General features: G+C 44.3%; 1 protein-coding gene and 1 long non-coding RNA gene across 2 annotated transcripts; one reads left to right on the top strand and one right to left on the bottom strand.

Annotated features, from left to right (window-relative positions):
* Positions 1-5,876: 5,876 nt before the first annotated feature.
* On the top strand, positions 5,877-18,702 carry LOC118218014. Its single transcript, XR_004763351.1, has 3 exons — positions 5,877-5,954; positions 18,483-18,528; positions 18,620-18,702. It is a non-coding gene; the product is annotated as an uncharacterized LOC118218014 (long non-coding RNA).
* On the bottom strand, positions 18,203-40,042 carry bcl2l11 (BCL2 like 11). Its single transcript, XM_035400324.1, has 4 exons — positions 39,664-40,042; positions 37,229-37,578; positions 33,177-33,310; positions 18,203-18,841 (listed from the first exon to the last, which is right to left on the bottom strand). The coding sequence occupies exons 1-4, from the start codon at positions 39,678-39,680 to the stop codon at positions 18,713-18,715; spliced, it is 630 nt and encodes a 209-aa protein (XP_035256215.1). The 5' UTR covers positions 39,681-40,042; the 3' UTR covers positions 18,203-18,712.
* Positions 40,043-65,687: the final 25,645 nt, after the last annotated feature.

Raw genomic sequence — 65,687 nt, 5'->3', positions numbered from 1 at the left:
TTGAGAAAGTTGTGTGCTTTTTCTTTTAAATAGCGTGACTGTATTGCTGTTCCCCACTGTCTTTATTATGTATTATTTTACCTATAATTCCTTTGTATAAAATGAATGTTTTCTTATTTGCCACGTAAGAAGTGTGCTACAAGTTTATTATTATTATTATTATTAATAATAATAATAATAATAATAATAATAATAATAATAATAATAATAATAATAATAATAATAATGACAGTGCTAGTAGTAACTTAGGTCAAACGTTATCATCTGCCACTAGCCAGCTAGAATAGGCCTACGTACTGTATTAGCTCTGTTAACGGAATGAGTCAGCAGTCACAAGTTACTAATGTGGAATTTAAAAACATTGGTTCACCTTGCTTTGTTCAGTTTAGTGTCATGTTCAAAAGTGCTGTAAAGACAATTTAAAAATTGCGGGCGCCATTGTAGTCTGAACTGTGTACGTCATTATGTTGGGGAAGCTGTAGTTTCATAGTATGTAGAATTATTACTAATTCTCTGCAGAGCCGGTAAACTACTGTGTAAACAAGCACGGCTAGTATGTCCAGTTAGCTAGCGAGGTTATTCTAGTTAATCGTTTCAGAATACCTTTTACACAGACCGTCTTGTGTATTCCAATTTCCAAATGAGAGGAAAAGCGGCGATACAGGCGGGGGCAAATCGTAAACATGTAATCGTGAGCTTGTTGAAGATCCTCTCTGAGCGTTCGTCCGCCAAAGTCCCACAGCGGTGCCTGAAGGGTTAAGCATCTGCACAGGTTAAAAGGAGAAGAGAAATGTGTCTGATGTCAGAGGCTGTGAAATCAACGCAGTGAGAGAGAGAAGTGCAGCAGCCATGTGGGTTTGCCTGGAAACAGATTCTGATGAGTCATTATGGAGCGTGCTCACTTTCCTGCTCCGACAGACGGGCAGCTGGAGACAGAGCTCTTTTTGTTCACTCAAGAGTTTTTACTGTCCCGGCTTAGATATGGTCATAATCAGACATATACGCCCAACAGAGCTTCTTATACAAAACAAACTGTCTTAATATATCATGAAAAGGCTTTCTTAACGTCTTAATATATCAAGAATTAGGGCACTTCACTCGAGAATAGGAAAGCATTGTCCAAATTACATGATGTAAGACCTATATCTTGCATAAAAACAGCAGTTTATGTTTCAAAATCACCACAACCATTGAACCTGTTCATTAAGTCTATTTACCAATTATGTTGAATTGATTGATGAAAGTTCATTCGATTACACATAAATCAGTTCACCAGAAGTGCACAACAGTATTTTTTTCAAAAGGTCGTGTGATGTATTGTATAACTGAATACTAATTTGCAACAATCACTAGCCTTTTTATGTAACAGTCACATTATTATTAGAAATCCACAGTCTTTGAAAATAATGCAAACACAATTACGTGTGCAGTCTTAAATCAACATTTGATATCTCTTGGACTCATAAGCGTTCACTGAGTAAATAATTACAAGCTTAATAAGAGCTAAATTATACTGTCCGAGTTAATATTGAACATGTTACTCAACAGTGCTGAAATGTGACAGATTTTCCTGGTAGTATGTAAGTGCACATACATGGACCTTTCATATTGACACTTGCTATTGGAATATCGGGATGACTGAGATGGAAACATATGTTTGTTATTTGAAATTTGGAGGGAAAATACTGTAATTTATTTGCGTTTGAACTGGATGGTACTATTACATGCCCACTAAGTCTCTCCACTTACATCGTGAAACTTTATGTAAAATGGAGACCCGGACAATGTAAGTCCTTCTCTCTTTGTGCTATCGATACCATTTTGCTCTTAAACAACTTTGGGCCTCCACCTCTGTTGCTATGTGCAAGCCCATAGGGTTCCATGTATTTGAAACTAAGCTTCCATTGCATTTGTGCCTCTAGTTAACTGAATTTTGCGGGATAACCGAGTAGGAGGGCATTCCGGAGGCTCAGGGGATCTCCTCATTCTTTCTCTTTCAGTGAAACAAACCTCTTTCAGGACTGGGTCCCATAAGAGCTCCCTCCAGTTTACAGGAAATCACTTTCAGCTGCTGTACAGAAATACAGACCAAAGAAAAGTGTAACATCTTTCAATTATCTTTTGTGCAGTAGCCTGCATTTTAAGAGATTTATTTCCCACAGTCAAATGCTTTTTATGAATGGCTATAAACAGTTCTTGCTGCAAATTTAGGGTATTTTTGTTGCATAATCTTTTGCTGGGAAAGGAATGCCGGGTGTATGTGTGTTGCAGGTTCAAACCCAGTGTTTCCGGGATACAGCTGCTTTTCTCCTGTCCAGAGGAATGCATGCCACTAAACGCTTGAAAAATAGGAATGAATTGGGGGCCACATAAAGTTTATGTGAGCCTTATAAATCTGCAGGTGTGGTCAGCCGCGTGGAGAAGGAACGTAAACCAACGTAATGAAAGACTGATGAAATATTTCATCAGCATCTGATGCAATGTTACAAATGACGTTACAGGACACGTGCGCCCCTTGACTTTTGCGTGCATTTTGAGTTGTCTCAAGCCTTTAATCTGGGTTAATAAAACATATTTACATTCAAAATAAATAATAAATAAATAAATTAACCGACGGAAAGCTCCGGAAGAGCAAGCTCTTTCCCCCCCCCGAGGGCAGCTCCTTCCACGCGGAGGAGGCCCCCGCTGTGCCAGAGTTCCGCAGAGACAGACTGCGGCCTGTTTTTATACCGTCCTAAAAAAAGCCCAGCCCCGTCACCTGCAACAGGACTGACGAGCAGCGAGCAGCGAGCAGCGAGCGGCGTGAGTCACGCGCAGGGCGCAGTCGGCTCAGACGCGCCGGTGCTAACAGGAAGGAATGCGCCGCAGTTGCGAAGGGGAAGGGAGGTGGGGGTGGGGGGTGTTGTGGGGGGGGGGGGGGGGATGGGGCGCGTAAGTCAGCGGCTTGGTACAGTACGTAGCGCTCGCACGCTTCGTATCAGATGGACGGAATGATAGCAATTAAAATGCTGTCATTTGTTTAATCGTGTGTGTGCTGAATCACTGAATACAAGCTATGTGATAAATCACTGATAACGGTTGTTTTGTGTTATTTTAGCATCCGATTCTTACCCAAATGAAAATTTCAATTTTGGAATAAGTTTGACTGAGTCCCTTTCCTGAAAGTTTCTCCCCTACAATGAATTACACTTGGTGGGATACATGTGAAATGACATTAATGTGAGATTTTAGAAATGAGTGCTGCAACCAGAATACATCCTGGACTACCCAGAGGAAATAATTCACAGCATAAAATAGTAGAATGATTTAAGGTATCTCTTCTCATTACCTCTGTCCACTGTACCCTCATTTTCTTAATCATCTGACGATGAGCAATAAGTAATCATTTATAAGAAATAATCCAAATGACCAGAACTACCCAAGCAGCAAAACAAGCAAACAGAAAGTGACCATATCTCATAGAGGAAGTGGTGTCTGAAAACTCCCCACTGCTAAATTTCAGTCAGGCACAGGTTCACATTTAGGCCAGCCAGTTCTGTCCTGGGGGAGGAAGGGCGGGGCCGGGGGGGGGGGGGGGGCGGGGTCTGACATTGTTCTGTCCTCTGGTGATGGGCTTTCAGAGGGCACAGAGGCGGGCAGAGGGCTGGATTGGCAGCTCACTCACGCAGCAGGAGAGAACTGGGGTGCTGCTGATTGGTTGCTTCAGGTCTGGAGTTCCAGTGAGGAGTCGGCTGACGCAGACGTAAAAACACAGTGACTCCACCCTGTGCCATCATGCCATCAACCTGCCCCCCCCCCCCCCACCCCCCGCCTTGCTAGCCAGGCTCAACCCTTCATACATTCGCTGTCAACAGCGTATTCTAAATAGTGTCTCTGAAGGAGACTTTCAGATCAACTTTTCAGCTATTTTCAGATTGCACTTGTAACTGTCTTCTTGCACCCATGACTATGTAACTTTCAACTGCAAGGCTTAAAAAGTCTTGCTGGCTGACAATTGAATAATTCTTTGTAATGGAATTCAGTAGTCTGCACGTGGGGTCCATTGTTTATTCACATTGCCCAGTTGTTCATCCACTGATCGTGAATCGAATTGGACGGGAGAAGAACCCAGAGGACCGGCCTTCTCGTACGGTAACGGCTGAAGAAAGGCTGGTCCACGTCTGTCTGCTTATGAAAAGCAGAAGGTGGTGGGGTCTGGAGGACAGTTGCCTGGTTCCTGTGCAGCAACCCTGGTGTGCAGCGTTTTGTTTTTCATCTGAAAGACCATGACACACATTTTCCATTGCCCTTGAAGAAAAAAAGAAAAAGAGAGGCAGCGTGCGAATTGATGTGGTTATTGTCATTGGGCTGTTTTCTACAACAGCTCAAAACTAGAGTTGCACCCCCCAGCCTCCAGCGCCCCCCCCCCCCCTCTCTTGAAAACAGCTGATTTATGTAGAATGCTCATAAAAAGGGAAGGCCTTGAAGCCTGTCACAGGGATTAGTTGTTTGTGTTGGGTTTAGATTACCGGCACAGGGTTTCTCTTCCTTGTCCTCGGCAACCAACACATTCCTGTCATTGTTGACTCATGCATATTACTGGTGAAATGATTTTGTTGATTTTTTTTTTTGAAATTTATTTCTAAGTTTAACTTCTTGCTCTGTTACCCCTTTGCAGTGTGCCCTGTGGCATTCCCAATCGTGAAAAGGCATTATGCAAATAAAATGTAAAAATATGCCCCGGTTGGTTGATTGATTGATGATTTCAAAAATATTGCACCATGGAAAAGTGGTAAGTCACGTAGTAGTCAGTAGCATTGGGGGAATAGTGGAACTGACTCCCCACAGGCCCAAGTGGGGCTGGTGTGGGGTTTGTGCGGGGGTGGGGGGGTTGGGGGGGCGGTTGGGGGTTGGATTGGGTGCACAAATGACCTGAAATAAAAAAGTTTGCTTTAGGAAGGGGGCCCACAGCCCCCAGAACTTTGTGCTACATCCCTACCTTGGGTGAATACCTGGCCTGGAGCAGTATTTTGATTGGTGGCAAGTTTCACTGCCTGATCAGTGATGTAGTTATGATAATAACACTGCATTAAACACTTAGGAACCAGCTGGCACAGAGCCTCCTGTGGATGATGGTCTTGGTAAAGAGAAGATTACACTCAAGAATTTGAAAACCATAAAAGACAAGCTTTTACCCACCTTTAAAAACATATATTATTCCCTGTAAACTATATTATTGCACCAGCAGGTACAAATGTATATTTAAAGTTGTCAGAACTGTATTTTGTTGTTCAGGGAGAAATGGGTGAACAAATTCCTAATTTTGGGACTCCCCAGTTTCAAGTTACAAGCATATCAATAGTCAGTCTTAACAAATAAGATAATTATGTGTGGCCTGTATTCAACAATCAATCAACATCTGTCTTAACTTCCAACTCACAAAGGGCCCTTTTCTTCACAGACTCCAGTTTGACAAGGTTTAGTGATCAGAGAATTCCCCCCAAAAACCCAGCTTAATAGTCATCCAGAGTTAGAGCCAACATGCTGATTGGACACCAGCCTTAGTATGGGCGTGGGTACCAGAAACAGTGATTGCCAAACGAGTTCCACCTGAGGTAATTTGTGCTGAATCGCAGGTGTGTGGCTACTGAACCCGGGCTATCGAGTAGAACAGCCTTGGATGACGTACAGATCATGTGCTTACTAGTTCAGGACGGTTTCGCTTTTATTTTTTGTATTATTATAAGTGGCTCCCTTCTCCAAAATTGGCCTGCATCATTGTAATAACACTGGGGGAAAAAAAATGTTTGCATGTGGAAGGATATAAGAACATCTGATCTGCAGAGGATTATGTTGGGGGGTTTTTGTTTTTTTTTTTGCTTCAAAAATTCATCGGACAGAACCACAGATGTCAAAGGGGGACTGCCCCAGGAGAAGTCCCCAGGAAAAGATTCACTCCCTGCCTGCAGTTCCAGGTTGGTCAGCCTCCAGTACCCTGCTTCTATCTCACACGCAGCTAACTGAAGATATCTTGCATGCTTGATGTATTGCCACAATACGGGGATATTGTAGTTTTCTTGTGGAAGTACTGCGGCGCTTTCGGCCTGTGGGACAGAGGAAGGGCCGGTAGGGCTGGGGCTTGTAGTCTTTGGGCGCACAGCTCTGCAATCGGCCTCTTTGCAAAATAACTCCAGGGATCTCAAACCGCGGTCAGTTCTGAAGGGGTGCAGTCTACACTGGTTTTCAGTGTGTTTTAGCACTAAGTGTTCAGTTTGTCATTGATTGGATACACTGCGTTGTAGTTTCCTGATGGTTGCTCATCAGGAAACTACAAAAAAAAAAAAAAAAAAAAAAAACACCTGCAGAGTTTGAGATTCCTGCAAGAAGCTGAGTTTGTGATCTCCACCTCAGTGAAGGTGTTGGTACTGGGAAACCCCTGTTACAGCAAGCCATAGGAGCAGGAACGTGATAAGGGGGACATGACCTGACCTGACGTGACGTGAACTGGGGCAAAGTCAAAGTGTTCAGTGCCTTTGTCCTCTTAAACTCCGGAGCTTCACAGGGTTGCAAGGGCGCTTGGGTAATTGTCTGAGCGGGAGCGCAGAAACTCTGGGTACTTTCCTGAAACGCAGGGATGAGTTCTGCCCTGCGTTCAGTGCACACAAGACTTTCCATGTTTTTGTTTTCATGTGCTGATCATCTTTTCTGAGAATAGGGAAGTCATTTTCCAGAACTGATGGTATTTGAACGATGTCGTCACAGCAAAATGCTGGCAGCACCTTTTGTTTTGTGTTGTGTTGTTTTTTTTTTGTGACCTGAGTACGTTGCTAAATGCATAGCATTCCTGCTACTGTCCCCTCCGTGTTACATCATGGGTGTTGACTGACTGAATTGGCCTTTTGTGAGCCTCTGTTGACACCGTGTTCCGTCAGTCTTTATTTGTGTACGGTGCCATGTACAAACAAGGCGTCCCACTTTGCTTCACAATAGACTTTTTTTTTTTTTGTGGTTTAATTTTGGCTCTAATTTTAAAAACACAACTTGGGTTTGGTTTTTTTTATCGATGCAGGTATTAAATAGTAAACGGAGCAATAACAAACCAGGACAAAACGTTTCTATCCCATGGCTGTATAAACTCTGAACTCAAATGAATCCCAACTAATAATTCTTCACCTATGCGCTTACTGGTAACCAAGGGTCAATTGCAGCGTGCTTAGCTCCAGTTTAAACCTCTAGAGCATAGTATTGCATTACAACTGGACCAGCTATCCAAACCTGTGAAATAAGGATTAGCTGTTCCAGTTGTAATGCAGTTCTTTGGCATAGAGGGTTAAACCTGGGGTTTAAACTCCAGTTAAGCACACTGCAGTTGATCAAAATATATCTACTCTTGCTATTTAGATGTGCATCTATAATGTCTGTAAATGATTTGACTTTGCGCTCCCGCGCCACGTTTTGCCACTGCGGCATGAATGAGTAAGCCTATGGGTCGGGTCCGTGAGGGCCGTGCCGGGAGCCATTTTGTCCAGCTGTAGTCGAACGGGGGCCGATTCCTGCAGACCTTGACATGCTGAGTCATGTCTGGCATTCTGAGGCTACGGATTCCCACGGTGTCACACGCACAGGAGCTATGGGGGAGGCGAGGGGCGAGGGGCGGCGGTGTTGAGGGGGGTGGGGGGTTGGCGATTAGTTTCCACAACTGCCGCTTGCCTTCACGGAGCGCTCCACTCACCTGCGGCGTCACCTGTCACCTGTCCGTCACCAGGTAGACAAATGCTGTGGTGGGAAATGCCCCCCCATGAACTTTCCCACACAGGCGCCAATAATACCCGCTAATTTCCTGTCCGGTCACACGATTGTTGGCGCTCGGGCGCGTTGTGGGCATGTCAGCAAGCGCCTGACAACGTAGCAGCACGGAATGTAAATCAGCACTGTAGCCTTTGTTCGGGCAATTATGAGTGCCACCGGTGACAGCTCTTTGTAACTGTAAAGGCCAATCGCTTTTTTTTTGTGTGTGTGCTGGAGTCAAAGATACGTGATAACTGAATGACAGTAACGGAATATCACCAATACTATTAGTGTTCATATATCATATTATGTGGTCGGGATTATTTGAAAGGCACAGTATCCACCCTGCAATATCCACCATGTCACCACATCCCTGGTTTTCTGCATATGTCACCTGGGCTAATGCCAAGCATGCTTGGTGCCACAGACTCGGGGGAAGATGGCATTACATCATCCTCACCCAGCTGTAACTGTTACCATAGTAACCATAATCAAACCCGTTACCTAGACCGGACCGTAGGGAACTGGGCCTGTAACTCCGAGGTTGTGGGTTTGACTCCCAGGTGTGGTGCCGCTGCTGTACCCCGTACACAAGGTAAACTAACCTGAATTTGCTGCAATAAATGTCTGGTAGTATGTAAAAAAAATAAAAAAAATTTTTAACTGTGGACATTTATTGCATATATAGACAGTTAAGTCTGTTAAATGTCTAAATCCTTCCTGTTCAGTTTTCCATAGGCACTTTTCGGGCAACCACCAGATGATTAGTCCTGGGAACAGTCTTTGATGCCATAATCACAAATATTGTGATTATGGCATCATGGTCATGGGGACTACTGATCTGATTTTTTTAATTTATTGTAGACTATACGGCAATAACACACAAAAAATAACTTCCCAAATTTAGTAATTCAGAAGAGCTGGAGGGTGTTTACCGGGCTTTTTCCCCCCCACTGGACTGCGGAGCACTGACAGTGACCCTCGGGTATCGCTATGAGATCTGGAATTGTCCTGAAAGGCAGACTTTGATGCACTGAACCTGCGGTGACAGTCGCTGTAATAACACGAGCGGTTATTATCTGAGATTAACTGCGCCGATCCCATGGCAAATCTGATTATTGGCGTGTCCTGCAGCGTGAGTCAGTGCTTCGTGAGCGATTGTGGCTTAAACATCAGAGCCTGCAACCACTCCACACTCATCTCTGACTGAATTGAGTCAGAAGCCGCGTCGTCTGGAAAGCCATTGAACACAATACGATAACATTGCGGAGTAACACGATTACAGATGCACGTCTGCAGTAATAACCCATACGATATTAATGCTCCATGTTTATCATCTGCCCTCAATTGTATTTACAGTTGCAGCCGAATTACATTTTGCTGTCTAGTGCCTGATTTGTAAAGGTCTTGTGTTGCTCATTTACTCTTAATTCCACTATTCAACTCTGGGGGAGGGGGGGGTGGGGGGGGGGGAGGGGGGGGGGGGGGGGGAGGAGAGAGATAGAAAAAACTGAAACAAATCTGTTCTTCAGAAAATGCCAAACTCAGATGAAGTTTCTTGAAGCCAGCCGCATGTCTTTCCGCGGTGCGTCTCCAGCGCTATGCTAACGCCGTCCCTGGCGCTAACCAGCTCTGTAGCGAGCCGCCTGCCCTCGGATGTCTGACATCACAAGACTACTTTTCCTTCAATGAGAATGATGCAAATGTGATGCAATCCGTGCAAGCTACAGCCCATCCCCCCCCCGTCCCTCCCTCCCTCCCTCCCTCCTAACGCCGCCCTTCCACCCCCCATCCCACCCCGCTCCCCCGGGCACCCTCTGAGCGGGACCAGTGGAAGCTCGACCCGGCTGCGCCGCACACGCGGGGGTGCGGCAGGGGGGAGGTCCAACGGCTGTTCCCTTCTAAAAATAATGCAGGCCTATTATCTCCATGCACCCGGTGACCCAGATTGCTCATCAAAGAACAGGGACGACACACGCATTCACACGCGACCGGTGTGCCTCAAACGTGCACTTTTCCTAACTGGTAACCCATTCCCATTAACATTAGTAACTGAGTAACTGTAATGTGAAAAACAAGTGTTCTGTTTAAAACATTTTTTTGCCCATAAATATGCCAAATTCCCTTCACATACTGTAGACAATTCCATTAACTGGAATAAGATCGGGTGAGTGAATTAAATCACTACAAAAAGAATCTTTAACCATGGTAACCTTAAGCTATAGATATCTTTGTTTGTTTTTATTTTTATTATTTTTTGTAACCGCAAGAATATTAATTAAACTGACATGCATTCAAACACTCTGGTCCATATAGATTTTATTAAAGCAGATGAATATGAAAATCTAGAAATAAGGTTATATTTTGCCCGTATTGATGATAACAGGAGCTTGGCTGGCCTCTTGCCTTGTCATTATATTTTTATATCTCAATGGCTCAGTTAACCCAGCAGTCAAAGATTTTCCTTATGCGACTAATTGAGCTGCAGCCTTCTCTTTTATTGCCGAAAGTGAACAAATGGATTATGGGAGCAGCATCTAGAGGGTTCAAATGCGTCAAACTCTCACCTGCCTCGGGTTCTGAAATGACATTGTTCTGTTCAGGAATGATGGGGTGTGTACCTTTCAGATTTCTATACGTGTGGACTTAGATCTAAGTGGCTAGTAGGCTAGTAGGCTTTGCTTCATGCGGGTCATACTGAGCACTATTATTTTTGTTATTTGCAGCTTTCTCCTATATTGCAGAATTCAAACAGAAATGGATTATGGATGGTTTTCATGTTAATTTGGCGATCTGAGTTTTCCTACCATGACTATTTCTACCTTTTGCAGTTACAGCAAATTGTCTCTCTTACAAAGTTCGGCATTCGTGTCCGTAGTACTCCTGCTCTGTCTACAGCACATTTCATTTGTAAAACAAAACACTGCGCACTGGAGGGAACCGCAGCGAGAGGTTCGTTAAGGTTAGAAACTGGGCCCTGATTGGCTCAGTTTTTATTTTAAATGATGTCATTGCCTCAGTCAGCTCCTAGTACAGCATGGGGTGAGTCTAACGATCGACATCGTGCTTTTATACTAAGTGTGTGTTTGTGTGTGTGTGTGCACCTTCCAGCTGCAGTATTACTCTTTCACAATTGCACATTTTAGCAGGGGAAGCTGTATAATGGTGTGCAGGTAGAATGACTCTCAAGGGGCCCATAACTCCTGTAAGAACAGTCAGGGTGTCCAGCTGCCTGAAGTTCTGTGGTTATTTCCAGGGTCATTCTGTGTTACACATAAGAAATGGATCTCCCTCAGCTAAGGCCTAGGGTGCCTCCATGCTGTGTGTGTGCGTGAGTGTATGCACGTTTGTGAGAGACGTGTGTGTGAGTCTACGCATGTCTGAGAGAGGCGTGTGTGTTTTTGTGCGCGTGTCAGAAGGGCACCACGTACGTGTGTGTGCGTGCGCTTGCGTGTACGTGTGCGTGCACATGAGAGAGGGGTACGTGTGTGTGCGCGTGTGTGCGAGAAGGGCACGCGTGAGAAGGGCACGTGCGCGTGTGTGTGTGCGCTTGCGTGTGTGTATGCGTGCACAAGAGAGAGGGGTGTGCGTGTGCGTGAGAAGGGCACGTGCGTGTGTGTGTGTGACATACCTCCAGGTTGCATGCACTTGCAGACTGTCATAAATCCACCCTACAGCGCCAGTCCCGCACATCCTCACACTCCTTATTATGGGATCAAAGATGGCTCCGGATGAAAGGCGGCGTAAATGGCGGCTCTGAGCTTTCTGTGGGGATCGGCCGCCGTGCTCGTTTCTGCAGCCGATGCGACCTGAATCAATGGGACGTGCGGGACCCCAAAACGCTTAGTTTAGGCACCAGTCACCATCCAAAAAGCCGATCGGAAGCAGACGACCCGCGGACAAAAGCTTCATTTTAAAACTCTTTAACCCTTCACACTAGCAAAGAGAAACTTGGCAGCAGTATTCAGACAAAATAATTCTTTTTTGTGATTTTATGTATTGGTTACTTTGTTAATTCCCTGAGGGTCCAAATTTTACTGGCATCTAAAGAGTTAGCGTGTCAAAATCTCATCTGATCCGGGTCCTGAAACAATATTGTTCTGTTCAGGTTTGACGTGGTCTGTACCTCTGGATTTCTATACATGTGGACTTGATCTAAGTGAACAGTGACTCAAGTTCATGCAAGTCAGACTGTCTTTGATAGGAATTGTATTATTATAATTTTTTTTTTTTTTGTTGAAGGAAGTCACCAGAGGAAGAAATTTGTCTGGGGTCTCAGACCACAATATCCTGAACACACTATCCTGCTCTAGGGCAGAGGAGATTGAGATGGATCCTAATTCATCCGTACTGTACTTCATTTGTACATTAGCCCTTCTGCACTGTAATGCTGTTCTAATGTGCATTAGTATTACTGTAAGTACAGCAGCGCTAATGCACATAGGAATGTGTGTATTAGTACTACTGTACTGTAGTGTACATTAGCTTTTCTGTACTTTATTAGCACCTCTGTTGTGTAGTATGAAATAGCCCTACTGTACTGAGAGAATTAGCTTTCCTGTACTTTGTTTGTGTATATTAGTACTACTGAACTGTAATGCGAAATAGCCCTACTCTACTGAGAGCATTAGCTTTACTGTACTTCACAGTTTGTGTAAATTAGTACTACTGTGTACTGTAGTGTATATTAGTACTCTACTGTTTGTGTATATCAGTATTACTGTACTGTAGTGTGCATGAGTCACACTGCATTGTGTGCAATGGCTTTTCTCTATTTTACTGTACGTCTGCATTTTCAAGGTCAGGGAAGAGCAAAGACTGCTCCTCGTGGGGGCCTTGCAGGGATCTGTGACTGTTGAATTTCCTGCATATTAAGCGCTGACCTTCCCCATTACATCTACATTTCAAAGGCGGTGTCGAACACAGGGGAAGTCCTCATAGCTCAGAGAATGCTGTCGTTTCAAAGGCCTTATTCTGAATTTTGCTGACTTTAAAGGGATGGTTTCTGAGTTTTTGGTATTATTTCAGTTTGAGTGTGTGGTTGGTTTTTGAGGCCCACGCAGTCTTTGTTTGCGATGAAGGACATTTTAGGTATTTATAGAAGTTTCTGATGATTTGTTGGCTTTACAATGGCTGTGTGAAGGAGTCTCTGGGGGGGTTTGTGGTCTAAAGCACGAAAATACACTTCAAGTAACTCTGAAGAGGTCTGTACAGTGATGATATGTTTCCAGAGGGTGTACATACAAACACATAAATTTTACACATTTTAATTCACAATTACTATATATAGCAGTGATAAATAGTGTGCCATTACTACTTTCCTTGACTCTTGACTCCAGAGGTTGTACTTTGTGCATTTTACCCCTCTGTCCTTCACAAAATAACCAAGATGAAATGTTGTTTTATTTTTATTATGTTCAGAAAATGTATTTGGTATGTGTTTCTTTTATGTCATCAAATTTTAAAAACAAAAAAATATTGACTTTATAACTTTCTGGCCAATCATAACCTTGCGTAGGTTTAGCCCCATTTGGAGGCAACAAGTCAAACTCCTCAATCCTGTCCACTCCAGTGTGTAAGGATCTTGCCAATTATCTGAGATTGTGATGGTCCTCTGCGTTAGGATGGCAGAATTGACTTGAATAATTAACCACACACGTGACGTGCTTATGCAGCCGAGTTCAGAGTCCGCAAGTTGCCGCGTGACTGTCCGCTGCATGCTGTGACATCACCCCTAGAGAAACAAATAGGTCTATGATTACTTCCCTTAGCTGGAGACCAGTGGCCTTCAGCTCAGCAGGCTAATCGTACGTCTCGTTGTGCAGAGATACGATTAGCGGCTAATCGTATCCCCGCACAGATAGGGACGGCGGCTCAAAACTTGCAGCGAAACTCACCAAATTGCACATAATACATATGGTCTGGGAATGTTGCTCATATAAATCAGCTGAATTCACTTACGTTCTCCGGTTAGCTGCTCCGGGTAAGCGTGTCTGTTAAATTAGCATAATGTAACAGGATGGGATCATGGGAACAGGGTCTACCGAGGTCTGCTGTTTATATAAGGTCGCAGCAACGTGGGAGGAGAATCCTCAGATCATTCATCCATCCGTCCATCTATCCATTGTCTAACTCGCTTATTTCTGGTCAAGGTCACGGGAGGCGCTAGATTAGCTTCTAAGAAAAATAAGCTCTCTGTGCTCCCAGTAATAGTTTTGTTTCAAATGGAACTTTGGTGTTTGGAGTGTGAAAATGAACTTTTCTGATCCAGCACAATTTTGTGAATGGGATTTTTTTTTTCACATGGCACACCTGACCTCGACACAGCCTTACCTTGGCACGGCACAGCAGTTGGGAAACGTCCTATATGCTGCAAGTACACAGGCATTCCTGTACAACAGATCAAGAGGGACAGGGTAGAGAGAGCCTCCTTCCCCCCCGCCTCCCCAACCACCCCCCACTCAGCACGCAACACAAACTCTCTCTCTCTCTTTTTTTTTTTTTCTTTCCTGGGAATCCCCAGCGGTAAGCCTCCAGCCGCTCTCTCTGGTTTTGGATGCGTACTTGGCGGCGTAGATGGCAGGATGTTCATGAAGCTGAGATGGTTTCGACACCCCCACCACCCCCAGGATCTTGTAGCCTTGTCGTGTCTGAGAAGAGAAATGAATGTGAATGCAAGGCAGGTGCCCAACCCTAGGGCCTGGAGAGAGGGGGGGGGGGATTTTTTATTTTATTTTTTTTTGGCTTGGCAAAACAGTATAGTGCAATGCTTGCTGTGGAGAAAATGGTAGGTATTGACAGAAATAGGATTCTGCAAACATTCGCCCTGAATAAAACACATTTAATAATAGATGGCTGTTCTATTTTTGGTGGAGAGCAGGGGTAAAACAAACAGTGTTTGTGGCTAATAGGTGTCGAGTGATTTTTCCACTGTCCAGGCCAACACCGCGTGGGTAGGTCCAGCTGGGGGCGCGTGCCGTCTCGCGCGCGGGTTGGTTTGCTGGCGATTCACCGGCGTGTGATGTTGGCTGGTGACGCAAAGCATGCTGGGTGGGGGGCACTGTGGCAGCACTGTAGCAGCAGCAAAAGAGTTGATGGAAGACCATTTAACATACAGATGCAATTTTCTCAGCTGAGTAGTTTCCAATGACTGCCCATCAAGGTACCCAATGTTGAAAAAGCCAGTGGATGGATGGGAGGTGGGGGTGGGCATTTGGCAGATGGGAGGTGGGGGTGGGTGGGCACTTGGCAGGTTTTTGCTGCCCAAAAGCCTGTGTGTGTTTGAGTGTAGACCACTCCACTCACTGTACCCTTGCAGACACTGGCTGTGTCCTGGGATAGCGTCGCCTCTTCCTCTCTGATTTATGGGGACTCCTAAAAGTATGGTTTACTCATTGAAAAGTGTGCTCCCAAATACGTACATCATCCAGGGATTTTAAGTACACTACACTTAGAGAACACTTTGCCTAATTAACAACTTCCTAGTCAATTCTTGATCTACTCAACTCAGCTTACTTGCCTACTATTCAGTATATGTCTTGGACACAGCCTTCGACACTGTGGCAGCAACTGCAATCCCACTGTGTGCTTTAAGCCCAGGTACAATCAAGAGAGGAGGCACAGGCCCCTGTGGGCCACTGCATGGTGTAGTAAAGGGAACAGGGCTCAGCTCAAAGGTCAAGACACCTTGTACCCCAAATTTCTTCCATATAAATAAATGGATTTTGCATATCTAAAAAAGGAAATGACAACTTGAAATTTATCTTTGGATTTTTTTATTTGATAAGAAAAGACATTTACAAAAAAAAAAAAACAGTTAATAAGATGCATTTATTTACAGCAGTATTGCACAATTCCAATTTTTAAAAGGCAAATTTTCAGTGCAAATTAAGAAATTTAAAAAAAAAAAAAAAAAAACATTTTGCTACAAATGTACTGGGTCTGATAAAGTGGAATAAAACAGTTAAAACATTTTCTGGAGGTGTTCAGTGCAAACAGCAATTGAACAGGTCATGTTGATAATAGCAATTAGTGCATGTGTAGTGCACTCTCTTCCTCATACTTCAAGAGAAGGCAGTCAATCTTCAATCGCACAACTGTTCAAATATTGCATTGTAAAAAGACTGAATTCACTTCTTCTGCAAAAGTTGGTGGTTAATGCAGGCTAATGAATCCCAGACCAAAGTGTCCATATTTCCAGAAGTTTCTATTTAAATTTCAATTTAAGTTGAAATTTAACCAACCGGTCCAAGGCTTATTCGACTGGAAAAATTTCAGCTCAGTATTTCTCTGAGAATAGTACAGTGGAATGAATGAGCATATTCTGAGAAATATTAAAATGTATCGTCTTCATCAACGCACAACCATGCTCCCAATTTTAATCCTTTTCATATGACATTCTGAACAGGAGATTCTACAGACCCTCTTTATCTTCCATCTACAGTCTGAACTGGCACAATTTAATTTCCTTAAATGGCTAAAAGGTCACATGGAGTCATTTTTACAAACATAAAAATAGGTCACTGAAATAATTTCAGATTAGTGTGACAGATAAGCGCTAAAACATCACTACACAGCTAAGGACCTTACTAATCTAATTACCGTTAAAGCATAATTTAACCAGACTGAATCCAACTCATTGTGACCAAGCATCATAACAATATTTAAGCGTTTGCCAGAAAATGATGTACATGGGACAGAACCGAAACTAGGGTCGATGTCTGCAAGAAGCACACAAAATCTATCCCTTGTTTTGACTGAAGGACTTGCGACCAACAAAAGGAATGAATCGGACATGCCGTATGTCTGCGGTACCGTTAACCATGTGACCTCCCCCTAGTGACCATGTAATTGCTCCCCCGTTGGAATGTTCTGTTTAACTCACAAATGTATTCAAAATTTTTGTTTCTGGAAAAAGTCACCTCTTCCACTTTGGCCTCTAAACTAGGAGTGTCAATAACAGTCCTAGGTGTCACCACAGTCTGCAGGTTTTAACTCCAGTCCGGATGAACCAGAGTTACATGCAGGTCTACCTCCATTCGGGGTGAACCAGAGTGTTAAGCAGGTTTTTTGCGATTTCCTTTCAAACTGCAGCCATCGTGGGCCTAGGGAACAAGGTGTGTTGCCAATGAGTGACTTAATTACCTAAATTCAAAAGCACACTCGGAAACCTGGAGGGCAGTTGAGCCCTCCAGGGCTGGAGTCCAATACCCGTGCTTCATAATTACCTTCGGACTCGGGTTCCTACAGAAAGGAGGTGGTAAAGACTCCAACCCCTTCTCTCTGTGTATGACAACTAGAACTAAACCACTACAAAACCTGCGTTCATTTAAATGGCTGATACACTGAGACTTGTGTACGAACATACGCTTTTGATGGTCTGGAATCTAGAAACTGCCTCTACTGGGATTGATAATATTAGACTGGTTAACCAGGCAGAGTCAACTGCCTTTTACAACACAGCATTAACCAATAATGCAGCCCACCGTACAGGGAACAACGGGCAATACAATATCATTCTCACAACAATACAATGACACCGTCGTGCCGGACGGTTATCGCAAAACTTCCAGGAATCACATTTCATTGCTGAACGACTTTGATAACGGAAGTTACCATCATCATCATCATCATCATCATCACGATCTCTTTAACACTGATTTAAAATCCTTCTCTGGACCACACAAAAAAAGGCCTTACAGGTACACTCCATCAAGTTCAGACCATAACACAGTCGCTCTTGAGTACACAAGAAGCCAAGATCAGACTCCAAATGTGATGCATATTGATTTACCCAGATCCTGGATGAGAAACACTCTTACCTCCCCCTATGGCATGTCAACAATGCAAGACTGATGAGGGAATACTTTCAAGAAGTACTTTGAACTAAATGGGAGAACAGAACATCAGAATAATCTAAATATATTCACAGAATTTCAAAAATAGATTTTCATGGTTCATAAACTTGTTGCTTGAAACAGGACACTTGCTTTTGGAAATTCATCTAGCCTGTGATTTTTATTCAGCCAATGAAATGCTTTGATTTCTATCATTTCTGTGCAAATGGTGATCACTGATTGGCCTTGAGTTACTTGCGTCCCGCTGCTGTTCTAAGAGAAGTGCAAAACAACGAATAATGAGGAGCAGAAGATAACAGCATGAGGAAGAGGAGGAGCTGGCAAGCTGTGGGAGTTGTGAACTGATTGACCACTTCAAATGAAACAAATTTTTAAAAAAACACACACACACATTTAGGAGTACACTCATTAAAAAAAAAAAAAAAAAAAAATTAAATACAAAAAGAAATAAATAGTTACAGGAAATGAACATAATGTGGGAAATGTGGGAAAAGGGATAACCTTTGGATGTACATGACATACAGGCAACTTAAAAGCGCTAATGCGTATCCACAGGGCTTTGTCTGGTGCGTAAGCTGGTTTTGATCCCCATCTCTGGACAGTATCTTTGGCGTTGTTTTTTTTTTTTTTTTTTGCATCGGCTCAGCTCTCCAAGTTTAGCAGGAAAACAGTTATGAGGTACGATTCCAACTTTTTATCCAAATCCCACTGGAACAGTTTCATTCTTCTTTTTTCTTTTTTCTCCCCCCCCCACCCCCGTCGCATTCATCCCAAACCGGTCCAAGGGGAGGAACCACTCATGTTCTCAAAGAAGGTACGAGCGTCAATAACCAGGTTTTTTTTTTTTTTTTTTGAAAGGACATGAAGCAGGTATCCAGAGCCAGGCTCACAGACAGAATGAAAGGTAGTAAAAAATACTTCTTTAAAAAAACTAATTTAAAAAAAAAAAAAAAAAAAAAAATGAAAGCCTACAGTACATATTCACATATCTACAGTGTGCACAACAAAAGGCATCCGGACGCTACGGGCTGCTGGGCGTGTGGTGGTGGTGGTGGTGGCGGCGGTAGGAACATCCGTGTGCCCGTCCATCATCTCTGTCTCAGGATGATCTGAAGAAGCCGCCGGACCAGGAGGCTGATCCAGAGCCGGAGGGCCGGTCTGTTCTGGCCCCGCCCCACGTCCAGCCAGTTGGCTCGGCCGTTCCTATCCCGGACTCCCTGCAAAGACAAAAAAACGGAGAAAAGGGGGTGCGGTCAGCGCCAGGCCGAGAACGCCGAGTCACAGCAGAACGACGGGTCCCGGGGGGGGGGAAACGCCCGAAACGTGATGAACGCGAAGACAACCCCCGGGATGCTGCTAGCCTATCGGGCTATCTCAAAATCCAAATCCGGCCCTGGTTTTCTTTTCCTCCCGGGCAATTAACTGCACAATTAGCGCTGCTGATTTGCCAGACTGTCTTCACACCTGACTCCCAGGCAACAGGAAGTGGTGGGAAAGCCCAGCAGATCTCAGCCCTCGAGGACACGGTTTCAGGAACACGGGTCTGCTCCGGTCTATTCTGACCGTCCCAGAACACTCTGTGTCAACACCTTGCTAACGGTGCTAACCGATTTTAATTTTCCTCCCACACCTGTACAGGCCAAAAGGAGGACCAAAAATGGCATGGTCTGTGGCATGACACTGTCTTCTCCTGGGACCCCATAGTCAATCAAACTGTTTTCAGATCTAACCTTGCCATATTGAATAGAATAAAAAAAAGCATCTGCAAAAAATGTTCTCTCTCAAGTGGTTTTTTTTTTTTTTGTTTTGTTTTTTTTTGGGGAGGGGTGAATGGGGGGGGGCAGAACAGATGTAAATTACTGCCTGGTTGACTGCAGCTGCCAGTAAATGACTGCGGTATTGTGGGAAGGGGCAGAGTTAAACCCTCGTCCCCGTCACTGCCTGCACCTCCTGTAAACCTGGAGACTGCAGGGTGGAAACCCTAAAAGCAGAGGAAGGTGTTCATTACTTGCCAGTTCTGGGAAGGGAGAGGGAAGGTAATTGCCATGTTGAAGTGCTACGTTGTTAACACTGTTGATCTCAAGAGGTGTTTGGTGGTGTGGAAAGGGGGCGAGTTTCAACAAGCTTCTAAAAAAAAAAAAAAAAAAAAAAAGGGGAAAAAAATAACAGTGCCCATTTCTCATACTGTAAAACTGTTCAATTGGTAGCACCATTCCAAAGAGTCAGCTAACGAGGAAGACCCGATTTCCAGCTAGGGGGGTTTTTAGTTGGTCAGTGGCTGGGGGGAGGGGAGGGGAGGGGAGTCTACCCTGAAGGCCAGTCTTAGACTTTGTAGACACAAAATCAGGAATACTCAGATTTTGCCCTCAGGGTCAGTCAGTCCTACTTCTGGTCTTCTCTTCTGCCTGATAGTCCTTATTCCAATAACATCACCCGAGATTCCACTCACCAGGGGCGTCAGGTTTAAATCATTCCCTGATTAGAGGGGAGGGATGAAAACCAGCATTACTGCTGTCTGACCTCCAAGGGCCAAACTTCAGCTTTGACCAGCACCTGCCTGTATCCCATCATGCACCTCCCGCTCTGCATTTCGAACCCTCCGGAGTACAGGCGCTCTGTCTAAATACCCAGCCATCTCCACCGAGACTTGGGGAAAACGCTCACTTTGGAATGCTCTAGAAGCCCTTTACATGCCAGTAAAGTTTGCCAGCTGCTCCAACATTCAGAACAAAATCCCTCTTTCTCATGGTTGCACGCTTTGGTCAGTTACGTTCTGTTAAAAATTCAGCGGGAGCGTTTTCAAATTGTACCAGCGTCCAAAGAGTTCGCTGCCATCAACTTAAAATGCAACACTGAGCATGCACAGCCAGCTACTTCCAGTCAACACAACCTATTCGCGTAGAATCTACTTAACCTACGGAAAACGGTATTGAAATCCAAAAGGAGGCCCTTCTGGACTGGTCAATGAAATGCCAAAACAATGGATTAAGCACGTTTCAAATAAGGATAGGAAACACTTTCTCCACATAGATCACTCCAACAGGCTTCTAATGCATCCTGTTGGCAAAGGGGGAGATTTAGTCATAAGTCAAGTACTTAAAAAGCTGCCAAAATAAAATAAAAAAAAGACTATTAAACTACCAGGCCGTATTTTTACAGCTTTCCAGTTCAATGAAAATGAACTTAGTCACACACTCCTCTCTCTACCCCCGTCCTTATCCAGCATGACTCGTAGCCTCTTTGCACAACCTTAAGAAGACACCAGCCTGTTCCATGTAAAGAAATGAGGGGTGGGGGGGGGGGAGGGGGTGTTTTGAGGTGTGGCTGGAAGTTGTCACACAACTGGCTCAGAGCCTACAGCTGTGTAATTTATTGCACCCCCCCCCCTTCTCTGTAGTATACAGGCCCATAGTACAGATCCAGATTTCAAAACAAACACAGGAAGCAGAGAGGATCTGGCCTTCCCTAATCACCTTCTCCCGTTTGTGCTAACACAAGGTGCGTTTTTCTGTTTCTGCAACCCTCCGAAACGCTGACGAATGGGTCATCTGGGCTGGTAGCCCATGTTACAATGACCAATGTTACAATGCTATGGCCCCAGTCCACAAACTGCAGAAACCACAACCACTGCTGCACGTGCACATAAACAAATCAAAGTACACATCTGCCTAATAATAATAATAATAATAATAGTGTGTTTCATTATTGGTACGCTATTATTGGTATTATAAACTACACCAAATGATTGCTTTTGCACATGAGAACTGGATGAGATGAATTGTTATTGAATTGTTATATTAATGTAGTAACGCTAATAACAAAGCCGAGTGCTGGCTAAGGCAGCCTTTCCCCTTTTAGAGCTGCTGGTTGCTACATCACCGGTCTGCCTGTGCACGCTCAGACGTGTGTGAAAGCGGGCGGCTCTCCGCTCTGGTGCCGAGGCGTGGAGATGACGCGTCAGGCCGAACCCACGAACACTATCGCGGGCGAAAACGCACGCAAGCCTTCATAAATTTGAGCGGCTGAACTGTTGGAAACGGTGAAACAATGAGGTCCTGAGAGCTTTGGAGAGGGAGAGGGGGAGCTGAGGAGGAGGAGGAGGTGGGGGGGGGAGGGCGTGAAGGTGGGGGTGTGGGGGGTGAGGGGTTGGGCCGGTCGAGCTGAGCGGAGGAACGAGCAGCTTTCCAATTGCGCAAATCCAGGGATTAGACTCGGCGTTCGCCAGCTATCCATCGGAGCCCGGGCCGCAAGCTTGGCTTTCACTGGGTCACAGGAGGTTAGTGGGGGGGGGGGGGGCAGCCAACTCTCGAAAATTACCTCCACAGACTTGGCAGAAAGGGGAGCAGTGGGGGGGGGGGGGAGGGGGTGAGAGAGAGGCCCAAAACAGGTGCGGACTTTTGGCTCGGAGACTTGGCAGGAGCTCGCTTGTTTGGCACCAGCCGACCGCGATAAGCGGCAGGCATTTTCCTCAGGGGCACTCTGCCTAGACCCCGCCAGGAAGCACACACCATAAACGCGATTCCTGTTTAGAAACAAAAAGAACCCCCCGCACCCCCCCAGCCCCCCCCCCCCACCCAAAACAAAAAAAAAAAAAAAAAAAACCCACAAAACATTTGTCAAATCCTGTGTGCGCGACTTTTCGCCGGCGTCTTTGATGGTTATCTCCCTGGTTTCAGGCCAGGGCTGGCATTGTTGGGACGAGCCGCGGAACAGGACGTGGGTCTGGGAAAAGGCGGATGGCGTCTGAAGGAAACGCTTAAGGTGCTGCGGGCGGGAGAGAGGAGGTCCCGCGTCGGGGAAATGCGGCGCACGAACGCCTGCACCGCCTGCCCGCCAGCCCGCCAGCCCGCCTGCCCGCAGCGCACGCCGTGCGTCGCCGTGGAGGCGACTCCCGCGGCCGCAGATGTGCCAGGAATACCGCCGCTGCGCCCACACCGAGGCCAAAAATCACAAACGGCCCATAAACCCAACTGCCTGCTTAGACTGGGGAAACAGGTGCCGAGGAAATGCATCCAAGCACAAACGCGTTAACCCTTAAGACTGCCCTGCAGTGGCTGACGGCTAACTGAACACATGAAACCTGGTGCATCTGTCACCAAGTTATTCCTGTATAGTGGTGCCACAAATTAGCAAGCTTGCAGATGGTACCATGGGGAAATTCCAGCATAGCTGGTGCCGAAGAATCTGTGACATGCCTGCACGGTGGCAGACTAGCTATGTCTGTATGGTTATAGTCTACCTTATGAGGTTTGTATGGTTATGGTCTACCTTATTAAGTCTGTATGGTTATAGCCTACCTTATGAGGTCTGTATGGTTATGGTCTACCTCATTATGTCTGTATGGTTATAGCCTACCTTAGGAGGTCTGTATGGTTATGGTCTACCTTATTAGGTCTGTATGGTTATAGTCTACCTCATTAGGTCTGTATGGTTATAGTCTACCTTATGAGGTTTGTATGGTTATGGTCTACCTTATTAAGTCTGTATGGTTATAGCCTACTTTATTATGTCTGTATGGTTATAGCCTACCTTAGGAGGTCTGTATGGTTATAGTCTACCTCATTAGGTCTGTATGGTTATAGGCTACCTCATTAGGTCTGTATGGTGGTAGCCCACCTTGCTCTACCTGTCATAACCAGTCATGTTCATGCCACTGCTCCATTAATTCATGAATATTAATGAGCATTCTATATTCTACAGATTGGCTATTTTACCATAATTAGGTCTGAGTAGATTAATCTGATTATCTTTGCCTCTTTTCTGATTTTGGTAACATAGGCGCAAACTCCTGTATGAGGTCAACAGTGGTGTTTGACCTGGGTACAATATGGTTATATACTGTTAGAAGTATTTTGAGTATGTAGATCATCCAGGATATCCTTCATATATGTTCTCAAATGGTGGCCTCCTCAATAGCATTAAGGGGGCACTGGACCCAAGCACCCCATACCCAATATCAAGACGTTCTTTGCCACCCACAGAAAGATAAAATGCTTTGATATAATAACTGCAGGATATAAATTTCCCTTTTTTGTCTAAAATGGCCAAATATTATTTAATAATTATTTTAATATTAATTTTTGACCAACTATTAAGCCAAAAGGTAAAATCCTCCCCCAAAACCCCAATCAGCCAGACAACTGACTTTGCAGACAACCAAGTAAAATCTATTTTGTAGGAAAACAGCTGTAGCTATACCTGCACAGTGGTAGCCTACCAAGCTAGGCCCGTGGGGCAATAGCCTGCCAAGCTAGGCCCGTGGGGCAATAGCCTGCCAAGCTAGGCCCGTGGGGCAATAGCCTGCCAAGCTAGGCCCGTGGGGCAATAGCCTGCCAAGCTAGGCCCGTGGGGCAATAGCCTGCCAAGCTAGGCCCGTGGGGCAATAGCCTGCCAAGCTAGGCCCGTGGGGCAATAGCCTGCCAAGCTAGGCCCGTGGGGCAATAGCCTACCTAGCTAGGCCCGTCAGGCGGTAGCCTACCAAGCTAGGCCTGTGAGGCGGCAGTCTACCTAGCTAGGCCTGTACAGTGGTAGCCTACCTAGCCTAGGCCTGTAAGGCGTTAGCCTACCTAGCTAGGCCTGTACAGTGTTAGCAGCCTACCTAGCTAGGCCTGTACAGTGTTAGCAGCCTACCTAGCTATGCCTGTAAGGGGTTAGCCTACCTAGCAATGCCTGTAAGGCGGTAGCCTACCTAGCTGGGCCTGCACGGCTTTGACCTCCCTTGCTAGGCCGGTGCAACAGTCGCCTGCCGGTTGCTAGGCCTGTGCAGAGGTAGCTGTGCGGAGGTTGTTTTCTCAGCCCCTCCTCTTTCGGAGGAGAGTCAGCGCCGAGTGCAGCCCCGAAGCCCTGAGAGGAGCAGGTGTTCCCCGTTATCTCCGCTGCGATCGCAGACTTGTGCAGCTGTTCAGACGGAACCCGCGGGGGCCCGCAAGGAGCGCCTCGCCGCACAGAGCTCGGGAGGAAACTACGCACACAGGCGATCGGAGCGCAACAAAACCGACAACCCCACACACACACACACACACCCCCACCCTGTACTGGGCCATGTCCACTGCTTCTCTCCTGCTCACGAAATGCGACATTTAGAGACGTTCCCTTAACCGACCCAGGCTCGTCGTCAAGAAGGTTATTTGAAAACTGTGAAAATGATTTGACTTCGCTTGCAGTCAACTACGTGTTAACGTGCTAAAGCCTCCGTAATGCAACTTTCAAGACCAACCAGGGTCAAATTTCTATTCTTTTGGAACACAAAGAAAAATTCCTAGGGCTTCAGGTTTACATACTACATTAAAAAAAAGTAGGTACGAATGCACAAGTCACTATGCTTGGGTTGGAATTGGCTAACAGACGCCATGAAATACGAAATACAGGCATGACTAAGCAGAGGAACCTATCCCTTTAATTAAATACAATCTGTATAACTTGTGTAACATTAACAAAACATCAAAGCCCGCCAGGAGCTAGGCTAGAAGGTTTTGTCGTGTTATGCAAACATATTACAAAAAAACATTGTTTTGTCTACTATCAAGGAAACCTTCTTAAAAACTTTAGATAACACGCAAAACACACTTATTTAGCAGATGTGAAAAGTGATTAACCTCATTCAATGCTTGTTGCACTGTAACCGAGTCTGTGTTTCGTAAAGACATGAGTCAATAGTTAGTCATATCAACCAAAATTTTCAAATAGGTCTGGAACTAGTTAATATTCTGACTCTCTGACAATACATGTTGTATTATTATAAAACAAGAAGTGAAATTTGTAATACCACCACACACAGGAAAAACAAGAAACCACAATTTACAGGACTAGAAATGTAGAAAAACAAATCCAACCAAGAGATCAGGCAGAATGTAGAGATGACTATGTGCAGTTAATGCACTGAAGCTCCCCAATATTCCAACAGATGCCTTAGTACAAATCTTTCTGGGGGGGGGAGGGGGGGTTCATGCTTGCATCTTTGGGATTGTCACTGGAAAGCTGCTAGATACATACATTGCACATACAATTCGAACATGTTTGGGAAAGGCCAAAATTTCCACGCGTGAGGACGCCGACTCCCGATGTAAACTAACCCAGCGGCGCTCTTGACCCAGCCAGTCCCACCTGCTGCTGTGTCCTTTATGCGAGCCAAGGACAACACGGTAGATGTGGGACAGCAGTGTATGAGGAGGGCATGCCGCGATGCCAGCGCGCGCCCACTTTCAGTACTGGCTGCGGGCGCGCAGAAAATCTGCAGCCGTAGACTTCGGACGGCCCCTTTCGGATCGCGCGGGGACAGACGCGCGGTCGTTCGCGCTCCTCGCGAAAACAAATCATTTCAGCGGGCCCCACATCTGCTTTCCATCTGCGGCGCTTGCTCACTCGCTTGCTCGCTCGGTGACGAGGTACCAACGTTTCTCACCCCGCTATCTGCCGTACGCCCCACCCCACCCCACCACCCCCTCGGTTTCTAGGCTAGGCTAGGCTAGGCTAGGCTAGGCCTGGCAGGCCTAAGAGGCTCAGTCAGGCTCGGCTGACAGACGTGCAGACCGGCGGCTCATGACACAACCTCTAATTGGCGGTAATGTGCGCTTTTCTCTGTGGAGGAGGAGGAGGAGGAGGAGGAGGAGGAGGGAGGGTGTTATTACATTCGTCCGTGCGCCCGCTTCGACTCCAATCATAGCACGCTGCTGGCCAGACTGGGGCCAGGAGCCACGGCTCCAAGGCAAAATCAATTGCTGAATGCTCTCTCTCTCTCTCTCTCTCTCCCTCTCTCTCTCTCACTCAAACACACACATGCGGGCACACATGCACTCACACGTAAACATATCTGTCTCCCGCGCATGCACACACACACACATACAAATGCACACACTCGCACATGAACGCAGCAATCGCTCTTTTTCACATACACGGGCAAACACTCATACCACAAACACAGTTCTCTCTCTTTTCTTTCCTCCTCCCTCCCCCCCCCCCCCCTCCACACACGCTTGTTTTTGTCCCCCTCGCCCCTCCCACACTAAGACCGGGGAGGAGGGCGAGGGCGGGGGGGTGGGGGGGGAACGAGGCAGGAAGTCCACGTGTGCGCAATTGTTTACTGCAGGGCGGAGTGACACAGCGCAGCTCCCAAATTCATTAACCCCGGGAACACGACCGAGACAGGCGGTACCATCCCCTCCTCCCTCTCTCCGCCCTCTTCCTCCTTTACTTTTTTTCTCTTTCCCTTTCTTTCTTTCTTTCTTTCTGTGTTATTCTCGCTGGCTCTTCAAATAAAAAAAAGGAAGAAAAAAAGAAAAAGGGAAACTTAAAACACGGCTTTTGAAGCAAACCCCGTCACGCACCGTCTCTTCGCCGTCGGGGGATGGGTTCCAGCCACACAGGCCCACAGCTTCACTCCACTGGCACGTGTCACAGGACCCATACCAGCACTGTCATGTTTGTTTTTGTTGTCAATTTTTTTCTAATGTCAGCCAGCTGGGCAATACTTACAAACCCCACCCCGACCCCCCCCCCCCCCAAACCACCACCACCTCGGCCAGCCACCCATTCTCAAGTGCCTCCTCGCTCGATCTGCGAGTGGCCAGCGACAAAAAAAAAAAAGAACTTCAGTGAATCTGTGAATTATGCACGTACTACTGAGGACAGCCCGTCTCAGAGAATCTGTCTTACAAAGTCTGTCAATGGTAGGATTATGTAGCACCATGTGAATGGTGTTTTATTATGCACAGTGCTATTATGGTGTATTGCTCACACAATGCATTATGGTTCTAGGATGGCATGAATTGGCTGATATTTAGTGTATTTTAACGCTTGCCGGCCCAAGACTACTCTGCACACTGGCGGATGCATGGTGATGTTCTCTTTCATTGCAAGTTCCTGCAGATAAAGTGCTGGGGGAAAATATGATACTGTAACTGCAAATAAGTCTACCTTTTGGCACCATTGGCTGGAAATCAAAAACTTCCAACTTGGAGATACTGTCGTTAACATGAACGATTAAACATATACAACTTCCAGGACAAATACCATCAATTTCCATAGACCATATTCCATATTGATTCTTCAACTTCCGTGTTAGTGGTGAAAAAATCTCACAATGAAATAGAAAAATAATAAATGCCCAAAACTCAGAGAATCACAACTAGCAATGCAGTTTTGTTTTTTTAAAGACGAAGATCTGAAATTACAGCAAAGCGCAGGTAGGAAAAGCAACTAAATCATACTCCGTGGCGCCCCGACTAAAACTGGCGGTAAAAGCGGGCTTGCGTAATTAAAGCCCAGCGAGGAGTCCCCAGGAGATGTAACCACAGGCTAGCTTAATGGCGTTCTACAGTCGCATACCACAGACAGGCAGCGCAAGAGCTGGCCGCCCTCTCGTGTAGGCTATATTGTTTGACCCGAAGCCTCGCTTTTACCCGTGCCTCTGGATCTATAATTATTCCTGCGCTGCGAGGCCATTAGCATGTCTGGAGCAACGGTCATTATCGTAAAAAAAAGGAAAAGAAAAGAAACGAGTTTAAAGGTCTGCCGTTTTCGCAGCACGCCCGTGCTTCTGCTTTTACCGAATTTCGGAAATCGCTTTGTACTTTTTTTTTTTTTTTTTTTTTTTAAATCACGAAATGAAAAGGTGCGCTACAGCCACTTTCCGGAAGAAAATTTCTTCTCGGTGGACATGGATGGCCTGCTAACGGAATCAGTCTTCACGGCTGCCTGTGACACCAATCAGGAAACCACAACCATGTCCAGCAGCAGAGGAGAAAGTATGAAACTATATTTGCAGTTAAATAACTACCTTGACTGAGGGGGTAAAAATAACATGAATGTACCTATATGGTAGATACTATGAGGAAGAAGGCATGAGAGAAGTCGGAACTGCCACGGAAAAGGCTGAAAGGTTACGCAGCCATATCAGAGCGAGTCTTAGCAATACGGCATATTGGGTGAAATGACATGTACCGAGACACCAAATGGAAAAATAGAGAACACACAATAAGTGGCAAATGAGGCACAGACCACCAGGAAGGGAGGATAACATAAATTAATTAGTGAAAGGCACAGAGGTCTCGATTCACTTTTTTTTTCCCCAGAATGAACCAGTGTTCAAACTCAATTTTGAGGCAAAAGCTAAAAACATTGATAGTGTTTATCACTTGAGCAGTATGTTTCAAAGCGGTTTAGACCTACAGCTGCTGTCAAAATGTGAACAAGAATGTTTCACACACCACCTGGTTATCTGTTCTTTTAGGACCACATCTTGCCCACAAACAGTACGTGGTGTGACACACACATGTTCTGAGTGCGGTGACTTCTCGAGAAAGAAAGTCCCCTGTGAGCATTGGACGTTTCTGGTAGAAAGAAAAAAAAAAAAAAAAAAAGCAAGGCAAGGCAGCCACAGTATCATGGCAGTAGAGCACGGGACATCCTGAGAACCAGGAAAGTTCTCCTTTTTTTCATTGTTCTGAAAAGTACAGAGAGTCTGTCAGCCAGGACAGGCGGTGGAGTCTGCTTTCAAACAATGCCACGCTTGCACCTTCACCAAATGGGCTTAAAGTTGTTTTTTTGTTTTTTTTCCCCCCTCTGCTAAAGGGCCAATGCAAAGTTCTGTGTGACGATCACACGATACACATTTACAATAATAATGGTACTCGACCGATGCCTCAATACGAATGTCGAAAATAACAAATTTCAACAATATTCAGTCATCTTACATTATTGCGTGTTATGGTCCATGGTGCCATGATGACACAGCAGTAGTTTTGAAAATATAGTTCAATTAGACAGGGCATTACCTGGAACACTATTGCAGAAATCTACCATTAATCACCCAGCATCTGTCAGAACAAGTATCTGTTTACTCAATACCTGACTCAGAGGGTGCCAAATCCGCAGATAAATCACACTTACATTGGAAAAACACAGACAAGGAAAGTGTCACTGGAAAACAGACAAGCCCGGGAGTTTAACTGAGATTAAAAATATTAATGTCTATCCCTTTTGTATGTAATTCTCTGTTGACTGTGGCACAACTCCACCCACCGAATCGTGCCTGAAAGGAACAACCCCTGATAAACACCTGCTCTGTAAGAGGACTCCAGACTGTAAATGTTTCCTTAAAGTGGCTCTCCTTTCCTCCTGTCCCATCTGTGAATTTCGTCAAAAACGTATTTGATAACTTATGTGTTTAGGCGCCAGTTAAATTTGACAACACCTCTGCAGAAAACCCCCCTATACCCAGATAATTTTCAACAAAGCATGTTACCAACCAAACCATACACTCATAATCAAAGAAGAGTTGATTATGTTCCAGATGTTGGTGAACAGGGACACTTCGTGTTAAACTGTCGGTAATCTGCAATTTTATGGTCATCTAATAATGTCATATTTAAAAATGGAAGTACTTGATCTGGGTTTGTCTGGGGCCTCTGGTATACAGCTGTCTGGTTAACGGAAATGTGAGTATTGGGTCATGTGATCGGTGTGGAAGCAAAGCGATAATGAGCGAGATGTGGCTAAGAAGCGTTTTGTTTTTCTCGGCTACACTCCGAGAGCGAGGCGCAAGGGACATTCGTCGGTCGAACGGCCTTCATGAGGCGGCCTATCCAAAGGGCAGTCTGCACAGTGCTACGCCGGAGCCACCACAGTGGACTTTTTTTTTTCTTTTCTTTTTTTACAGTGAACTTGGGGCTGCTCTGTGCGTTCGTTAATTCGGTTTTTACAGACTTGCTGTGGGATTCTTGGCTCCTACAAGCCTTCCATGCTTCCTCTATGCTTCTAAACTACAGGAAGTCCCGGTTGGCATATTACAGTAAAAAGTTCCACTGCTGCAGTATTGTCCCCCAAAGCTCTTTCTGAATTTCAAAATTGCTTCAGCTTCCTTGCTTAGGGAGAGCTGAGTACCTGGGTGGGTCTGTACATTACATTTATTTGGCAGACGCTTTTATCCAAAGCGACGTACAGTACGGGCATACCAAAGGCTATTGGAACAACCACAAAACACAGGTCCGATAACGTACAATACTCATTTCAGATATGTAACAGTTATCCACAGCCATGAACACATTAAGTCCAGTTCACACAGTAAGCATAGGCTAGGTCAGAAAGTTATAGTAAGTCAAACCAGGAGGCATGTCAACAAACTACAACATAAAGATAATGATACAAGTGCAATATAAGTGCTGGATGGAGATACAAGTGTAACATGAAGTGCTACAGGAAAAAATGAGAAGGATTCAAGTAACAACAGCCATCCTATATTGGGAGTGCCCTGCAGAGTCGTGATAGTTAGTCCAGATACAGTCTGAAGAAATGAGTACTCCGACCACGGCGGAAGATGGGCAATGACCAAGTGGTTTGTAGAGGAACAGGGCATTTGTGGTAGTGCCAAAGCAAAGCACACTTGTGTTCCAAATGCAAGAAGTTAACAGGACAACAATTTGATGCCGCTTTCCCCATTGTGTACCAACACTGAGTTGTAATTAGTTCTGTTGTGGAATCTGATGCTTCCACAGCTGGGATGGTGCAGTGTTCAACATGCTGGCTCTTTCACAGCTTTCAAACACATGCTAATAAATATTTTGTGGTGCTTTTTTTTGTGTATGCCTTAGTTAAATAATCTGAGAGGTCGGAATAGCTCTTCAAAACAAAACAACATGCTGAAAAGAGATCCGTTGACGGGAAAAGCCCATTTGATTGACCATGAAACAAGCGAATGCAATCAAAATAATAACTTGTAAAGCTTGGTGGGGTTGAACGGAAAAACCAACAAAACCTTGCTAAAAGAAGAGATGGATGTGGCAAGGATGTGGTTTTTCAGAGAGAAATTGAGAGCTTGCCAAGTTCAAAAAGATTTGGACACTGAATCAACTTCAGTTGTACCCTGCGCCCCACAAACTCTCGCAGGTTTAAACTGTCAAACGGACTGAGATGGGGGGATCAGAAAATATGGACTTGAAAAATGTTTGAAGTGATGGAATGAGGGGCGAGCGAACTTCCTGTCACTAATGAACCGAGCTGCGGTGAAAACGGTTTTACGCGCTTACGTGTTAGAGAAAAACGGAAACCAGGCACAGCTAGCACGATGGAAATATATCATTGTAGAGCAGGGAGTCAGAGGAAGAAAGGAAACGGGTTCACTCTTTGGTCTTGTTCAGCCTTGAACAAGAATCTGAAAGTAACCTCTCTCTAACACAGGTTTACTTTGAACGTACAGAGACGGCAATGCTGTTGGTCAAAAGATTTTTTTAAAATTCCTCCCAAGTTATTGTGATTATGATTTCTGTGCCAACATTTTGGTACTGATGACTTGCTGACGCTATGAATTATGTAAATTATGTAAAAGATGTGCATTCATGACAGTTTCACATTAACCTTGCATTAACTAACTTCTGGAGGAGACAAATAAATAAAATAATAAAAATGAAGCGCTAAGACTCAACATCTGACACCACTCCTCTTCTGCTGTGATTTGCCCAGTTCCTGACTGTTCTACCTTGTAATGTTTCTTTGATTTTAGTTTTTTTTTTTTCCATAGAAAAGTGATGCAACATTCAGAAACGCAACGTTGAGTAGCAACAGAAAACCTAAATTGTTCAAAGTCACACATTTGCTGATTAGCATAGTCAAAGGTTTGGCAGCACCCCTACTGTAAATCACTAATTTGGGAGTAGGAAAAAAAAATGGTTTCCTTCGTTTCCGTTTCCATGTTTCGCTAATGACGTACTGGCAAGGGGAAAAGAATGGCAACGTTCAGTTTATAAAAATAAAAATGTTGCTTTAGGAAAAAGAAAAAAAAAAACTGGCTGTCTGACTGACAAAACCTGGACAGCTCTATCAAACCCCCGAGAGAGAGACATGGCATTGCTCCAATGCACCGAGAGTTTCATCACCAAAGTCACCAGTCTTTACCTGGATCCGCACCCCCAAACAACCTCCCTCCAGCCTCGCCAACCGTGCCTCCGCCCCAAAATCCCCCAACCCCCCCCCCCCCCCCCCCCCCCCCAGAATCCCCACTGTCAGTTCCCTCCACCCAGACATGGGAACAGCAGGAGTAGTCACAGGGTATCACTCTTATGCTCTGTGTGTGTGTGTGTTGAAAGACACTTTGCTGAAAGTGGCTAGAGCAGCTGAACCCCCAACCACACCCACTTTTACAGCTTGAGGACAGCTGAGATGTATTGCCGCTGAGCAGCAGAACTAATGATACTCTGTTACGCATCCCATGGAGTTACAACTAACATTAGAGTAATGTTACTCCTCACATGGAGTTGCAGCTAACAATACTCTGTTACTCATCACATGGAGTTGCAGCTAATGTCACTCTGTTACTCATCACATTGAGTGAGAACTAACATTACTCAAATGTTACTCATCATACGGAGTTACAGCTAACGTTTCTCTAATATTACTCGTCCCATGGAGTTGCAGCTAACATTACAAACAATGTTATTTATCACATGGGGTTACAGCTAACATTACTCTAATGTTACTTATCACATGGGGTTAAAGGTCTAATGTTACTCATCACATGGAGTCGAAGGTCAAATTACTTAACGTTACTGTAATGTTACTCACCCTGTGGAGGTAAAGGGTGTTCAGCTCGTCGCCGATGCGCCGCAGCTCCTGGGCGACCCAAACTTCTGCCCGCATGTCGGCAGGCATCGATAGCGACCGCGGTCTAAAAGGGCGGTGGGGAGCCTGAGGCATCTCTGCGGGACAGAAGCAACAGGGACTGGTCAACTCAAGGGGGGGACACATGGGGGCTCCACTGCTCTCCATACACTCAAGGGCCCCCCACAGTCTCCAGCCAACTGTCACCTGGATATCACACTCCCAGCAAACTCTCGCCTGGTCTTTACATAGGTCTGCTGGGCACAATAATGACAACTTGGCTATATAGCCACTGCAAAGAAAATGTTAACATTCTTGCACCTAGGCAATTTAAGAGAGGATGTAGTCTAACAAAGCATACACCATGTAAAACACAAAAAAATAATTAGCAGCCTTCCGTTAAAATGCAGTTACAAACACACCACCATGTTGACATGCATAAATAATATTGCGCTTTAAAAGATATTAAGTGGCATTAATGAAATGACGAAGGAAAAGAAATCGCGCAAAAACAAACCCTGGACACCATTGCAATGCAAAGACCGGTTTGAGTCGTGTTACACTCTGCCCTGTCCCCAGACCTTAATTTAGAAGCCAGCATGACAAAGACCGCGAATATGAAGTATCATATGAATAAGCAATATCATACGAAACTCAAACGCACTCATTTACAACCACCGAATTGCAGGAAAGCGTAAGAACAGAATCGCAGTTTACCTGTACGTACAATTCAGAAACGCAGTAAAAAGGAAGACTGAAAATCCCAGCTTGTACGATGGCTCTTCAGCGTGCAGAAACCCTTGAGGTTTAGCAGCTAATGGTAATTCCTCCACCAAGAGTGACTTGTTAGAATATAGGAGTAGTGATCTCTGGGTATGAGTCATGAGAGAGCCAGATTACGGTTTCTCTGTTTCTCTTGCATAGGGTTTTTTTTTTTTTTACATCCGATATTGGCTATCACACACTCTGTTATAATTGCCAAATTTGCCCTCCGAAAGGTTTTTATTGGCCGCCTCTTTGGGTGTCGGCCAATAAAGGAGCAGAGCGACACAATCAGGAAATGAATACTTTGACTAAGTGCCGTGATATTGAACCCGGGCCCAAAATCTCAAGAGACGGCCAGCTGTGACAGTGCCAACCCACTCTTGAGAGGGGGGGGGGGGGATGGGGGATGGGACGGACTATTAAGGAATGTTTCAATTACAAAATCAGCAATGGTGGGGATCCAGCGGTAGTCTGTGCACAATGGGCACAAATTCAACTGTAAGTGCAAATGTCTTAAGCTTTAGCAAGTTACATATTACATATTTATAAAAACTGCAATAACAGTAACAGCCGTGGTGCGTTTCCTGCAACAGGTGCAGTGTTTTATTTGACTGGTCTCAGTGTGTGTCAACTGAAAGTGCATTTTAAAAAGCCTCCCCCCCCCCTCCACCCCACCCCACATACATGTACTTCGCCGTTTGGCCCAAGCCCTCCCACACCCCCCTCCAGCGAGTCTTGACCTGTTGCTTGGGAGCCACTTCTCCAGTGCACAAGTCTAGGCTTAAATACAGAAAAACGCGTTGTCATTTTTTTTTTCCAGAACCGTTGGATCCGGCAGCCCTAATCACCCCCACCCCCCACCGGCACTTCCTGCTCCAGGATTAGAGACGCGTGTCGAGCACTACAGGAGGCGTTTTATCTGCGCCTCCCATCGGGAGGCTCCGTAATGAGGAGGCGGCGCGCAGCCTCCCCGTCTCCCGCGCACAAAGAGGCGCTGGGCGCTATTATGACTGCGGGGACTGGAGCGGGAGCCGCCGTCCCCCCAAAAAAAAAAAAGACGAAACGAAACGGTGAGCGGAAACATGACAAAAGGGAATCAGTCCGCTCCATCTGGCCCATTATGAAATCTCCGTTTCCCCTCCGTGCAGGCCGCCTTCAACCGCACGCGGTCAGGGTCCTCTGTGCGAAGGGAAAACCTTTCCGGCCCTGCCTGTGCTCTGGGCGTGCCCGTCGAGGCGACAGTTCGGATGTTTAGCGGATGAGCGACCAAGGCCCGTTTTGCCATCCGTTGCCTTTTTAAAAAAAAAATTATTTTAACCCTTTAAGGGGGTGCAAGATCACAAAGATGTGATTTAGAATGCTCATGTCACAATCGCTACTGGTAACTGAAAGCAGTGGTAACTGAGTTCTAGAACACCGACTTGAAATTTTGGAGAGAGAACAAACAAACAAAAAAAAAACATTTAAAAAACCCTACTCTTCAAAGGGTTAAACAAGTCCTGGATTACAAAAAGTTCTACAGGTAGTGAAGGAATAGATTTAAACACAAGAGCGTTCCGATAGCTTCCGGTGATTCAGTAATTGTCTGGGGCGCAGTATCCGGACATGCTTTTGTCCGGACATGCTTTATACTGTCAGAAGGCAAGGTCAATGAAAGTTGTTACTCAATGGAGATTATGTTCACCCTATGTGAAAGCATTTCTGCAGGGAGGAGCCTTTGAAAATCACAATACACCCATCAACAGAGCAGATGTAGTGACCCCAGTGGTTTGAAGAGAACGGCACGGGCACTGTCCATATCTAATAGCCTCCAGTCACCAGATTGATGTCCAATTTGGTATTTATGGAATATTCTGGAATGATCCATGACACTGCATTTTCAATTTTTATCAACAACAAAAAAGTGTGCCAATTGACTTCTCTTGTGGAAAAAGGGGTGTTGAATTCCTCCTGCAGAATTAACCACATCAAGGTACATACAGGCCGTACTGGTGTGGTCCAACACCCTCAATTGACTTTATATTTGTTTTTGTTTTTTTTGTTCATTACCAGTACACATACATGCTGTAGGGGTTTATATGCGATGTGTCACTCTTAGAACCCAGGATGTATATTACTAATGTGCATTCATTTGGTAACCATGAAAACAACACACTTTGGTGTGGGACACTCGTAGATGTCAAAGTCTGAGGGTTTTGACGGTGATGTAAATAAGTCCGTTCCTTTGAATGTCAGAACAGTTGAACCACATGATGAAACTGAATGATAATTTCATCATAAAGTTGCTGAACATTCCAGCCATTACCCAGTTACAATGCACTAAGCCCTGAATTTAAAATGTGACTCATTTTCTTTAGGTAAACATGTCAAACCATGATTTTATTCAAGCACTGTAACGCGGACAAAGCATAAATAGTCAGTGTTTTTGGTTACTGATCTGTGGACTCAAACCAACCTAACAAACGGGTATTTGCAATCCTACTCGAAGCAAGAAAACGCAGTTCGCTCGCAGAAGGAACTCGTGTGACTATAAATGTAGACCCATACACTTGGCTCTGAGCTACTGGCGTGTTTCACGTTTTAATGGCTAGACTTTAGTGAAGCGTGCCTCAGAAGTTCAGTGGAGCAGAACGAGGTGGGGTCTATTTCCTTAGACTGCGCCACAACACGGTGGGAAGCGCTGACGGGTGACCGCAGTACATCGCGGAGCCGACTGCACCGCCACATACAGAGAGGACATATTCATACTGAACTCACTCAAAACTTGAAAAAAGGTTGCGAACAACAGAAGGAAATCGCCTTAAAAAAAACCCGGTAAAAATGAAAATGGCAGGCAGGAACGACTCGGGCAACAACAGAAACGAGATAAATCCAATAAATAAGTAGCGCACGTCACTGACGAGTAGCATGCAATCCTGAACAGTTGCGGGTGTAAAGGCCTTGTTGTAGGCTACTGGGGACACGAATCGCTTATTGCGCGAAAACCCAGAACAAGTTTTACATTCGTCGCTTGACGCAGCAAGCCCTGCCTAGCATGTGGTGAAAAACGATGACAGCTGTCGTTTGAAAATAAGATTTGCTTTAGTCAAGCAGCCAAAACGTCAGGCTAATAGGCTACTGCCAGTTTAGCAGGCGGTAGACTAAGTGGACTTCGAACGCGTACCCAGAAATGCGCCGCTTGCGCGTGGGAGCACTGGCTCAATGAGACAGAAATTTAGGAGACACTGAACTGTAGGGGAAAGGGTTCTTACCATAATGCTGCGAGTTTTGGTGCACGTCAGATATTCGCCGCTGTGCGTGGGTAATGACTTGGCTAGACGGACTCGGAGTTTGCGTCGACTTGTTATGGGTCATAAGAGGAGAGCTTGGGACAGAATCGCAGTCGAAAGAAAAGTATCCGCTGGACGATCTGGATAGCGTTCTAAACACCGGGGACCTGGACTGGTAACCAAGAAGGCTATGTGACATCGTAATTCCTCCGCGAATAAGGTCCCCTTCGCCGGGCCGGCTGGATTGGGAGTCTGCTCCGCTACTGGTCTGCGACTCTCCGCCTTCGCCTCTTTCAATTAGGGTGGTCGGGCCATTCACTCGATTTTGTCCTCTGCAGAATAGATAGAGCAGGGGTTGTTATTTGTTTATTATTCGTTCCATGCATTGCCCCCCTGTGCTGAAAGACGTCACTTTTAGTGTGCGTTGCTAATTCATTAGTTCCCAGTATGGACACTCACCTGCGTGTATTTTTTTTTAAAATAAGTTTTTGTCTATATTTGAAAGAGGTTATAGTAGGGTACTCTTGAGCGGAAGACTATGTTAAAGACAAATTAGTTTTGTTGAGAAATGGTGAATGCCAGCGAGGGTGAATTTCACCGAGGCCATTAATTTAGCCATTCTTTTCCCTTGAAGCGCTCCCTCTCTCCCTGGCCCCATTGTTCACTGCAAAATGCTGATGACAGCAGTTTCCACAAGCGGACAAGGAGGAAAAAAAGAGAAAAAACTGGCAGGCGTGCGAGTTGTAGTAACTGCGTCACAAATAAGCTCCCTTTCTAGCCAAGTTTACTTCCTAATTACGTTTTTGTTCTTTTCCAGCTATGAGAGCCAGATATTATGTACTTTTTTCGTGTATTCAAGTGCTTAATCCCTGTTTTTAATATTTTAGATATGAAAGTTCCAGTCTCCAGTCGGCTCCAGTAGGTTTACGTGATTTCAGTGAAATATCAACACCCAAAGGCTACATATTCCAAAATAGCTAAATGTCTACTGTTAAAAATGGTGTCCAAAAACATTGAAAATGATGTTTGTGCAAAAGTGGCGTGCACTTTAATATTAGCTCGATAAAATATCCGATACAATTGTTCCCTACAAAATCTCCCTGAATGTGCTTTCTCAGAGCTACCAACGATCGTTACGAATAGGCTACTTACATTTTAAAGACAAGCGTAGTATAATGTACAATCCAGAAGCTCTATTATTGCCCGGTTTATTATTTATTTAACACTCCAGAAAGATAAGAATCATTCGCCGAAAATTCCGCGAGAATTTCGGAGACTTCCGCGCGCAACTTCGTGCAGCTCTGTTATGAAAACTTAATCTCAGCGTCAGAAACTTTAAAGATCCAATACAGAAACATGTGCCCAAACCGTTTGATCTTATTGGATTAGTGCTTCCCTGATTGGCAGACGATTAGCCAAATGAAACGCATCCATGAGATCCAACTTTTCCCAACCCATTACTGCCTCCCAGAGGTAAAAAGCGGAACAGCGGTTATCGGTCTACTGTATATATTTTTACTACATGTGTCCGGTATGGTGGTAAGAATTCAAAGTCTGGTACTTGCAGCGAGTAACTGTTGATTTGCGTGCAACTCGACGCCTGACACTGCATCGTTGTCGTTGAAATCCAAACAACAGACAGTAAACTATTGCTTCGCGTTGATCGCGTTGAGTCCTCTTCATTGTCAAACTGAATACAGCCAGTCCACAAGATGAGCTGTTTTTTTTTCTTCTTCAAGCCACTCTACGGGTTTAGACAGCCTGTGTATATTACTCTGTGAACGTAACGTAATTTAAAACAAACAAAAACAAATCAGCAGTATTGCTTCAGTTTTGGCGTTCTTGTTCCATCTTCCAATACGAAATACAGACACTATTCGAAACAACTGCTTTGGTGGGGTTACAAAAAAAAAAAAAAAAAAACGAACAACAACCCCCCCCCCCCCCCCTCCCCCCAAAAAAGAAGAAAAAAGCATTGCCTACCGCTTGTGCCAAAACACCGATGGACTTGTTCGCTCTCATGCGCTCGTTATTCGGAAGTTCACTGAGGACGAGGCGTGTGAATTCAGTGCGTATGGTGTACAATTCGAAATATAAACCAAGTCTTGCATTTAGATTTGAATACAAAAGTCGCGATATAAGCAACATAATCCTATCCAATCCATAACCCACTGAATAAATGTAATTATGTCAGCCCTGGATTCTGCCACAAATAGCTGATAGACGGAGTGTGAACATGATACGTTCTCAATCACAGCAATGGCATGTGTTTAACGTCAACAGGTTTGTGTTAAGTTAATTTAAAGTCGAAACTACATCATCGTGCGCGCGATGTTGGACATGACAATAAAGTAACGTTGTAAAGAAAAGTGCCATTCTAAAATTAATTACCTCCGATGCAATGTATTTGCACTTACCTGGGCGTACGGGACATATCCAAATGCGCTATATTTAGCAGCACATAACAGTTGTAGAAATGACAGACTAAAGAAAAAAAAATCGGCAAATCCGTTGTTGAACTTGCTGTCTGACTCACCCCGGTTTGTAAAGCGAAAAAGTGTAGGTGTTCGGGTAAACCTAATCTATATATTTCGGTTCAAACGTGAAATGTCAGTAAGATATTTTTCAGTGAGGTCCAACGAAACGTTTTTCGGTCGGTTATGTCTGATGGCAAGACATCCCCTTGAATGGAAATACATACAAAAGTTTTTTTTGTTACAGCAGATCGCTGCGAACGGCTCCCCGCAGAACTTGCTCACGTCCGTCTCCGAAAGAAAAGTTTTTCTTCTAGTCTCTGTGTGTTGTATGCTTGACGTTCACCCTCCGCCTATAATAGCCCGCCCACTTTGTGGGTGGGTCTCTACCACAGCACACCTCATTTAAAAGCTCTAAGTTTGTGATGATGTACTGAGATAAGGCCATGCAAATTATACGCACGATACAACATTAATAATGTTGTCCTCTTATGATATCAACATGATCACAGATCTGTATGCTATAGTCTTTATGTTCTCGTATAAATCATTGGGGAAACGTTTTGGAAATTAAGCGATTGAAAATGTATAAGACATTCTTGCACTGCTGTCGCGTTGTACTGAATCCTTTACACTGAGTATTTGTTTATTTTCATAACTCAGTGTAACCGTGGCACATAATCGGAAAACGAAACTTGGCCAAATGCTGTTTGTATTAGGTTTTGATAGTACATCGACAGCGCAATGATATGCCTGTTCTTCTGTGGATATTTCGGTATTATTAGGCTGCTATTAATTTAAACCACAGATGGGAAAACTATTGTAGCCTACGTGGGTGTAAGAATGTCACACAAGACCGATGGCTCGCAGACTTCTGCTTTGTAACAAATGGCCGATAAACATGTTTTATGCATTTGTTACTTCTAAAATGCTCGCAAAATCTAGACTACAACGTTAGTGTTGTAAATGATGATGCGGAGGACATTTAAAACATGTATATTAATGGACAGATGCAGTCTTTTATATAATTGGGGTTCCTTTAAACTCTTAGATAATCAACTCGTCCTCGAGTAAAAACGGGATGTTAGTTTCCATCTCTTTTCATTTCGCTTTTCGTTCTCCGCTGAAAAGATTTGAATATAATCGACATTTTCACTGAATTGCATTCGATAAAATCAAGCTGCAGTGAACGCCGAACCTCGGTTTTATCTTAGGGCTTTAATATGAAACTGAATGCGAGCTTCAAACGCCTACAACCCTCACTTAGAGCAGAATACAGATCTAAACTGGCGACTGAAACCAGATTCATTCTCACTATTACACATTCTCATTCTAAAAATTCGACATACATTTTACAACCGTTTACTACATTTACAGAATCGCAATGACCGCTTTTTCCACATTACAACCTGCCACTTCAGGTAACTGGAGACAATATCAAACACAAATATTGTTTCTTTTTAGGGACGCCATTTTTGATAAACACGCGTTTACAAAACTAACATTCTAATTATATGCATATATTATGCTAGAAAGATAAACAAACATTATTTATTTACAAAGTTTTAAAAATTAAATTGACGTGCTCGTGTAATTTAGAAAAATAAAAAAATATCGCGCAAATAAATGACACTAATCCTGCCAAGGGGAGCAGTGACCGACTATCTTTGGACAGTTTCCTGAGGAAATGCATACATACAATAAGTTACCTGTTCCAGGTGATCTGCACCTGGTGGAACAACAAGTAGGCCTACAATGATTGCGCTATCCCGCTCCTCTTCTTGATGCGTGTAACCTACAATCATGGCTTTGATATAGTGAAACTTGGATTATTGCACCTCTCTTAAGAAATGAGTCACTTAAACGAGCTGCTTTTGTTAGGCTACACGTAAATTCATATGTTACCCAGCTGTTCATAAGCCTAGGAAATCCTATAAAAGTATTATTACAATGCACTGGTCCGAGTAGATGCTCTTGTTAGTTGTTCTGTAGTAATTTGAAATGTACCTCACTCTGGTGACTATATTTAGCAGTTACATGCAGGAACTTTTCAAGCACCATTCTTCTGCAAATACATATTCTCAGGGTAGGTACAGTGGATTTGATCACAGGCTATTTTATATAAATATCAACATTTTGCTGATCCACAAATACGTCTGCAATTAAACAATTTACCTAATTTATGAGCTGGAGAGTGGACTGACTTGGAGCAGTGATTGGAAATGGTATTAGGAAGAGCAGGCAGCACGGTGTACGTATACTATGTACTGTGTAATGACGGAGAAGACAACGGTACTTCTCGGGTGTTTTTAAAAGGCGAGGTCGAGAACTGGATGGTTCATCCGGTGGATTGAGTGAGAAACACTACAGCGGTATGTCGGTGATTTGAATCTTGGAGTGCGGGAGATCGGCAGCTGCATTCCAAGTCTTGTTTTCCGCTCATTTTTAAAGGACAATTTGTTTTCTGTGATTGGTGCTCCGCACAGTTTTGCACTTTTTAAAAATAAGAAAATAAGTTAATCTGTATTTGTTTACGTTTGCATAAAATAACATCCTGCCGAGTAGCGAAGTCCCTTTGGTTCCACCTTCGGCGAGTCGAGGTTCTGTGACCACAACATTTTAGGTATGCTGTTATTTCTTTCAAGGGGACAAAAATGCGCAAACGAATCGACCAACGAAAGGAAGACAACCTCAAGATATGGCAGCGATGTGGTCCCTTTGGGATGATCTACTATCTAATTAGCACTGAAATCAGTAGTGCGTGCATTTTATTTGTTAGCCTATATCAATAAAACAAAAACATATTCACTGTCAGTTATACGTAAATTTTCTTCTTATGACAATAGCACGTTGCGCACATGGGAACTTTACAGAAGTGCCGGCATGTACTGTAGTATAATGGTTAGGGGACTGGGCTTGTAACTTGTAGGTTCACTCCCCAGGTGAGGCACTGTCGTTTTGCCGTTGACGGAAGGTGCTTAATCTGAATTGATTTCGAAAATGTCTGGCTGTGTATGCAAATGAGTGTATGCAAAGAAGCACAAGATACGTAAGTCACTCTGGATGAGAGTGCCCCTTAAATTCATTTTAAAGGACGCTCTTCGTTAAATAATTTTGGGTGCCAGGAGTTGCCTCTGTGAATCTGCTGTAGAATAGTCATGATCTAGTCCTGGAGGGTAGTGTCTGCTGGTTTTTGGTGTGTTTTCAGTACCAGTCATTGATTTGCTAATGAGTCCACACACTTTGTTCTGAAGGGATTAACTCGCTGCCGATTGAAAGGAAACCGGAAGTACCTGCAGCCCCCCAGGACTGGAGTTTGCCCCCTGCTCTGTAGGGAGTTTTTTAAAGAAGCTGTTGTCTCTCTGGCACCATCTAATGCAGCATCGGAGATAACATTGTTACAATATTTTAATAAGCTTATTGGCAGTTAGTAAATTGAGTTCGGTTGGCATGTCATTTAAGCTGAAAATGTCAAACAAAAACTTTTTTCAAACAAAGCTTAAAACCTGCCAATCAAAGGCAATGGGGCTGGAACAGATTTCAGACACGCACGCACGCACGCACACACACACACAGCCCTGGTCCCAGAGAGCTGCACCTGCCTGCTTGGTTTTTTCCCCCCCTCCACCTTAGAATCCAGGTCAGACCCAGTAAACCAGGATAGTGGAGCTAACGGTGTGATTATTAACTTTTCTAAATGATCAATTAAGTGCTGAATAAATAAAAACTAGCTGAGCCTGCAGCTGTGTGGGACCAGGGCTGCAGTACAGCCCTGCTGTATAGCAGTACAGTGGAATTAGCAGGCTGAGTGCACTTTCAGGTTAACTTGAAGGCAGACACAGGAGACTGCCCAATTACTGAGTTTACCCTCAGTGATTGTGTCCATTTCTGGCCACATTTGGGTTTCAATGAGAAGGGGCTTCATGCTAAAGGTCAGAATTGAGACATGGTAATCACTGTTGGTAGCTACTGGGTGGCTCATCCTGATAATGCATCGTTTCAGAGAATGGGTGGTACCCGTGATCTGGAATTGAATTCGGACCCTTCAGGTACCGACTGTGGCCGACAGCAAAATGGGAATATTTGAATCCATGAACTGAATTTCAGTTAATTTCCTGAACTGACTGAATTGGTATTGACTTGACTCCAATCCTGCAATGTAGTGGGCTGTGCATTAAATCAGCCAGTGCAACAGACTTCAAGATAACATAAAAAAACAAAACAAAAAAAAAAAAAGAAAGAAAGAAACAAAAAACAAAAACAACAACAATAAGTGAGACGTGTTGTGTACAACCACTCCATCAAACAATTCACTTATTTCCTGTTTGTTAACCTGATTGAAGCCTGACGGTAACTGCTCATGCAGGAGCAGATGCGACGCGAAGGGATTACGGCGACGACGTGGTGTGGCAAGACGCTTCAGAACAGAGTTAATGCTACTGACGTTAATCGCAACCACAACTTCCTTCTGAGTTTCAGACTAAAAAAGAACATTCTGAGGACAGGAAGCTCCAAACGGGTTAAACAAATGGGTTAGAGGCATTACCGCAGAGGCGACACGTTAAAGTGTATATAAATAAAACGGAGAACTTCTTTTTTTTTTCAGGACTGGAATCGGGGTTACGGGTTAGAGCTGAACATGTCCAGCACTGTATCTGGTACCGGTGGCAAGCAAATGCGGACAAAACTGGACTCCTTCCACCCCTCCCACCCTGCGGCCAAAGATGGTGTTTGATGGAAAAATGTAATTGTGCAAACAGTCATCAAACCAACATACTGTGCACGTGGCATTCCGATCAGCCTTAATTGTTTGCATTGACAAGATTCAGGGTTTGCGAGGTAAAACCCATTAGGCAATGAAAATATATTGCCATATATTGAACACATACATTGAATAATACATTTGAATTGATTGAATTAAGAGCATTTGTGACTCTGGGGTTGACGGGGGGGGGATTGCGAACTGGGGCCAACTATCAGCAACTATCCAACTGTCATGGATATCAAGCATCAGACTTTGCCCTCAATATACAATATATACATGCCCTACAATATATACATGCACACACACTCACACACACACACACACCTTATATCTCCTATCCTCAGGGCATTGCCTTGGCTCCTTGTTATATCCAGAGTTTATAAGACTTTATAAGATATACTTTATCGAACCCCGTGGGGTAATTTGCCCTCTGCATTTGACCCATCCTTAGTTACCTAGGAGCAGTGGGCAGCCACAGTGCAGCGCCCGGGGACCAACTCCAGTTCTGAGGCAAGTGCCTTGGTCAAGGGCACCTGCAGGAGCGCACCTAACATGCATGTCTTTGAGTGTGGGAGGAAACCGGAGTACCCGGAGGAAACCCACGCGAACACGGGGAGAACATGCAAACTCCGCACAGAAAGGCCTTGGACCTTCATGTCTTATGGAGCCTTACGCTCCCAGTCACACCTTGTGCTCAGGAGCTGCTGATTTCTAAGTGGTGTGTGTGTGTGGGGGGTTAGGGTGGGGGGGGTGGGGGGGTGGGGGGGTGCTTTTAGTGGTTCTTCTCCTCATCTCTGCAATTAAAATTCCACGACATCGCAGTTGGCTCTCTTAAAATCCGGTCTTTCTGCTCTTATTCCCCTGAGTTGGAACTTTAAGCTGACTCTCCATTTAAATTTTTTTGCGGAAAAAAAAAACTACTCTGTGACGTGTGCACGAAGAGTGCTGAAGAGGAGGCCACTGTGTCCCGTTGCATTGTGCTGTAAAACTCAGACTCGGCTGATGCAAGAGCGCCAGGTTAGAGCCGCCCTGACAGGGTGATGAAATCGGAGGATTATCCTGCAGGGCTTCCCGGCTCTTTCATGTTGCTTGCGCAGAAGGTGAGATGAAATCCAGGAGCTGGTGCTCCAAAGCACACGCAGACCCCGAGTTCATAAGTCTATTCAAATTCGGGCAGCCATCTTAGGCCTTTCCTCGTGATGTTTCATGCCGATTGTAGGCGTGCCTTGTGCCTGTTCAGATGCTTTTAAACAGTGAAGGTCTTCGTCATTGATAGAAGCCGTTTAACTTTACAGCACCTAAACCCCCAACTTCTGCCTTGTGCTGAAGTTATTGACAGATGCGATGTGCTCTGATGTTACCAGAGGTATCGCTAAGAATACTTCCCACATTTCAATTCTAGTGATCGCCTCCACAAAATAAAGAAAAATACATCAGTTCCCTCACTGCGCGCATTATTAATGTTGGAACTTACAGCTAGATGTAAGCTATAATTATGTGAATTGTCATATCTACTCTAATGCTGTAATACCCAGAGCAAAATATCGACTGGTGCATTTATTTCCAAAAAAATAATTTTTAAAAAGTTGTAGTTTTGGATGATTTTAATTTAACCTAAGCCATGCTAGTCCGTTAAGACATCAGGATTGGTTCCTGCACATTCTGACAGTAATGCTCTGGCTTGACCTTGCTCCCTCTATTCATCAGAATCACATCATCATTGCAGCTTTCCATTGGTTGTCTTCCTGGCATATGTGTATATGCATATTTATACGTGTATAAATAGCTCCATGAGCTGTCCGGATGTTCGGTGATGTCATCGTTCAGGTTTACCGTGGACGCGTCAGGCCAGGCGGCAGGAGGTTGGTTGAGGCGGGGGAGGGCAGCGGTCCTGCAGGTGATTGATGCGAGCGCGCTCCGCCGGACCGTCGAGAGGCTAATAAAAACTAATGGGCTATAACTGGTGAGGCGGGGTGACGTTCTAGTCGTAAAGACGCTGACCGTTCGCGCGCACATTCTTCCTGCGCGCATCTGTGTTCGATGACGATGCTGTCGTAGAAAATAACCCCTCTGTGGCCATTATCACCCATCTGTGCGCATTCATACTCTCTTATGTCACGCATAGGTCAATCCAATTAGGAAAGAACCGCCGGTCTCTTCACACGCTTTGCAAAGCGTGCGTGCTTTTTCAAGTGTTGAAATATGAAATGATAAACTGTCAGAGTTTGGTAAATCACCTTTGTCTAATGCTGACGCTGAAGTACCGAGGTAGATGTTCACAGTAACCTGACCTTTGAAACTGACATTATCACGTCTGTCTGGTGGTTAATCACAAGTGTAAAATGTATGCCATTAGCACAAACATTTTTTAACATACTTTAACTGCTCTCAATTAATTTCCTTCTGTCTGTCATTGATTACAGTCTTCCTGAATCGCCATCTAGTGGCTACTGAAAGAAATGACGTTCGAAACTATAAAAAACAAAAAAACTTGCTATGCGCATTGAGATTTTTTTCCCACCTGTGTGGTCAATAAAACAGTCAGTGGCGTCTTATTTACTGCGCCTGTCATCCGTAGATGAGCATTATCGCTTAATTACCAAATTCACCGTGAGATTACCTCTGTGCCTTGGTGCCTGAAACCTGAGTCACCATGATCTCATGGGAGCCCGGGTCAGGCCTGGACAGGGAGAGGGTAGTAGACGGCCGCCTGGCACAATGCTTAATTGTTCTCCCTTCATGAGAGCTCATATTGTTGCCATGCTCAGCGAGTACAGTCCAGGACGTGCCTGTCCCTGCACTTAATACCTTCCGTCTTAATTGCCACTGGAAGTGCATTGTCTGGGATGCCTGGTTACATACCAACACAGTGAGATATAACAAACCCGGCGCTTCTTCTAGAATAGTAATCAATTGCCAGAACACGCAGCGGCCCTTTTAAACTATTATTCGGTGCCTGCGTCTCAGAACGAGGAGACAGGATGCTCGCTGTCCTGATTGGGTGTGTGTTCTTCCTGTGTGTGTATGTTTGTGTGTGCATCTCTTTCTCTCTCTCTCTCTCTCTCTCTCTGTCTCTCTCTCTCTTTCTGTGTCTCTCTCTGTGTGTGTGTGTGTGTGGGACAGAGACAGAAATGTTCATGGTAGCTGTATGTGGGGAACTGTCCAACCCTGAAGTGGTGCTGAAGTCACTTTTGGGGAGGCACTCTGAAGGGACTGCATATTACGTGTATGTTCATCCATCCAGTCAGCATCATCCAATGCGAACATCCAATTAGGATCATTCAAGCAGAGCCTTCTGATAAGGAAATTAGCTGCCATGGTTTTACCTTGTTGTAAAGATTTGCCAATTGAACTCACCTAGCTTGTGGATCAGTCTACTTTTACAGAAGTTACACAAACACCACAGCCTCAGTCGTCAATGTGCTTAGTAGATGGTTCATAGCAGACCTGGGTCAAATACGTATTTGTTTTGGATTCAAATACTTTTCTGTGCTCTATTGATCTTGCATGGTGTAACTGAGTCCGCCAATATGACCAGAAGGCGGGGTTTGCACTTTTTGAGAGTATTTAATTGGTTCCAGTACACCAGACAAGATCAGTAAAGCGTAGAAAAGTACAAATAAGGTATTTGACCCAGGTCTGGTTCATAGTTCATTATTTCATAGTGAATTTTTAATTAATTGAGTTAAAAAAACTCAGGGCTCAAAGTGGAGCACAGATGTATTGGCTTTGCCTTCTTGAGAGCTGAACTCTGTAGAGCATGATAGTTGTATTTTGGTTTTGTTTTTTTAATACCTTAGGTCAGATTTTGTACTACAGTATATGTTAGATCCAGTTTATAAAAGCCTTTATCAGATTTGCAATACTTTAATGTTTCTGCCACCTGTGCACAACAGCCTCATTCGAATCACAGATCTCTTCCGGTCACTTATTTCATTTGTGTACAAGTAGTAGAAGCCACAAGCCACATTTATATTAGGAGTTCATAACAGGTTAATGTTCGAGGGTGAAACCAGTCAGTTCAACATTTTTCATAACCCAGGAGAATGAGTGTAGAAATGTGTTCCCCCACAGGTGTCTGCTTTTATCTGAGGAAGATCACAGGTAGTTGAAGAGTCTACATATGCTCCATGTCTCCTTGAAATAAATTTTTGTCCTCTATAGGGGAAGAGTAGGTTTATTTTTGGTAATGTTTTTTCAAAATTTTAAATCTGTGTTCTAGAACTCCACTGCGTTCAGTTACCAGCAGCGGTTGTTACATCAGCATTAGAATGTTCGGTTAAGAACATTCTAATCACATATTTGTGATCTCACACCTTGAAAGGGTGACTGAAGTTGTGTAAACCTAGGTTTGCCACCCTATGGATCTCACTGTGTGCGTGCATTGGTCTACCATACGGGCTATCACTCGGCTACAACATGGCGACCTGGTAAAACTCTACAGATGGCATCAGTAACACCGTGTCGCAAACAGTTAATCAATGAACAAAACGTAGTACCCTTATTTACTTGCAGGTTGTCACACAGCAGTTCACGAGGGACATTTTGCTGAGGGAATTTTTTTTTGTCCCGAGGACCTTAATATATAAAGCTGGTCCTACACTACGCGATTTTTCACATTTCTTCATATTCATAGATTTTTTAAAACATTTTTATAAACAAACGGAGCCTTTTAATTGAAGTTTGTCGCAATTTATAAACTGCAAAATAAAACTGGCACCTTCCTATTGCTTGTTATGGAATTTTCCAGTAATGTCTGTTCTTAATTTAATATTGCTGCACGGAACATTAAAGAGCAGAAAAATGGAGCATGTGCAAGCATGTATAACATTATATTCTAATTGGTCTTAATGGTAATGGCTATTGTTAACCCTGGCATGGCAATCAAAGCTTTACAACCCACAGAAATTGTTATTGATTCCACAATTATTACTTATTGAATTTCTGCATGAGACTTCCAGTGGAATACATGAAGTCTGTTTGACGAAAGGAACAGCGATCACATTGAGTTATTCCCAGGCTCAGTTGTGGTGTCAGTGTCCTGGCATTTACAGCATACTTTTAACAAGCTCTTCAATATCGTGTTTGCTTAACCCATGTTATGGCGGGTTTTTTTTATGGTAGGTTAATGCATGATTGGGCATGCATTCACGGATGGTTACTACCTTTTAATGCTGTTTTCTACATCATAAACAGCCGTGATGTATAGCTGCTTTTATCCCTAGGCTGACCTCTACCTTTAAACTCCTTTTCTCTCTCTGTCACTCACTCAAATCATGTCGCCAGTACAAGAAAAGGGTCAGATGGACGGATTTGTGCTGTTGGTTCCTATGAAAGGATGAGGAGCTTCATGCGTACAGGAACTCACTCCCAGGGTGAAAGGTCACCTCTTTCTCCCAGAAGTCCCTGGGACAGAGTTCCCTGGGGCATATTGAGCCTGGGGCGCTGTGACCAAATAGAACATAACTCTAGCCTGTCAGGGTATGTGTCCTGAGGACTCAGCTGGTTTGTATGTGTCTTTGTGGGGAGGGGGGTGGAGGGGTGGGGGGGTGTGTGTGCGTGTGGATGTGCGCTTGTGTGTGTGTGTGTCTGTGTGTGTGTGGGTGAGTGGGTGTGCATCTGTGTCTGCGTGTCTTTTTGGATGTGTGTGCGTGTGTGTGTGCACGCGTCTGTGTGTGTGACTGGGTGTGCATCTGTGTGTGTGTGTGTGTATAGCCGCGTTTCCACCGCAGGAACTATACCCCGGAACTAGGAACCTTTTGAGGAACTCAGTGCGTTTCCACCGCAGGAACTAGGGTCTAAATTTAGTTCTGGGGGCTTTGTTTTACCCCCCAAAACGTTCCTGCTCGGGGGGTAGTACTTTCCGAAAGTACAGGAACCTTTTGGGTGGAGCTTGCAGCGCTGAACATTTCTGATTGGTCGAGTACTCGTAACATTTGTGTTGTATTTATTTTCCGCCATTACCCGTCATGTTTGAAAATATGCAGCGGCAAACCAATTTATTTTCATAATAACTTCAAATCAAACTTGTATGTGATGCGGCGCAGTAGCCTACTTTTGGTTATAACCTGTCAACGTCTTGGAATTATAACGTGTGCTCTTCTGTTCTTTTCTTGCTTTAGTATTCGTTTTATAAAATGCTAAGCATTCGTGCTGGGACAGCATATTACGTAGGCTACCAAAACATTCAAACGGATTAATTCGGTTGCTGAATATTTTCTTCCGGTTTTTCTTTGTTAGCCCGTTGTAATTGACTCAAAACGTTTGATACAGTTATGTGAGGTATGCGGTAGTTCTGCATAATTAACATTGGTGATACAGTACAAGCAAACTGGAAATCACCTTTTATTCCGGGTAAAATAACAGGTTAATTCTAGTAATCTTCGCTTTAGCTTTTTCAGACTGCCGTAATTTTACTCAATTTTACTGCCATTTTTCAATTCCACGAAAAGACCAGGAAGACTATGGACTCATTTATGGTGCATGGTTCGCATCTGGAGGGCACACTTCGCTGCTCGGCTAGCAGTAACTTCGAAGGAAAGCAAACGGTGGCTGTACCACTACTAATTTACATTTTCACGCAAGTCCGAGTTTTCGTTCTATTCTTGTCATTTTGCGATTAGCCTATATGGAATTGACAACGAGAAAGTAATAAAACAGCAAATTGTTTACAACGTGTGCATGTTTTCTGCTGTTAATGAATGTGTTTGAGAGGATATATGAAAATCAATAAATACAAAAGTAACCATATATAGTCATTGTTGGTAACCCGTTAGTGGAATAAACCCCTCCGGGCTGTCCCGGTTATTAGAAAATAATGTAGGCTACTTCGGTGGTAGTAGCCTATGGGGTTACAGAAGAAATCATATGACAGATGGACCGACGACAACGTCAGTGGGCTAATTTGCCTAATCTTCGCGGTACTTTAGACCCCGGTGGAAACGCAGACAACCATTGGCTGAAGGAACCTTTTAGTTCCTGGTAAAGTAGTTCCTGGGACTGAAAGTTCCGGGTAATTTTGGTGGAAACGCGGCTTATGTGTGTGGGGGTGGGTGTGCGTCTGTGTGGATGTGTGTGTGTGAGAGTGTGTGTGTGTGTGTGTCTATCTCTAGTGTGTGGACGTGAGGGGGCGGTGGGTGATGGGCCATACACAGCTTTTGACTCATTCCCCAAACACCCTACCCCCCCTCCCATCCAAAGCTGGTTCCCATGCAGTCAGACAGTGGTCACCCACAGGCCCAGTACTGACGAGCGTAATGAGCGCGCTCAGCCCACAATAGCCGTGTGACTCTGGAGACCAGGAGGCCTGCTGGGAAAATTCACACCCAGTTGTCAGAGCCGCAGGCCCCCCTTTGTCCTGTGCCTGGGGGGCGGCCAGGGGGTTTTGTTAAAGTACACCCCCAGGGATCAAGGCACAGACATTCACTGTGCCCCCCCCCCACATTCTCCAGGCTCAGCCCCCCTGGGAACTCCCTGGTCCCTGGGCCACACCACCCCAAAGCTGCACAATAAGCAGGAAAGCCCCTTATGTAAATGCCCACAGTGTAACATCTCCTGAAGCTGGACGGCATGCTGACAAAAAGAAACGTACCTGTGTGTAGTACTGCCACCTGCACCCACACTAAGAGCAGACCCAGGTCTATTGCTTCATTTAAAAATAACCCTTTTACGATGAGAGTGCAGAAAATTCTATAACAAGAATTTTTTTTCACCAGTATTTATTTAAAAAAAAGTTTTTCATATATTTACGCTTAGGTGGTAATATATAGTAATATGGTTCCTTGTACAAGTGTGTCAGATTTTACCAGCTTGTACAGTTTCTATAATATTACAAAGAATCTTCTGACCAGGACCCCGCTGAAAATAAAACAAATCAGGACAGTTTTGCAGACTGAAAACAGCTGGCCGAGCATGGCATTACATTACATTACATTACATTACATTACATTACATTACAGGCATTTAGCAGACGCTCTTATCCAGAGCGACTTACACAACTTTTACATAGCATTTTACATTGTATCCATTTATACAGCTGGATATATACTGAAGCAATTTCGGTTAAGTACCTTGCTCAAGGGTACAACGGCAGTGTCCTACCCGGGAATCGAACCTGAGACCTTTCGGTTACAAGCCCAGTTCCTTACCCACTGTGCTACACTCCATCCTCATACAAAGTTAGTCTACCAGCATAGCCATCACATTCCCAGCTTGACAAAGCTGGTCTAACAGCACAGCTGGTTTCATTATCAGCTTGACCAAACACCACTGGAAATAGAGTTTTATGCAACTGGGACCTGGCCTGCCTGATAATAATCAATAATCTCAGAGCACAGTATTCTTTGTGTAACCGTGTTGACTTTGCCCATCCTATTTTTAAGGCTCACTGAACAGCCCTTTTTCATTGTTTATTATCTTTTGATTGTAGGTTGGGAATTCACAGTAAAATGTCTACACTAACTAACTTGCTAAAGAATCTTTGTTGATTAATTCCAGGGTTATGGCTATTTTTGTAGAGCTTCAAACTGATGGATTCTATTATTTCAGTTCTCGTGAAAATACTGAAAGGGGGAATAAACACTAACAAATTCAAAGAGGAGAGTGAGCAATCTAGAAAGGCACGTCAGCGTGTAATGTACACCGCATTGGCAGACGGCTATAATCAGAGGCAGTGGTGTGAAAGGGGTGGCTGGAGAATCATTTGCATGGCTTGTTTTCTCCCATAACAGCGCGCTGATAAGCAAAGATGCCTCGTCTTATCTTGCAACTTGTTTTCGCCCAACTCTCAAAACTTGCCCGGGACACCTAGCTGAGCTGAGCAATTGACGGTGTTAACAAGGTGCAGAGTGCACAATGTGCATATATTGTGCTCTTGCGCAATAGCATATGATTTTAACATCAGTGTGTTTTTCTATATAAAGATTATATTGCGCACATTATGCATCAAGTGAAAGATTTGTCATAAATCTATGAATACAGACATAATTTTAAAAATTATATTTTAGCATGTAATTATTATATATTATTATATATAGTGTATTGTGTGTCAAAGCTTTGAATATCTTCATAAAATAGCAGGTGATAGGAATCACAAAAATTAAACTTACATTCAAATAAAAAGTCTGACAGTATGGTCTGACACACTTTTTGTTCCAGGGGACAGCTGCGTTTTATTCTTTAGCAGGCACAGAGGCTTCCCATGATCCTCTGGGCCCAGATGGCGGTGTGCTGAGGAGTGAGGGGTATGCAAGTAAGTGCACCGCCATCGCCGAGCTCCAGTAAATAAACGAACATAAATAAATAAATGAAATCTGAAAAAACAAAGGGAGGACCCTGTCCGGCTCAACACCTGCCGGCTGGATTGTCGCAGAGCGGTGTGAACACCCCTCTCCTCCGCACCGACGTGCTCGCTCCAAAGTGTGGGGGCTCGCTTACCCAGGCCTGGCTGTTTAATCACAGCCAACTGTGAACAACTGTTAAAACTCGGCCTTACTCAAGGCCCGATTGTATATATTTGCACAGAAGTGAGGGGGGGGGGGGGGGGGGGGGGGGGGGGGGGGTTGGGGGGCTAGACTTGGAGCTTACTAATTATACTTGTGGGTAAAGCAAGCATGCATTCTTTCACCGTCCTGCCTTGCTGGTGTGTTAAAGAAAAAAAAGAAAACAATGTAGGTGCTTACGATGCCAGGGACAGTGTTTAGGAGGCGATTACAAACCGGTGAAGAGCCCTTTATTTTGCCTTATGTGGCCTCAGTATTGCGAAAGCCACTTCAGAGGTACCTCAAGCATCAGAGTGTGTCGCAACTCAGTGGGCACCAGGAATCTTCCGAAAAACAGAGGCCTTTTATGAGCACGCCGGGTAAAACTGGACACAAATATTCAAAGAAACAAAGAGACAAAAAATAAAAAAGAAATAAATACAATTGGCACATCCAGGGAGGACACAGAGTAAACTCATTATGAGGTGTGATATTGTGTTTTCTCCAGCTCTGGCAGGGTTGATACTGGTTGTGGTATTTCTCCACTGACCGACGACCCTTTCGTGTGAATTAACACCTACCGTATTATTAACACCTGCTGTATCATTAACACTTATTTGTTGGAGAGTCTAAAACTAGTCCATCACACCCAATTTTCTCAGAATGAGAATGGAGATATTAATCTTGAAGGCCAGTGTCTAGTTTTCAATATACAACACATGACTGGAATGGAAATCATTTCTGTTGCCGAGGGAGTTTGAAACTTGCCCATCACACCTAATTTTCTCATAATGAAAATGGCCTGATTAAATATGAAGGCCAATGTCTAATTTTCAGCACATGATTGGAATATAAATATTTTCTGTGGCAGGGAGTGAGATCACCAATGGGCTGTCATTCTGTGGGTGGAGGGTGAGAGTCTTAATTGGCTTAATTGGCTGTCTGCTCAAGATGGACTTCTGATGCTGCCCTCGATCCATTCTGATAGGCTGGTTCTATGGAGGATGATCTAAAGAGGGTCACCAAACAAAGGAAACTGGACACCACTCTTCAGTGAGAGAGTAAATGAACTTGTATGCATGATTAGAAAAGGGTAACCTCCATCTCAGGGGTCATTCCTGAATGTCATGAATGCCTGACTGTGTTCAGATCAGCTGAAATTTGTGACGCTGATGACTAGTGGATAATAACAGCGTCGTATTCCTAAAACCAGTGGGTGACCACATGTGCTCTACTGAGGGGGGCGTTGTAATTTTGAAGGACATTAATATTCATAGACAAACAAAACAAAATTTAAAAGATACTTTAATTCATTAGATATTTGTAAAATTTTAAATATCTCTGGATTCAACTGACAGTTGAAAATCAGTGGGACACGCTTTTTAAAAATATGTTTTTTTAATAGTCATAATCAATATATGAATTTTATTCCTTATATCCCAGCATGCCTCCTTGTGCTTCTGTTCCTGTGTAAGAATGGATAACTGTCGGGGGTGTCTCGTGGTGTAGCCTGCATAACACTATTCACATGCTCATCGCGAGCTGCGACGTTGGCGGTTCGAAAACAGACACGCGACCCTTGTCGCATGTCGATCTCGCTCTTCCCTTGTCTCTCACTCCCCATCCTTCCTGTCCAGAGCGTACATGGTGATCAGTGATCAGATGTCCATACTTGGGACAAGAAATAGGACCCCACTTTTTTCATCTCTCAGTCTAATCAAGGTAAAGGAATCGTATACCATGCAGCACACTGCAGGAAGTGAAAACATGAGCCGATCTGACTGATTCACATTATTGGGTGCAAATACAGGACTTGCCTTCTTCATGACTCATCCCTCATTAAAAGTGTAATTAAGAACAATTAACAGCTTCCTACATAGCAGACTGATTGCATTTGGAATCAAGCAGGCAGGGGGTCCCCAGGAAATGTTTGAAAAATCCATGCTTTAGACACAAGTAAAATTCCTGCAGATTATCTACATGTTTAAAAGAGACATCTATCTTCACCAACATTCCGAAGAAAATTTTTCTCTTATGATTGTACGTTCTGGTTGCTAGCATTTAAAATTCTCAGGGATCCACAGGAATGATTTCTATAATCACCAGAGTTAATGCATCCTCAGATCTGTCTTTGACACAGGCTTGTTCCAGGTTGTGTGGTTCAGAGGAAGTCCGTTTACTTACTCTTTGTGCTCACAATCTCTTCCTCCTATGCAAAGCATCTCACCTAGGAGAAACTCTAAACAGGAACAGTTATCTTCAAACTAATGAGTCGCTTATCAGACATTGGCCTCCCTAGATGTGCTTTGATGACTTGTAGAGAGAGAGAGAGATGGTGAGCGGGGATCTTGTTATGGCATTATCTGTGGAAAGTGGAACCTACTGATAATCTGATTGGACGGCCGTGTGACGTTGTTTCACAGCGGAGTTATCTGGTTTTGTGCTCTACCTGGGCAAAGGGAAATGGACAGAGCCAATGGCTATGGACTACTATAATAATGTCTATTGAATAATATCATGATAACAATGTTTCCACAGGAAGTTCTTCTTCTTGGGCTAAAGCCTGTTGGTATTTGAGTAAATATATCATTATCTGTGTTTGCATGGGTATCTATAAATGACAAAAGCCTGCCCTTCAAATAGGGCAACCTGGTTCCTTCTGGTTAAGGTTACTGAGGCTGTTTATTCTGTTACTACATTGTTTTCTATTTTGTGATGAGTCACTCCATATTTCCCACTGGGGAAACAACATCTTGGTTGTGCTCCAATAGAATGCTGAGGTATGTAAGTGCAGACTGTTTTCACTGGAAAGATGCAAACAGCTCATGTCTTCTCCAGATGTCCCTACAGAATCCGACCCTATCTATCATTCCATTCAAAATGCTTTAAGGAATCTGTCACTTTGTTAAAAAAGGCCAGAATCAGTGTAGAGACAATTTTCCCTTTTCCGGTTTCTATATTTTCTTATTGGTTAATAAGATGTGATTGACATTTGATAGGTCAAAGCCTATTGTTGTTCATAACAACAAGAAATGTAGCGGTGCTCTGAAACCTGTTCTTGGTGAATGTGTGTGAGCAGGCTACGTGAAAACTAAGTTATTTTCTTTGTTCTATACATGACAGCAAGGTATTATTCCGATGTTTACAACAGCGAGCATCTCAGACGCGAGCTAATATTGTAATGTAGCTAACATTCTGCTATCTAACAACATAGCTATCTAACAGATTTGTTGTGTAAACGGTTATTATTGTCCCGAATTTGCGATGGTATAACGGTTGTAATTTTAAACGGTACTATTTATATGCTTTCGTGTGCGCATAGGATGTGATCTGATCACCTATATAAATAGCGCAGCTATACCGCTACAGGCCTAAAAAAGCGCCGCTACCATTTCTAATACGTAGTCATAACCCATGTGGCGAAAGGCGCTCATTTATGAGAGACTTGCTACGATGTGAGAATAATGTTGTATATGTTGCAACATTAATGATCAATATCTGCAAAGCTGCTAAACATTCAAATATAATTATTTCTTTGTCAATATAAAAGGACATATCCTGTTACTGTTTAAATAAGGTTACTGGATTTAAATGTACACATGCTTGTTATTTTGTCCACAATATCATGTTTACCAAATGTAACCGTAATAATTTAAATAAGTGCATTATTGTAAAGATTATACAGCAGTCTTTACAATAATGCACTTATTGAAATTATCTTGTGTTTTATAGAACCATATTCACGTGCATTGAAAGAGAATAAAGAATGGCACTTGGACACCTGTGTTAGCATTCTTGTCAGATGCCCTGGGGCTGTCACAACTATCCCGAAACATATCACCTACTTCATTATCAAGATCTTTAATACACTTTATTGTTCTGTCTGGGACTTAACACATGCATCTTGCAGGTTTCACGTGTCCACTAAATTGAAATAATATTCCACTGCTTTTAATACCATGCAAAAAAATAAAAATAATAAAGAAATGATTTATAATGTGGAATGAACAGTCCACAATTAGATTTGAGTATACTTAAAAAAAATTTTTTTTTTTAAATAAGTGCACACATTCTTCACATATTTCACTGCAAACACATCTGAACTGACTATACAGCTTGGTAAATAACACGAGAGACACCTGCTTCTCCCAATATGGCGTTATAATAGGTCACGGTAGATATTGCCCCTAAATGTCACACTCTACCTAAATATGATCTTTCTTTTTTGTGGTGAAGAGTACGAACATTCACATTCTGTCTGTTCTTCAGGTCCCTTTCATCTACAGATGCACACGCAATTAAAAGATACAAAAACAGGCGTGCGGCACTGAAGAGTGTTAAGTTTTTTTTTCCGTTTTCTAAAACAGGTAGGGTTTTCCCCCTCCAGTTATTTTATCTGCACAACACCTTCGGCTTTCCTTTCGTTTTCGCTTCACCCGCGAATCGCACCGGTGAGGGGGGGGGGGGGGGGACTGGCACGCAAAAAATACGCCGAGTAGGAATCCAGTCGCCCCACCCCCTCCTCTACTTTCACTGCGCTCGGAATCCGGCAAAGCGAGCGAGAGGGCGAGCGGAGGCCGCGGAGCGCCAAGGCCGCGAGCCCCCGCCGCCGCCGCCGTCCGTCTGTCCGTCCGGCGCCGACAGCTGAGAATGCGCTCGCTCGGCATCGCGCGGCTGACGGGCTTTCAGTCCGGCGAAGAGCCGGGCCTCGCTCCCTCGGGTCCTCCTAACGATAACAGAAGCCTCGGCATCGCAAAAACGCGCTAACTGCGCCGCGTGCGGCCAACGCGCTTGAGAGCGCGCTGCGGAACACAAAGGACGCTTTCGGTCCCACGGTGGCGAGACCCCGGGGTGTTGAGAGCGCCCCGCCCGAACTATGGCCAGGTGGTTAGAGATTCGAGCCAAGTCGTTTGGGCACCCCCCTCCCCCCCCCTTCAACACAATGGGGTGAGGGGGACTGTGAGTAAGAGGCGAGAGGACGCGGGGGGGGGGGCAATAGAATTCCGTCTCGGCCAGCAGATGTTCGGGCGCTCCAGGCATGCAGCGGGAGCGGTGGCCAGTACGGGCCTGTCCTGGAATCCCCCCCCTGGAGGGTGAGTCTGCGATCGTCCGCAAACCTCGGCGGTGCCATCACTGAGAGGCCCGCGGCGAGTTACACGCGGCTAATGGAGCGATCGCAGTGACTCGGGGTGTGTGATCTCTCCATCTCGCTCCCCAGACGCGGTGTAGTTATTTCCGGGAAAAATGCCCATTGCCGGCGGGTGGGACTACAGACGGCTCCTCACCGGTGTTTCTGTGTGGGGTGGTGAATATGGTGTTGTGCCTTGCGGCATCCTACCTCCCGCACCCCCCCCCCCCAACCCCCTCCGCCCCACCTCAAATGAAACCGTAACTGTGCAGCTCACCAGCCCAGCCTCAAGCAGACAGGAACGAATTAGCGGTCTATTTCCAGCCGCTATGACCTCTCCCCTGGGAGACCTAAATGCAGCCTAACCCCTTCAGCCTCGGGACAGGGGGTGTGGTTGGGCTGCTGTGCGGTGGGCTCCCCCCCTCAGGACAGTATACCCCCCCCGTCCCCCCCCCCCCCAACCACCTCGTCCTTGGCTTTCATGGCAAATTCCCTGCCCCTGTGCTTCCCATGATAAACAAAACCGCACACAGAAAAAACCGTAACCAGGCAAAACTGCACGATCTGATGTTTCTGCGGGTCGGGACATTAGCCAGTGTCCACGTGCGTGCTCTGCATTTCACGCATGCTGTGGTTCTCTGTCACATTCACAGAGCCATTTGCTCTGGTTTATTTTAGGATTTTAGCTGCCGAAATGAATATAAATAGCAGGCAGAGAAAGTCTAGCCTGAAAGGCTACACATCTGCAATAGAACAGTGGGCAACAAACAGACTTTCACTGGCGTGCAATTACTTTCGGTTTAAAAATAACCGCTAAGAATATTCCTGAGCGTTCCTAGAATGAAGTCCGTGTGTTCTGCTAAATAAGAAGGGAAAAAAGAGTTTCACCAACTGCTTTCGAATAATTCATCTACAGTTTTCAGTAACAATTTATTTTCAGCCATTTTCTGTCCTCCAAAGCCATGTCACATCAGAAGCAGACACGTGCCATCGCTATGAAGATAATCCAATACTTTCTTACCAACTGGCTCAGTTCTCAGATAATTAATGTGGTCATTCCCCTTAATGTGTACTTAAGCAATTGTAACCTACTTATGTCATTGCCCATGTGATTGACTAGCTGATTGTTGGAGGGGCTAACAATGGAAGTTGTAAGTGTGGAATGCGTATACCCGAATAATGAAACTAAACAGGACTTGATTATCTGTACTGCACAGACTAATATTGTGCAGTGAACAGTACATTGCATGACTGGCATAACTCTTATACAGAGCGACTTGCACAACTTGCACTTAATGTACGTCGCTTTGGATAAAAGTGTCTGCCAAATAAATGTAATGTAACTTATTTTGCAAGCAAAGCATTTCCATCGGTTTCAAAAACAAGCATACTTCAGCAGTTGAAATAGGAAGTGCGAGAAACCAAAGCAAGTTGAATGAGCCGACAGGCACGCTCAAGCACACACACACGCCCATACACACACACGCGCCCATACGCACGCGCACATGCGCATGCACACACAGCCACACAGAGATGTACCCACAAGATAAGATTTGGCAATACGCTGCACTTTCCACGCAGAGTTTTCAAACACCTTTTTTCATGGACGCGCAGGCTCAAAATGAAGTCTTGCATAAATCCCTGCACCTCTGAGGCCTTAGAGGTCAGCATCATAGGCAGTGAGACCTGCTCACTATCATCAGAGGCTGCCTCATTACCTCACAATAAGCACACAGTCTTCCCCGTGGCACAGCCACACACAGGACAGGCGGTTTTGACTTTCTGCTAAAATACACCGTTACCCATAAGCCTCTGGTTCAGCTGCACATGCCCATTGGCTGTAGGGGTGGGGTGGGTTCCACAGCAGTCTGTGGTCACAGAGGAATCGCAGATACCTTTGTGGTGTGAGGCGAGACAACAAACTCGGGGTTTGGAGATTTGCACGCCTATTCCTGGCCTGACTCATTTTGCGAGGCACCGTCCAAAGTCCAAAGCCCCGCCCCCCTTTCCAGTAGGCCTACCTTCAGCGCACTTTGGCGCATGTTGATGAGGTCACTTTGTTGAGGAGATGATGGTTTTGAAGTTCAGGTTCTTTTCACCCAGCCAATGTTCAGCTCTGTGTTCTTAAAATTGAAGGTTCTGTCTCCATTGAAGCCGGAACATTCTAGTTTGATATCTGTTGATGGCTACGGCCAGTTATAGTATTGTGGCATTGGATGTATGGCAGTGTGGTAATATATTACTGCTCTTACCAACTGGAATCTCCTGTATTTAAGAAGCAGAGAAGACAGAAGGAAGGAGCCCATTATCAGATAACTCTAAAGAGTCTAGGAATCTTTGTGGGGTGAGGTGTGTTTTTGCCTACGTGTAGCCTGTGATGGATGCAGGATTCTGGCAAGCAGACTTTCTTCTTTCTCTTGTCTTTGCAAATATAGAAATTATTTATTATTATTATTATTATTATTATTATTATTATTATTATTATTATTAATATCATTATTATTATCATTATTATTATTATTAATAATAATAATAATAATAATAATAATAATAATAATAAAATATGGGGGTGTCTTAGCATTTTTGTTTTTGGACATCTTTTTTTGGCAGAAGAATCTTTTTGAACATGCACATAAAACGTGTATTTGGATCTGATCACATTGTTCTGATCTATTGCATCTCAAAGCTGGTGGCCCATGCGAGCGGAAGCCAGGGGATCATGGTAAATTAGCGGAACAGTGGGTTTCACACTCGCTTTCGCACACAATGCCACGGTCAGTCCTGAGCTGACAGTCTCACACCAGCAGTGCCAATGGAAACAAACAGCCGATCACAGCGCAGGGTTAGGAGAGGAAAGTTCCTCTCCTCCAGGTCATGAGAGTTCATCTGACCACGCTGCGTTTGAAAAGGCCGTCTCTGGCGCGCTGATGTTTCTCTAGCACTGGGAAGCCAGAGTACAGTTGCGTGCGCTCGTGCAGTTCGAGTGGCCGTCTTGCAGGCACAGTCCCGCACAGGGGACGCGCGGCAGCAGCAGCAGTAGTAATGCCTGGTTGGCTCGAGTCAGAAAGGCTGCTTCTCCAAACGTTCAAATTCGCTGACATTTTGCCAGTTCAGTTTTAAACATTATGGTGCTGCTTGCTATATAATTCAATGCACTATATAATTCAGCTCCCCATTTTATATACATGCTCATTTTGTAATAAGAACTGACCGCACTGCGTAACTATAGTTTCTGCCGTCTGGAGAGACTCAGCAGGCAATTTAAAAATGAAGTTTGACAAAGCCAAACATTTCTGATTTGGCAACCGTCCATTTAATTTTGAACGGAAAAGGCTGCAGGTCAGTTTGCAACCAAGAGACAGTGCATGGCATTATTTCTCTTCAGGAAAACAACTAACGCCATACAAGTCTTCAACAGCAGTATATTAGCTCAAGCTATTAGTCAAGTACAAGTGGTGTAAGACCCCCCCCCCCCCCCATTTTTTTAACAACAGTCTGAAAGATTGTTATGTTCCTCCTCAGCTTTTTTTTTTCATATTTCTGTTGGTGTGTGTGGGTGGCGTGTCAGAGAATGGAAAGGTTATCTTCTTCAGAACGTGTGACTGACAGGAACGTACCATTCTCACAGCTCCTCTGGGTAACACCAGGGTTCCATGGCACGCAGCTCCTGAGTGGCGTAGTCCTGGTGCACGCTTTTATTTCGAGTTCTCTAAAATAATTTTGTTTTTTCCCTTTCTGTGGATTTCTTTGTTTCTTCTATAGCCCGAGTGATTTCCCTAAACAAGACAAATGTCCAGTATTCTTAAAGCTGTTTTATGATCTGCAGTGTTTTATAATAAATTGTAAAGCTGAACAATGAAACTGGCATACATTACTGCCAATATGAAATGCAATATACCAATATATAATAGTTTCTGGACCTGGGAGCACAGGCTCAGATTTTGCAGGTTTGATTCCCAGGCCCCGCGGTTGTACCATTGAGCAACATGCTGAAGATTAATTGCTTCAGCAAATATCCAAGAGTATAAAAGGATCGTATGGCTTTTTTAAAAAAGTGAACCATATCAGTTGCTTTGGATGTGTGCAGCTATTGAATGTAACTGCATGAAAAGATAAGATGCAACATGCCACTCTTTTGAAAATGTGCAGTTAAACGCAAAAGTATTGGAACAGTTGGGTCAAATTGGTTGTTTTTTCTCTAAATTCGTAATCAAATTTTATTTCAAATCAAATAATGACTATGACTAAATTCAATGAGTGCATTTGTCACCAGATTTATTCCCCGTTGAACGTGCTTTTCACATGCTCAAAAGGAAACTGAAGTCTGAAACGTGAGCAAACACAGAAACTGAGAGAGGCAGCGGTAAAAGCTTGCAGAGCATCTTTAAGGATCACATTGTGAGCCTAGTGATGTCCATGAGTCTCAGGCTCCATGCAGTCATCAGATGTAAATGGTAAATGGACTGCATTTATATAGCGCTTTTATCCAAAGCGCTTTACAATTGATGCCGCTCATTCACCCATTCACACACACACTCACACACCAACGGTGAAAGGCTGCCATGCAAGGTACCAATAAGCTCGTTGGCAGAAATTAGGGGTTGGGTGTAAGGGGTATGCAAATGAAATATTGACCCTGCAAGTCATTTAAATTTGTCAAAACTTACTTGGACTTCACTCATTAGATAAATAGCATTGTTGTAATGTAGTTCAATGTCTGTTTAATAACCACATGAAATAAATGCAGACATGCAGTGCTGTTTGCCTCACTGCCATTGTTTGGTTGGACAATACAAATATGATTTGACACAACTGTCCCAATGCGTTTGTATTTAAAATGCATTTTACAGTTATGGGTGCGAAGGCCACGTATCGCCGCATGCAAGGACATTTTATGGTTTCGCGAGGCGCAATAGGAAATGACACTTGTATGAAACCTGCTGAAAGGCAAGGAGCATTCTGTGGTGAGCAGCATCTTTTTCCCTCCAGCTGATGAAAAAAGTCTTGGTTTTGTAGTGAGCTTCATGCCGTGCCGATGAGTGTTAAACCACAGTACCTTCAATGAACCTAGCGCAAGGCAAGGCAAGGCAAAAGAACGACAGCCAGGGCAGATTGGCTTGGTTGTAACATCAGAATATGCTTACGTGTTGCGTTACACTCTTGCTTTGACGAATAGAATACCTGGCTCTCTCTCTCGTGCAACCGTGCGATATCATTAGGACTGTGTGCTCGTTGTTATTCATAACGTAACGAAGGCGTGCAAAACCACGTGCATAAAGTTCCTAGCAGGTGAATCGCCCCTGCGACTTTTAGGCTACAAGACCAGCTCCTTGCCCATTATGCTACACTGCCACCCACATCTCTGGCCAGTGCTCTGCACATCACAACTGCTTTAGCCTGGATTGGGGGGGGGGGGTCAGTTAGGATGATTCCAAGGGCCCTGACTGATATGGGAGCTCAAAAAATATGAGATTTTCTGGGGTGGTGAGGAGCCTTTCTGTTTTCTTGCCAGCCATTTTGACTGTCCTGTTACTGCAATTTGTCTAGTGTGTTGTGAAATTTGTTTTGCCGTAGTTCGTTACCGAGCAAATGCTACGCACGCCAGTATTCATAAACAAATCTGTTATGTACTTGGCCTTTGATTACTATATTAAGTTATACTTTATTGACCCCATGGGGTAATTTGTCCTCTGGCTCTGACCCATTGTAGCTACTTAGGAGCAGTGAGCAGCCACAGTGCAGCACCCTGGGATCGACTCCAGCCAGTGCCAGTGCCAGTGCCTTGGACGAGGGCAATGGCAGGAGTTCAGCTAACCTGGCATAAATACTGCAATTCATGCCAGTCAGTCCTTTATGGATTTATAATGTGTGATTCTGATTGCCTCTGTGAATGAGCTTACGGCTACTGCTAGAGAGGAAGGTTTGCTTCTGACATTGGGTTACAATCAATAGTAAGTGGTGACTGTGTTGGTGCAGTAGTGAATTAGGCCTTGTTGACAGTAGCCCTAGAGGCAGAACTGGTTGTTGCCATGCCCAGTTAAAATAATCACTGATATTTTCCACAGTTATTCAATCCAAAGTTGAAAAAGAAAAAAAAAAATATATATATATTTGACTTTCCAAGAAGTTTAAAAATACGTTATCCAGATCATGCCAGTCATATGCTTTGTATTACTGGAAATAATGTTCTCAATGTAAAGCAATCTGTAGGGTGGATGTCTATGTGCTACGCAATGTAGACAGCTCTCATGATTCTCTTTCTGGAGTGCGAGGAAAAACTGTGATGATATAATAATATAATAATAATAATAATAATAATAATAATAATGATGATGATTCCTTGCATTTATATAACATTTTCCTCACACTCACAGTGGTTTACAGTACTAAGGGGGAAACTTGCCTCAATCAACTCCAATATGTAGCACCCACCTGGGTAATGCACGGCAGCCATTTTGTGCCAGAATGCTCACCACACATCAGCTGTGGTGGAAAGAATCAATTTTTAGCCAATTAACCTGGGGGATGATTGAGTAGCCAGATTTGGAACTTTGGAAAACCCTACTCTTTGTGATGAGTGTCATTGGCTTTTTTA

The sequence above is a fragment of the Anguilla anguilla genome, chromosome 18 (genome assembly GCF_013347855.1).
Source record: "Anguilla anguilla isolate fAngAng1 chromosome 18, fAngAng1.pri, whole genome shotgun sequence".
Classification (NCBI taxonomy): domain Eukaryota; kingdom Metazoa; phylum Chordata; class Actinopteri; order Anguilliformes; family Anguillidae; genus Anguilla; species Anguilla anguilla.
The sequence above is the reverse complement of the archived record's forward strand: the minus strand, read 5'-3'. Positions and strand labels throughout refer to the sequence as shown.

Coding starts and splice junctions, on each gene's coding strand:
- bcl2l11 (XM_035400324.1), bottom strand. Junction 33,311..37,228: donor CCAAAACTCGCAGCATTATG/GTAAGAACCCTT, acceptor TCTGTCCCGCAG/AGATGCCTCAGGCTCCCCAC. Junction 18,842..33,176: donor ACACCCTTTACCTCCACAGG/GTGAGTAACATT, acceptor TTGTCTTTGCAG/GGAGTCCGGGATAGGAACGG.